The following is a 72,089-nucleotide window of genomic DNA, read 5'->3' as shown; positions in this document are numbered from 1 at the left end:
GAAACATCAACAGCACCCACGACTTTCTTAAGTAACGCCTTGTGAAACACATTATGTATCTTGTATACGGCAGGTAACTCTAAACGAAATGCCACAGGGTTGATAATTGCGGAGATCCTAAATGGACCAATGAACCTGGGCCCCAACTTAAGCGATGGTATTTTGAGTTTGAAGTTCCTTGTAGACAACCACACCCAATCACCCACATACAGGTCCGGACCAGGCACACGTCTACCGTCAGCTACACGTTTATACCTAGAACCTACATTCAGCAAGCGCTACTTTACACTCCTCCAAACGGATGACAATTGTGCTCCCAACTGGTCCTCCTCAGGGACGCCCGCAGAGCTCCCTTGGCGCAAGGTACAGAATTGGGGATGTTGACCATAAACACAAAAGAAAGGAGATTCGCCAGACGATTCCTGGTAATGATTGTTTATCGCGAATTCAACCAGAGGAAGAAACGCCGACCACTCTTCCTGATTGTCAGACACAAAACAGCGTAAGTATTGTTCCAGGTTTTGGTTCATACGCTCAGTCTGCCCATTCGACTGAGGATGGAAAGCCGATGAATGAGACAATTTAATCCCTAGGCGTGAACAAAAATCTCTCCAAAATTTTGCCACAAATTGTGTACCTCTATCAGATACAATGTCAGACGGGACACCATGAAGTCTCACCACCTTGCGAATAAATACCTGAGCAAGGGTCTTCGCATTGGGCAAAGATGGCAAAGCAACGAAATGCGACATTTTAGAGAACCGATCAACTATTACCAGAATGACCGTGTTCCCAGCCGAGGAGGGCAAATCCGTAATGAAATCCATGGAAATCTCAGTCCATGGCTTACTGGGCACAAGGAGAGGATGCAATGTGCCAGCAGGACGGGAGCGTGGTGTCTTGGCCCGTGCGCACGTGGTACAGGCTGACACATATGAGGCCACGTCCTGCCGTATTTTGGGCCACCAAAAACGATGTGATACAAGTTCCAAAGTGCCCTTAACTCCTGGGTGACCCGCCAGGACAGTATCGTGATGTTCCCCTAACACTTTTAAGCATAGGTGTAGTGGCACAAATGATTTATTAGGAGGCAGATCCGGCGGTACCTCCTCCTGAGCATCAGCAATCTCTGCCTCAACCTCTGTCGTGAGAGCCGAGACCACAACTCCCTTTTGGAGGATAGGCACCGGATCCTCACGTGGCTCTCCACCCGGAAAACATCTGGACAAGGCGTCCGCCTTAGTATTCTTAGAACCTGGTCGGTATGTCAAAAAAAAATTGAACCGGGTGAAGAATAACGCCCAGCTAGCCTGTCTGGGGGACAGGCGTTTAGCAGACTCTAAATAAAGCAGATTCTTATGGTCTGTTATAACAGTAATCTGATGGACAACCCCCTCCAAGAAGTGTCGCCATTCCTCAAATGCCAACTTGATGGCCAACAATTCCCTGTTACCAATATCGTAATTACGCTCGGCCGGCGACAGGTTCTTGGAGAAGTAGGCACACGGATGCAATTCGCCCAAGGATGGACCCTGAGACAGTACCGCCCCCACTCCAACCTCAGATGCATCCACCTCCACGGTAAATGGTAGGGAGACATCAGGCTGAACCAGGATGGGAGCTGAAGCAAAACTGTTTTGGAGGAATTCAAACGCGCGCACAGCAGCCTCAGACCAGTCAGAAAAATTGGTACCTTTTTTTAGTCATGTCGGTGAGCGGCTTAGCAATCATAGAAAAATTCTTAATAAATTTCCTATAATAGTTGGAAAAGCCCAGGAATCGCTGAAGCGCCTTGAGATTATCAGGCCGATCCCACTGCAGCACCGCTTGCACCTTAGCGGTGTCCATTTTAAACCCTGAGGCGGAAATTACATAACCCAAAAAAGGTAATTCTTGGACGACAAATACACATTTCTCAAGCTTGGCATAGAGCTTGTTTTCCCTGAGCAACTGCAACACCTGCCTAACATGCTCTATGTGTGCATCACAGTCACGTGAGTAAATAAGAATGTCATCAAGGTATATAATAACAAATTTCCCCAAGAGATGAGAAAAGACATCATTTATGAAATGTTGAAATACTGCTGGCACGCCCGTCAACCCAAATGGCATTACCAAATTCTCAAAATGACCCTCAGGGGTATTAAATGCTGTCTTCCATTCATCCCCTTGACGGACTCTTATGAGATTGTATGCCCCCCTGAGGTCAAGCTTGGAAAACCATTTGGCACCAGACACCTGGTTGAACAAATCGGGTATCAGTGGCATCGGGTAGGGGTCACGAACCGTAATCTGGTTGAGTTCCCTGAAATCCAGACACGGGCGTAATCCGCCATCTTTCTTCTTGACAAAGAAGAACCCCGCCACCAATGGAGATGATGAAGGCCTGATGTGCCCTTTGCTTAGACTTTCTGCAATGTATTCTTTGAGAGCTTGCCTCTCAGGACCTGAGATATTAAACATCCTGGCTTTTGGTAACTTGGCCCCCGGTTTTAACCTAATAGCACAGTCATAGGGTCGGTGCGGTGGCAGCTCTGAACAACCTCTTTCAGAAAATACATCAGCAAAGTCCAGCAGTGGCTCCGGGATGCTGGGAGTCACAGCGGAGATGCACGTGGCCAGACAACTCTCCTGGCAGTATCTGCTCCACTGAATTATGTCCTGGGTTTTTCAATCAATCACAGGATTGTGCATAGACAACCATGGAAACCCCAGAACTACCTGAGCAGGTAAATTACTGAGCACCTTACATGTTACCCGCTCAGAGTGTAGGACCCCAATGTGGAGTTTTACATTAGCCACAAACTCTTTAATCTCCCCTTGTGAGAGAGGGGAGGCATTGATGGTAACCACCCGGATAGGATTAGGCAGTGTCTCCACCTTAAATCCCGCAGTACGCGCAAACTTTTCATCAATGAGATTAGCGGCTGAACCACTATCTACAAATACAGTAATCGACAGCTCTTGGCCCCCGATAACTACCTTGGCAGGGAGCATACACTGAGAGACCACCACGGAGGATATGCAAAGGCTCAGACTAGACTCCTCCAAACCCTCTGAGCCTAGCAGTTTTCCGCCGACACGTCTTTCTTAGGTACCCGGGGGCAAGCATTAATAAAATGTCCTTTTTTGCCACAAAAAAAACAGACCCCTTGCTTTCTGGGCAAGGGACATTTATGCTTGTTATTATGTGTATGTGATATACTAGCGATCTGCATAGGTTCCACGGATTCACCTGAGGCGACCTCACCAGAGACTGCCCCTCCCCCCACAGGCAATGTCTCCTGCGACCTCTGACGAAAACGGTGATCAATGCGTACTACAAGCACCATAGAAGCCTCCAGAGAAGCAGGAGTCTCATACATTAGCAGAGCTTGTTTAACCCTTTCAGAAACCCCATGCAAAAATTGACTCCTTAGTGCAGGGTCATTCCATTGCGTGTCCACAGCCCAGCGACGGAATTCCGTACAATAATCCTTCGCCAGTCGCTCACCCTGGAGTAGAGAGCGTATTTTAGACTCTGCTAATGCCAGTCTGTCAGGATCGTCATAGATTAAACCCAGAGCAGAAAAAAAAAGGTCTACGGACTCAAATGCAGTTGAATCAGAATGTAGTGAAAACGCCCATGCTTGTGGATCACCACTCAGCAAGGAAACTACCAAGCCCACACACTGAGCCTCATTTCCTGAGGAGAGTGGACGCATATGAAAATACAATTTGCAGGATTCACGAAATACAACAAACTTACAGCGATCACCAGAAAATCGGTCAGGAAGAGGCAACTTGGGTTCAGCTGCCCTGACTGCTGCCTTAGTTTGCACAGCAGGAACTGAGAGGCCTTGATGTTGGACCGCCCCCCTCAGTTCAGTGACCTGTATGGACAGAGCCTCCAGCTGCTTGGTTTTGGAGACTATAGGATCCATGGTAAATAATTCCCTTTTTTTTCTTTTTCTTCTTTTTGGGCCGACTATAATGTCATTGGAAGCCTAGGTAACTTTAGGCTGAAACCCCAGGGACCCTGCGGTGTCCCTCAGACTAGGGAAAACCCTGTCTGTCCCTCAACCCAGGGTTTACACTGAAGGTGTGCCTGCCTGGGCCTCCACCCTGTCCTTGTCTCCTGTCCAGCCCTAAGCTGAACCCACCACCCTCCACCCAGTGAGGAGACCAAACACCAGACCCCACAAATAAGTATGGACAGGGATAACGGAAATGCACCACACCGCATACACACAGGGGAATACAGTAATGTGCAAGGGCAACCAAATAATACAACACAGGGAGGCAAAATGGCAACAATGGAATATACTAAACCAGCAACCGTATGCTCCTTAGACCACCACTCCAGACCGGTATCGCTTAGCACAAGGCAAGAGCTATAGTCGGCGACGCCCATAGTCACACAGGGCAATTTAAAGACAGAGGGCGTGGCTAAGCCCTCAGCCAGAATGACAACCTGGTTAACCCAATCCAAGCCGGATCAGAAGACCAACCAGCGCCGCTGAGTACCATGTGGTAGGATGGGGTATTACCGCTGTCTGCCAGACACCCTGGTGCGAACAGTGTCCGACATGACAGAATAAAGTTGATCCTTCTACAATGTGACAGCCCTTTAGATATTTGTAGACAGCTATTAAGTCTCCTCTCAGTCTTCTCTTTTGCAAACTAAACATTCCCAAATCCTGCAACCTTTCCTCATAAGACAGGGTTTGCAGACCGGTCACCATTCTGGTCACTCTTTTCTGAACTTGCTCCAGTTTGTTGATGTCTTTTTTAAAATGTGGTGCCCAAAACTGGACACAATATTCCAGATGAGGTCTGACCAAAGAGGAGTAGAGGGAAATAATGACTTCACGTGATCTAGACTGTATGCTTCTGTTAATACATCCTAGAATTGCATTTGCCTTTTTTGCTGCTGCATCACACTGTTGACTCATATTCAGTCTGTGATCTATTAGTACACCCAAGTCTTTTTCACATGTGCTGTCACTTAGCCCTATTCCTCCCATTCTGTATATGCTTTTTTCATTTTTATTGCCCAGATGTAGTACTTTGCATTTCTCCCTGTTAAAAACCATTCTGTTAGTTGCTGTCCACTTCTCCAGTTTATTTATATCTTTTTGAATCCTCTCTCTCTCTTCTCTAGTATTAGCTATCCCTCCTAGCTTTGTGTCATCAGCAAATCAGCTAATCAGCTAATCAGCTAATCAGTTTACCCTCAATTCCTTCATCTAAATCGTTGATAAAGATGTTGAACAATACAGGGCCCAGGACAGAGCCCTGTGGTACCCCACTTGAGACATTCTTCCAACTGGATGTGCAGCCATTTACGACCACTCTTTGGGTCCGATCACTAGGCCAGTTATGAATCCACCTAACAGTTGCCTTGTCCATTCCATACTTAGTCATTTTTTCAATAAGGATTGTATGAGAGACTTTGTCAAATGCTTTGCTGAAGTCAAGATATACTATATCTACAGCATTTCCTTGATCCACCCAATCAGTGATTCCGTCATAGAAGGAAATTAAGTTAGTCTGACATGACTTATTAGTTACAAACCCATGCTGACTCTGTTTAATCACTTCATTCTTATCCAGGTACTGACATACATGTTGTTTAATAATTTGTTCAAAGATCTTTCCTGGTATAGAAGTCAGACTCACCGGCCTATAGTTGCCTGGGTCCACCTTCTTCCCCTTTTTGAAGATAGGAACAACATTTGCTCTTCTCCAGTCTTCTGGCACTTCTCCTGTTCTCCAAGAATTTTCAAAGATTATGGAGAGGGGTTCAAAAATTTCTTCTGCTATCTCTTTCAGTACTCTGGGGTGTAATTCATCTGGACCTGGAGACTTGAATTCATTTAGGTTAGCTAAGTGTTTCCTCACTATCTTTCTGTTTATAGACATCCTGGATTCTTCTATTCCCTTAATAGGACTGTGAAGAACAGTTGATGTTACATTTCCTTTCTGAGAGAAAACAGATGCAAAATAGGAATTTATTAGTTCAGCCTTCTCAACATCCTGTCTTACCATTTCATCATTTTCATCCTGTAAAAATCCTATAGCATCTTTGACTTTTCTTTTACTTTTGACATATCCCCAAAATCCTTTATTATTGCTTTTGACTTCTCTTGCAAGCCTCAATTCATTTTCAGCTTTAGATAATCTGATTTGTGCCCTGCAAGTTCTGCAGACAGCATTATATTCTTCTTTAGATATGCCTCTCTCTTTCCATTTTATAAACATTTTTTTCTTCCTTTTTAGCATGTGCTTAAGTTCTGTGTTCATCCATCCTGGTTTCCTTAAATGCTTCCTATTCTTCCCTCTTTTCGGAATTGTTAACAACTGTGCTTTGAGAATTTCATTTTTCAAGATTTCCCATCCATCCTGAACATTTTTTTCTTTAAGGATATCCAGCCATTGGATCCCTCCAATTCTCTTTCTGAATCCCTTAAAATCTGCCTTTCTGAAATCTAACCTTGATGTCTGAGTCTTCATAGGTCTTCCGCCTCTAGTTATCCAAAATTCTAAAATAGCATGGTTGCTACCTCCTAGGGTCCCAGCCACTTTTACCTCCTCAACCATTTCCTCCCTGTTTATAAGGATTAGATCCAAGGTAGCAGTTCCCCTTGTTTTCTCTCCTACCTTTTGGAAGATAAAGTTGTCAGCAAGAGAGGATAAGAATTTCCTTGACCTGTTAGTTTTGCCTGAGAGAGATTCCCAACAAATGTCTGGATAGTTGAAATCTCCCATGACAACTATGTCAGATTTTTTGGAGAACTTGGCCATTTGATGCATAAAGAGTTCATCCATATCTTCAGCTTGCACAGGCGGCCTGTAGTAAATGCCTACAATGGTGTCCTTTCCATTGTTCTGTCCTTGTATTCTTACCCAAACAGTTTCCACAGAACTCCCAGTCTCTGAAGCTTCAATCTCTGTGCAGATATACGCATTTCTAACATACAATGCGACACCTCCTCCTCGTTTATCAAGTCTGTTTCTTGCAAATAAGTTGTATCCTTCTAGTCTTGTATTCCAATCATGTGTATTGTCCCACCAAGTTTCAGTGATTCCAATGACATCATATTTCTTTTCCTGTGTTAGTAGTTCCAATTCTCCTTGTTTGTTGCCCATGCTTTGTGCATTAGTATAGAAACATTTTAGTTTGTGATTGGTTTCTCTTTCTCCAATATTTTTATTAATTAGATTCTTTTGTCTTTGTTCTTCCTTTCCACTTCTAATAGCAGAGTTCTCAAAAGCATTTGTCAGGTGTATGGCTTTTTCTGGTCTTTTGCTTCCCTTCCCATGTTGTTCTAGTTTAAAGCTCTCCTTACAAGTGTAGCAAGGCGACTTCCAAATACATGTTTTCCAGTCTTCGTAAGGTGCACCCCATCTCTAGCAAGTAGTCCATCGTATAAGTAATTCACTCCGTGATCCAGAAATCCAAATCTTTGCTGACGGCACCATCGACGTAGCCAGTTGTTCACCTGCAGAATCTTATTCCACCTCCTTGTTCCATGGCCATCCACTGGGAGGATGGAAGAGAAGACCACCTGCGCTCCCAGTTCTTTCACTTTCTTGCCTAAGTCTTCAAAGTCTCTGCAGATGGTTTCCAGGTTGTTTCTTGCGGTGTCATTTGTCCCCACATGTAGTAGCAGGAATGGGTAGTCATCTGTAGGTCTGAAGAGTCCTGATATCCTGTCAGACACATCTTTAATTTTTGCACCTGGAAGACAGCACATTTCTCTTGAAGTTATATCCGGTCTGCAGATAGCGGCCTCTGTTCCTCTCAACAGGGAATCCCCCATGACCACCACTCTCCGTTTCTTCTTTACAACATTTTTCTTTCTCCATCCAGGAGGACTCTGAAGGCGTACAAGGTTGCTGTTTGTTGGCAAAGTCTTATCCTGATGTATTTCTTCATTGTTTTCCTGCGTGAGAGCCTGGTACTGGTTCCTGAGCAGAATGGGTGCTGACTGCCTCCTGATCCTCCTGCTTCTCTGGGTCACATGTCTCCATTCCTCTGTTTCTTCAGGTGCTCTTCGAATTTCTTCTCTTTCTGTAACATGAAGAGATAATTCTGCTCTGTCCAAGAACTCTTCACCTTCCTTAATGATCTTCAACGTAGCTAACCTCTCTTCGAGATTTTGCAACTTTTCCTCCAACAGGGACACAAGCTTGCATTTGTGGCATGTGAAGTTGGGCTTTTCCACTGGTAAGTCTGTGAACATGTAGCAAGAAATGCAGCTCACCAAATGGCTCCTGGCCTCTTCCATATTGAGATTTCTTAAAAACGATGAAAGATGAGCCAAAATTCGCACGCCGATAGGCGCGCGGTTTTCCGATTTCCTCTTTTCAGGTGCAACGGCCAAAACCCAGTGATCGTTGAGCTCGCGGAGACTCTTCACTTATCCCAGAAGGCACTGGGAATATGCAAATGATCTCCTCAAAACTCTTCCCCTGGTTTTCCGATGTCCTCTTTTCAGCTGCAAAGGCCAAAACCCAGTGATCGTTGAGCTCGCGGAGACTCTTCACTTATCCCAGAAGGCACTGGGAATATGCAAATGATCTCCTCAAAACTCTTCCCTCTGTATACAGGGAGCTCCCCCTAGTGGTGTCTGCAGACAGGATCTTATCATGTATCTCTGTATACAGGAACTCACTCTAGTGTTGGACACAGAAGGAATCTTATTATGTATCTCTGTATAGAGGGAGCTCTACCTAGTGGTGGCTGCAGACAGGATCTTATCATGTATCTCTGTATACAGGGAGCTCCCCCTAGTGGTGGCTGCAGACAGGAATTTATCATGTATCTCTGTATACAGGGAGCCCACCCTAGTGGTGGCTTTGGACAGGACCTTATGTATCTCTGTGTACAGGGAGCTCCCCCTAGTGATGGCTGCAGACAGGATCTTATCATGTATCTCTGTATACAGGGAGCTCCCCCTAGTGGTGGCTGCGGACAGGATCTTATGTATCTCTGTATACAGGGAGCTCCCCCTAGTGATGGCTGCAGAAATAATCTTATCATGTATCTCTGTAAGAATGTTATAATGTATCTCTGCATACAGGGAGCGCTCCTAGTGGTGACTGCAGACAGCATCTTATCATGTATCTCTGAATACAGGGAGCTCCGCCAAGTGGTGACTGCAGACAGGATATTATCACGTATCTCTGTATACAGGGAGCTCCCCCTAGTGGTGGCTGCAGGCAGACTCTTATCATGTATCTCTGTATACAGTTAGCTCCCCCTAGTGGAGGCTGCAGACAGACACTTATCATGTGTCTCTGTACACAGGGAGCTCCCCCTAGTGGTGGCTGCAGGCAGACTCTTATCATGTATCTCTGTATACAGGGAGCTCCCCCTAGTGGTGGCTGCAGACAGACTCTTGTCATGTACAGCACAGACCAAAAGTTTGGACACACCTTCTCATTCAAAGAGTTTTATTTATTTTCATGGCTATGAAAATTATAGATTCACTCTGAAGGCATCAAAACTATGAATTAACACATGTGGAATTATACAATTAACAAAAAAGTTTGAAACAACTGAAAATATGTCTTATATTCTAGGTTCTTCAAAGTAGCCACCTTTTGCTTTGATTACTGCTTTGCACACTCTTGGGATTCTCTTGATGAGCTTCAAGAGGTAGTCACCAGAAATGGTCTTCCAACAGTCTTGAAGGAGTTCTGTTGTGAGTTCATTTTCCCCTTCACCATTGAGGTCTGATGAACTCCCTCTTCTGGTGAAGGAAGGTAGTGAGGCTGATTACAAAGCACCTGAGCAGAATGATGATGATTGGGTGACTGGGATTGCTGACTGGATATAAGGCAGCCGACGCCCTTCTGCCTTGCGGGTGATTACTCTGAGGGATTCTTGGAGACCAGTCTGATTCCTGCTCCTCAAAAGCTAAGTTTTCTGCTCTACTTTTTGCATTTGTGTTTTGGTTTTGTTTTGCATTGTTTTTCTGGATTTCTGCCTTTCCCAGCTGGGTGAGCTGAATTCCTTTTTGCTCTGTCTTCAGATAATACCTGAGTACTGATATAGTCTTTTTGAAGCCTAGCATCTTCAGGGCTTTTTTCCCTATCAGTCTGTTGGCTCTTGTTTTTGAGAGGGTTTTGGCAGATTGCAGACAGCAGCTTTTCTATTTTGTCCTATTTAGTTAGCTTGGGCCCCATCATTTGCTCAGCCTATCTTTCTATCTGTGTGAGTGTTTTTTCATCTTGCTTCACCGTCATTATATGTTGGGGGCTGCCTATTGCTTTGGGGCAGTTTAGATTTCCCTTTCTGTCTTTAGACTATGTAGTTCTCCGGCTGTGATCAAGGGGTCTAGGGCACCGTAGGAACCCCCCACGGCTACTGCTAGTTGTTGTTGTTAGGTTCAGGGTTCTGCAATCTGATAGCTGCCAACTTCTCTTGTTTTCTGGACTTAGCTAGTATTTCTGTTTTTGCCTCCTACGGTGCTCATTCATAACAGAATCACCCGCCATACCGCAGATCCAAGGGTACTCAATAGCAGGAAAGAATTGTAAAAAAAAAAAAAAAAAAAAGAAGTGTGTATATTTTTTCCTCTATATCTCTGAGGCCGTAGGGGGAATTTTTTCTCTCTCAATGGAGATAAAGCAATTGTCTGATCGTGTGGAGCAGCTCGCTGCAGAAGTGCGGGGAATTTCCGCCTTCCTTGCTCATTCACATGCTGCTGAACCAAAGATTCCTACTCCTGATGTGTTTTTTGGGGATCGGTCTAAATTTTTGAATTTCAAAAATAATTGTAAATTATTTTTTGCCATGAAGCCTAACTCGTCAGGGAGCTCCGCGCAGCAGGTTAAAATTGTCATCTCTTTGCTGCGTGGCGATCCCCAGGATTGGGTGTTTTCTTTGAAACCAGATGATCCTATTCTGACTAATGTAAACGCATTTTTCAAGCCTTGGGGTTGTTGTATGACGAACCTAATGATATTGATCAGGCTGAAAAGACCCTGTTGGCATTGAGCCAGGGTCGAGATTCTGCAGAATTGTACTGTCAAAAATTCCGAAAGTGGGCGGTCCTTACTACCTGGAATGATAATGCCTTGGCAGCTCTCTTTCGGAAGGGTTTGTCAGAAGCCGTAAAAGATACTATGGTGGGATTTCCTGTTCCCTCTGGTCTTGACGATTCTATGTCATTAGCCATTCAGGTTGATCGGCGTTTACGTGAACGCAGGACTGCACGAGAGGTGTTACCACCTGTTGAACAAGTGTCTGAACCTATGCAATGTGATAGAGTTTTGTCCAGGGAGCAGCGTCAGGAGTTCAGAAGGCGTAATAAGCTGTGTTTTTTTTATGGAGATGCCTCGCATATTATTTCTCTCTGTCTTAAATGAGAGAAACGTTTTGCACACATGTTTTCTGTGGGTGGTGTTCAACCTAAGTTTCTTCTGGCAATTACTCTGATCTGCTCCCTGTCCACATTTTCCGCCAAGGCTTTTGTGGATTCGGGAGCAGCCCTGAATCTAATGGACTTGGATTTTGCTAAACGTTGTGGATTTCCGATGACACCTCTGCGGACGCCTATCCCTTTGAGGGGGATTGATGCTACTCCTTTGGTGAAAAATAAACCTCAGTTTTGGACCCAGGTGGTAATGCGGGTCGCCCCAGACCATCAAGAAAATTGCAGATTTTTGGTGTTGCATAATACCATTGTTCTGGGGTTTCCCTGGTTGCAAATTCATAATCCAGTTTTGGATTGGAAATCTGTGTCTGTGGTGAGTTGGGGTTGTCGGTGTGCCCTTAGTGAGGCTCCGTTTTTTTCCACCTCTCCTCAGTCGCATGATGTTCCTGACTATTTGGCGGACTTTTATGATGTATTTAGTGAGAATGAGTCTGGGTCTTTGCCTCCTCATAGGAGTTATGACTGTGCAATTGAACTGAGCCCGGGGTGTAAATTTCCTAAGGGTCGGCTCTTCAATTTATCTGTACCCGAGCACGAGGCTATGCGATCCTATTTTAAGGAGGCGTTGGAGAAGGGTCATATTAGACCATCCTCTTCACCCTTAGGTGCCGGGTTTTTTTCGTGGCCAAAAAGGATGGTTCATTAAGGCCTTGTATTGATTATCGTGCCCTCAACAAAATTACTATTAAATATCAGTATCCGTTACCCCTGATTTCGGATCTATTCTCCAGAGTTAAAGGTGCTTGCTGGTTTACCAAGCTTGACCTCAGGGGGGCGTATAATCTTATCCGCATTAAGCATGGGGATGAATGGAAGACGGCGTTTAATACTCCGGAGGGACATTTTGAGTACCTGGTGATGCCTTTTGGGCTCACTAATGCCCCTTCTGTCTTCCAGTGCTTCATGAACGACATTTTCAGAGACTTTGTGGATACATTTTTGATTATCTATCTGGATGATATTTTGATCTTCTCCAAGGATTGGGATTCTCATGTGGAACATGTTCGGACTGTGTTCCGGATCTTGAGGGAGAATTCCCTGTATGTCAAAGGATCGAAATGCCTTTTTGGGTACAGAGGATTTCATTTTTGGGACTTGTTTTGTCTCCGTCAACTATTGAAATGGACCCGGCCAAGGTACAGGCCATTTATGATTGGGTTCAGACCACTTCTTTGAAGGCCCTCCAGAAGTTTTTGGGTTTTGCTAATTTTTATCGGAAATTTATAGCAAAATTTTCTAGTATTGCCAAGCCATTGACTGATCTGACTAAAAAGGGTGCTGATGTGTTGAATTGGTCTCCGGAGGCTGTTTCTTCCTTTCAGGAGCTGAAGCGAAGATTCACTTCTGCCCCGGTTTTGCGGCAACCTGATGTCTCACTCCCGTTCCAGGTAGAGGTGGACGCTTCTGAGATTGGTGCAGGAGCTGTTTTGTCCCAAAAGGATCCTGTAACATCTAAAATGAATCCCTGTGCTTTCTTTTCCCGAAAGTTCTCTCCATCTGAACGTAACTATGATGTGGGGAATCGGGAACTGTTAGCCATGAAATGGGCATTTAAGGAGTGGAGACATTGGTTGGAGGGAGCTAAACACCAAGTCGTGGTCCTCACTGACCACAAGAATTTGATTTACCTGGAGTTGGCCAAACGCTTGAACCCTAGACAGGCTAGGTGGGCCTTGTTTTTTACACGTTTTGATTTTGTGGTCTCTTTTCTTCCTGGCACTAAGAATGTCAAGGCAGACGCCCTCTCTAGGAGCTTCTTTGCTGATTCTCCTGTGGTGACCAAGCCTGCTACAATCTTAGGCGAAGGGGTAGTTCTTTCTGCCATCTCGCCCGATTTGAGACGTGCTCTGGAAGAGTTCCAGGAGGACAAACCTGAGCGTTGTCCCAGTGGAAAGTTGTATGTTCCTGACCAGTGGAAGAAGAGAGTGATGTCTGAAGTTCATTGCTCTGCATTGGCTGGTCATCCAGGTATTTTTGGTTCTAGAGATCTGGTGAGTCGGTCTTTTTGGTGGCGCGCCTTGTCTCGTGATGTCAGGAATTTTGTGCAGTCCTGTGGGACTTGCTCCCGGTCTAAACCTTGTTCTCGCTCTAGTGGGTTGTTGATGCCTTTGCCGGTCCCCAGGAGGCCATGGACCCATATTTCAATGGATTTCATCTCTGATATGCCTGTCTCTCAGAGAATGACAGTTATTTTGGTGATTTGTGATAGGTTCTCTAAGATGGTTCATCTTGTACCACTCCCTAAGTTGCCATCTTCCTCTGAGTTGGTGCCCCTGTTTTTGCAACAGGTGGTTTGCTTGCAAGGGATTCCTGAGAACATTGTATCTGAAAGAGGAGTTCAGTTTGTGTCTAGATTTTGGAGGACTTTCTGTTCCAAGCTGGGAATTCAGTTGTCCTTCTCCTCTGCTTTTCACCCTCAGACCAATGGGCTGACGGAGAGAACAAACCAGACCTTGGAGTCGTATTGGAGATGTCTTATTTCCGCTGATCAGGATGATTGGGTTTCATTTTTGCCCTTGGCGGAATTTGCTTTAAATAAAAGAGCTAGTTCTGCCACTTTGATGTCACCTTTTTTTTGTAACTTTGGGTTTCATCCTCGATTTTTTTCAGGGCAGGTGGAGCCTTCTGCCTGCCCAGGTGTTGACACTGTGGTGGAGAGAATGTACCAGATCTGGGACCAAGTGGTGGATAAGTTATCTCTCTCCCAGGAAAAGGCCCAGCGGTTTTCCAACCGACATAGTTCCATTGGTCCCCAGTTTAAGGTTGGTGATATGGTTTGGTTATTATCAAAGAATATCGCTATGAAGGTGGCTTCTCCTAAGTTTAAGCCTAGATTTATTGGACCTTACAAGATTTTGGAGATTATTAATCCGGTCTCTTTTCGTTTGGCTCTTCCTACACATATCTCTGTATACAGGGAATGTAAAACTACACGAGAGGTGTTGCCGCCTTTTGAACAAACATCTGAACCCATGCAATGTGATAGGGTTTTGTCTAGGGCGCAATGTCAGGAGTTTAGAAGGCGTAGTAAGCTGTGTTTTTCTGTGGAGACGCCTCTCATACTATTTCTTTCTGCCCTAAATGAGAGAACGTTTTGCACGCACATTTGCTGTGGGCAGTGTACAACCTAAGTTCCTTTTGGCAATTACTCTGATCTGCTCCTTATCTACATTTTCCGCTAAGGCTTTTGTGGATTCAGGAGCAGCTTTGAATCTGATGGATTTGGACGTTGCTAAACATTCTGGTTTTCCCATGATACCCCTGCGGACTTCTATCCCTTTTAGGGATATTGCTGCTACCCCTTTGGTGGAGAATAAACCCCAGTTTTGGACCCAGGTGATAATGCGGGTCGCCCCGGACCACCAAGAAAATTGTAAATTTTTGGGGCTGCCATTCTAGGTGAGGGGGTAGTTCTTTCCGCCATCTCGCCCGATTTGAGACGTGCCCTGGAGGAATTTCAGGTGGACAAACCTGAGCGTTTCCCTATTGGAAAATTGTATGTTCCTGACCAGTGGAGGAAGAGAGTAATGTCTGAAATTCATTGCTCCGCGTTGGCTGGTCATCCAGGTATTTTTGGCACCAGAGATTTGGTGAGTTGGTCTTTTTGGCAGCCTGCCTTATCTCGTGATGTCAGTAATTTTGTGCAGTCCTGTGAGACTTGTTCTAGGTCTAAACCCTGTTCTCATTCTAGTGGGTTGTTGATGCCCCTGCCGGTGCCCAAGAGGCCATGGACCCATATCTCAAAGGATTTTATTTCTGATCTTCCTGTCTCTCAGAGAATGACTGTTATCTGGGTGACTTGTGATAGATTTTCTAAGATGATCCATCTTGTACCACTCCCAATGTTGCCATCTTCTTCAGAGTTGGTGCCCTTGTTTTTAAAACAGGTGGTTCGGTTGCATGGGATTCCTGAGAACGTTGTGTTGGACAGAGGAGTCCAGTTTGTTTCCAGATTTTGGAAAACTTTTGGTCCAATCTGGGAATTCAGTTATCTTTCTCCTCTGCGTTTCATCCTCATACCATTGGGCAGACTGAGAGAACAAACCAGACTTTGGAGTCCTATGTGAGATGTTTTATATCTGCTGATCAGGATGACTGGGTCTCATTTTTGCCCTCATTTTGCCCTTGCCCGAATTCGCGCTAAACAATAGAGCTAGTTCTGCCACTTTGATGTCACCCTTTTTCTGTAACTTTGGGTTTCATCCTCGATTTTCTTCAGGGCAAGTGGAGTCTTAGACATGCCCAAGTGTGGACACTGTGGTAGAGAGAAGGCAGCAAATTTGGGACCAAGTGGTGGATAAGTTGTCCCTCTCTCAGGAAAAAGCCCAACGGTTTTCCAACCGGCATAGGACCATTGGTCCCCGGTTTAAAGTGGGTGATATGGTTTGGTTGTTGTCAAAGAATATTCCCATGAAGGTTGCATCTCCAAAGTTCAAGCCAAGATTCATTGGACCTTATAAGATTTTGGAGATTCTTAATCCTGTTTCTTTTCGATTGGCTCTTCCAGTTACGTTTAAGATCCTTAACGTGTTTCATAAATCTCTGTTGAAGAGGTTTGTGGAGCCAGTAGTTCCTATGGCGGCACCTCCTGACCCTGTATTGGTTAAAGGCAATGTGGAATATGAGGTAGAGAAAATAATAGATTCTCGTTTGGCTAGACGGAGACTCCAGTACTTGGTCAAATGGAAGGGTTATGGCCAGGAGGATAATTCTTGGGTCTCTGCTTCTGACATTCATGCCGATAGATTGGTCCGTGCTTTTCTCCAGGACCATCCTGATCAGCCTGGTGGCATGGATGAGGGTTCGGTGACCCCTCCTCAAGGGGGGTACTGTTGTGAATTCACTTTCTGGCCTACCTCTGGTTACTGGTGAAGGTAGTGGAGATGGTTATATTGACAGAGGGATCACGAGTTCTCTTTCTGGGCTCCCTCTGGTGGTTGCAGGAGGTAATGGAGCTGATCTAATTAACAGAGGCCTGCCACCTGATAATGAGGAGGACGATTGGACATTGGGAGTTTCTGACTGGATTTGAGACAGCCGACTCCCTCTATCCCTGCTGGTGATTTTTTCCTGCCTCCTGAGGTCTTAGTTTCCAGCTCAGTCCCTGCATGCTCAAGCTAAGTGTTCTTTTGCTATTGTTCACATTTGATTTGGTTTTGTCTATTTCAGTTTTGTGTGGTCAGCCAGCCTCAGCTGGGGCTGTGCTGAATTTCCATCCTTATGTTACTGTTTGTGCCAGTTTGTTTTTGTCCCTTATTAGATTGGACTCTCTTTGCTCTGCTTTCAGAATATACCAGAGTACTGATATAGTGGGCGAAGTCTAGTGACTTCAGTATTATTTCTATCAGACGTGTTGGGCATTTTTGCAGGGTTTTTTGCATGATTGCAGACAGTGTCTTTCCTTTCCTGTCCTGTCTAGTTAGTTTGGGCCCCATCTGTCATGATCCATGTTGGATGATGACAGTTAAAAGCACATGTAACCTTTTGTTTCCTTAAGTTGTGTGCTTAAGTTTGGTTTTGCCCCCGGTAGCCATTAGGATTATTACACAATGGTGTCTTTTGTTCTAGTTTGCCCCCGGTAGTGGTTAGTGTTATTACACGGGAATCACTAACAGGTGTGATTCCTCTGGCTTAACTATAAAGGTGTGTCATGTGCTCTCACTGGTGTTGGTGATAGTGGTTATTTCCAATGCTCCTTGGAGAAAGGAGCTAGAGAGAGTTCCTTGCAGCACAGTCAGAGCCCTGGTGTGAAGGAGTCAGAGGGGATTTCCTTGCAGCTCTGACAGAGCTTGGTGGCAGCCATTCAGGAGGAAAGCTGCATTCTGGTGGTGGACTCTGTTGCTAGGAGCAAGAGTAACAGAGCAAAGCTAAGTGTTTTTTCCCTGTTTGTGCCTTTCCTTTTTGTGTGTTTCAGTGCAGTGGTGGGATCAGTCTCTGCACCAGCCATTTTACTAGAAAGGGGTAGGTGCAGGGCGAGCTAGGGTTTAAAGGTATCCTGAGTGGCGCCCGGTGCGGAACCGGCCTAGGGATCGGTAGGAGTGTAGAGACACTGACTCAGGGGAGTGCAGGAGGTCTCCACGTCCCCGTTCCCTATCGCAGGGCCCACCATTGTAATTGTTTCCCTGGTGTTTCCCCTTATTATTTAAATTCACCTTGCTGGAGGCGGTGTATCCGGTTTCACTTGTATTCCTGAAATTCGCCTGCTGGAGGCGGTGTATCCGGCTGCACGTCTTATTATTTAAATCATTACACCATCGTTTGCTCAGCCTATTTTCCTACCTGCATTTGTGTTTTCATCTTGTCTCACCGACAATATATGTTTGGGGGCTATCTATTACTTTGGGGTCTGCTCTGGGGCAGTTTAGATTTCCCCCTTCTTGCTTTAGGCTTATTTAGTTCTCCGGCTGTGTCGAGGCATCTAGAATCATCGTAGGTATGCTCCACGGCTACTGCTAGTTGTGAGGATAGGGTCAGGGGTCTGCAATCTGCTTAGTTACCAACCTCTCTGGATTTCTGTGGCTTAGCTTGGTCTTGCTTTCCTCCTTGGTGACCCAATCATAACAGAGCTCCTCCTAGTAGTGGCTGCAGACAGAATCTTATCATGTACCTCTGTATACAGGGAGCTCCCCCCAGTGGTGACTACAGACATGATCTTATCATGTATCTCTGTATACGGGGAGCGCCCCCAAGTGGTGACTGCAGACAAATGTTATCATGTATCTCTTTATACAGGGAGCTCTGCCTAGTGGTGGCTGCAGACAGGATCTTATCATGTATCTCTGTATACAGGGAGCTCCCCTTAGTGATGGCGGCAGACAGGATCTTATCATGTATCTCTGTATACAGGGAGCTCCTTCTAGTAGTGGCTGCAGGCAGGATCCTATCATGTTTCTCTGTATTTGGGGAGCTCCCCTTAGTGGTGGATGCAGACAGAATCTTATTATGTATCTCTGTATACAGGGAGCTCTCCCTAGTAGAGGCTGCAGATAGGATCTTATCATGTACCTCTGTATATAAGGAGCTCCCCATAGTGGTGGCTGCAGACAGGATCTTATCATGTATCTCTGTATACAGGGAGCTCCCCCTAGTTGTGGCTGCAGACAGGATCTTATCATGTATCTCTGTATACAGGGAGCTCACCTAGTAGTGAATGCAGACAGGATCTTATCATGCATCTCTGTATACAGGGAGCTCCTTCTAGTAGTGGCTGCAGACAGGATCCTATCATGTTTCTCTGTATACGGGGAGCTCCCCGTAGTGGTGGCTGCAGACAGAATCTTATCATGTATCTCTATATACAGGGAGCCCACCCTACTGATGGCTGCAGACAGGATTTTATCATGTATCTCTGTATACAGGGAGCTCCCCCCAGTGGTGACTACAGACATGATCTTATCATGTATCTCTGTATGCAGGGAGCTCCCCCAAGTGGTGACTGCAGACAGGATGTTATCATGTATCTCTTTATACAGGGAGCTCTGCCTAGTGGTGACTTCAGACAGAATCTTATAATGTATCTCTGCATACAGGGAACTCCCCCTAGTGGTAGTTGCAGACAGACTCATATCATTTATCTCTGTATACAGGGAGCTTCCCCTAGTGATGGGAGCATACAGGATCTTATGTAGCTCTGTATGTATGTATGTGGGAGCACCACAGTTTTAGTGGTGGCTGCAGACAAGATCTTATCATGTATCTTTGTATACAGGGAGCTCCCCCTAGTGGTGGCTGGATGCAGGATCTTATCATGTATCTCTGCATGCAGGGAGCTTCCCCTAGTGGTGGCTGCAGACAGGATCTTATCATGTATCTCTGTATACAGGGAGCTCCCCCTAATGATGGCGGCAGACAGGATCTCATGTATCTCTATATACAGGGAGCTCCTTCTAGTAGTGGCTGCAGGCAGGATCCTATCATGTTTCTCTGTATACGGGGAGCTCCCGCTAGTGGTGGCTGCAGACAAAATCTTATCATGTACAGTTAGATGCTGTGTTTCCTCCTTTTTGATGCTCTGCCAGGCCTTCACTGCGGTGGTTTTCAGTTGCTGTTTGTTTGTTGGCCTTTCTGTCTGAAGTTTAGTCTTTAATAAGTGAAATGCATGCTCAATTGGGTTGAGATCAGGTGACTGACTTAGCCATTCAAGAATATTCCACTTTTTTGCTTTAATAAACTCCTGGGTTGCTTTGGCTTTATGTTTAGGATCATTGTCCATCTGTAGTATGAAATGACGACCAATCAGTTTGGCTGCATTTGGCTGGATCTGAGCACACAGTATGGCTCTGAATACCTCAGAATTCATACGGCTGCTTCTGTCCTGTGTCACATCATCAATAAACACTAGTGACCCAGTGCCACTGGCAGCCATGCATGCCCAAGCCATCACACTGCCTCCACCGTGCTTTACAGATGATGTGGTATGCTTTGGATCATGAGCTGTACTACGCCTTCGCCATACTTTTCTCTTTCCATCATTCTGGTAGAGGTTGATCTTGGTTTCATCTGTCCAAAGAATGTTCTTCCAGAGAACTGTGCTGGCTTTTTTAGATGTTTTTTAGCAAAGTCCAGTCTAGCCTTTTGATTCTTGATGTTTATGAGTGGCTTGCACCGTGCAGTGAACCCTCTGTATTTACTTTCATGCAGTCTTCTCTTTATGGTAGATTTGGATATTGATACGCCTACCTCCTGGAGAGTGTTGTTCACTTGGTTGGCTGTTGTGAAGGGGTTTCTCTTCACCATGGAGATTATTCTGCGATCATCCACCACAGTTGTCTTCCGTGGGTGCCCAGGTCTTTTTGCATTGATGAGTTCACCAGTGCTTTCTTTCATTCTCAGGATGTACCAAACTGTACATTTTGCCACGCCTAATGTTGTAGAAATTTCTCAGATGGGTTTTTTCTGTTTTTGCAGCTTAAGGATGGTTTGTTTCACCTGCATGGAGAGCTCCTTTGACCGAATGTTTCCTTCATGGCAAAACCTTCCAAATGCAAGCACCACACCTCAAATCAACTCCAGGCCTATTATCTGCTTAATTGAGAATGACATAACAAAGGGATTACCCACACCTGTCCATGAAATAGCCTTGGAGTCAATTGTCCAATTACTTTTGGTCCCTTTAATGACAGGGTGGCACATGTTAAGGAGCTGAAACTCCTAAACCCTTCATCCAATTTTAATGTGGATACCCTCAAATGAAAGCTGAAAGTCTGAACTTCAACTGCATCTGAATTGTTTTGTTTAAAATTCATTGTTGTAATGTCTAGAACCAAAATTAGAAAAATGTTGTCTCTGTCCAAATATATATGGATCTAACTGTATCTCTGTATTCAGGGAGCTCCCCCTAGTGGTGGCTGGAGATAGGATCTTATCATGTATCTCTGTATACAAGGAGTTCTCCCTAGTGGTGATTGCAGACAGGATGCTATCATGTATTTCTGTATACAGGGAGCTCCCCCTAGTGGAGGCTGCAGACAGGACCTTATCATGTATCTCTGTATACTGGGAGTTCCCCCTAGTGGTGATTGCAGAAAGAATGCTATCATGTATCTCTGTATACAGGTAGTTTCCCCTAGTCGTGGCTGCAGACAGAATCTTATCATGTATCTCTGTATACAGAGAGCTCAGCCTAGTAGAGGCTGCAGATAGGATCTTATCATGTATCTCTGTATACAGGGAGCTCCCCCCTAGTAGAGGCTGCAGTTAGGATCTTATCTTGTATCTCTGTATACAGGGAGCTCCCCCTAGTGGTGGCTGCAGACAGGATCTTATCATGTAACTCTGTATACAGGGAGCTCCCCCTAGTGGTGGCTGCAGACAGAATCTTATCATGTATCTCTGTATACAAGGATTTCTCCCTAGTGGTGATTGCAGACAGGATGCTATCATGTATCTCTGTATACAGGGAGCTACAATTAGTGGTGTCTGCAGACAGAATCTTATCATGTATCTCTGTATACAGGGGGCTCCCCCTAGTGGTGGCTGCAGACAGGATCTTATCATGCATCTCTGTATACAAGGAGTTCTCCCTAGTGGTGATTGTAGACAGGATGCTATGATGTATTTCTGTATACAGGGAGCTCCCCCTAGTTTAGGCTGCAGACAGGACCTTATCATATATCTCTGTATACAGGGAGTTCCCCCTAGTGGTGGTTGCAGAAAGAATGTTATCATGTATCTCTGTATACAGGCTGTTTCCCCTAGTGGTGGCTGCAGACAGAATCTTATCATGCATCTCTGCATACAGAGAGCTCCCCCTAGTGGTGGCTGCAGACATAATCTTATCATGTATCTCTGTACACAGGGAGCTCCCCCTAATGGTGGCTGCTGACAGGATCTTATCATGTATCTCTGTATACAGGGAGTTTCCCCTAGTGGTGGCTGCAGACATAGCCTTATCATGACAGCAGTCTTTGTCATGAGTGCTTCATAGTGATGTGTGTATCATAGCTATATAGATGTATTCCTATATGATATTCAGAACTTACAGGTGGTGGCCAAAGATTGCTCACATGGTAGACATTCTGGCACTAAATTGAGAACCAGTGAAAAATGTTATAAAATCTTATTAAAATAATTTCCGTGTCCGTCATTGTGTTCTGCTGCCCAGCATTTCCTGCCTGAGAACAATGCTGGAATTTATAACGAGTATTCTTGCATTATTGTATCCTTGGTAATATCAAGATGGATAAACCAGTACACTGTAAATACACTGTGTGCAAAGCATGTAGTAGATGATATCTGCAGTCCTATGTAACAGTACAAAGAACACAGTGATTAGGGGGCAGTAAAACAACAATGCGAAGATCTGCCACCTCCAGGCTGAGTTTCTGCAGTTGCCCTACCAGAGCTGTAATTGGATCCATAATGGATCAGAAAATGGTATGGTATGATTCTCATACAGTCTGACGTCTCTCAGCCTTATTGTCTTCGGGGTTGACGCGTCTGAGGTGGGAGTGGAAGCTATATTGTCACAGGCTGCGTCTTCTGATAAATGGTGTCCATATGCATATTTTTTTTAAAAACTGTCGTATTCGGAGAGAAATTATGACATTGGTAACAGGGAACTCTTAGCTATCAATTGGGCTTTTGGAGAGTGGCGTCGTTTTCTGGATGGGGCAGTTCATCTGATTATGGTGATCACAAATCATAAGAATCTGGTATACCTGGAATCTGCAAAACGGGCAAGATGGGCATTGTTCTTTACCAGGTTTAACTTTTTTGTCACTTATAGACCGGGGAACAAAAATATTAAGGCTGATGCCTTATCTTGTTGCTTTCCTGGTTTCCTGGGCAGTTACCTATTCTTTAAAAATGGGTAGTGATGGCGCCTATAAGCTCCGATCTGGAAAGAGAGGTTATGGAGGCTCAGAGGGACGCCCCTGCTGCCTGTCCACTTGGTAAACTGTTTGTACCTATGAATTTTCATCTAAGAGTTCTTAATGAACAGCACATATCATGCGTTTTGCATGCGTTTGCGTTTTTTAGGCGCATGCATTTTAACCAGTTTCTAGCCATGCTAACTCTTAAAACACATGCGATTTCAAGCGCAGGCATGCTCATATCCACGCCTGCGTTCCCATAGTCTGTAATGTGTTTTTTTGACACATTCCGTGCGCATGCGTTTTTTTGACACCGCTTGGACGGACCCAAAAATGCAACAGATTGCGTCTGGCGCGCCTAGGCACACACTACAGAAAAACGCATGCGCACGAAAACACATACGAACGCATGCAAACGCTAGACCATGTGCCTGCCATGTCAAACATAGGGACGCATGGCGCATGCGCATGGACATGCACGATGCGCTGCTCTAAAAAAATCTAATGTGAAAGTAGCCTTACTCTGTATTTTTGGTGGCCAGGTGCTCATCAGGATGTTTCGGAGTATGTAGTCGCCTGCAGTGTCTGTGCACATTCTAAGACCTCTCATACTCGCATGTCGGGGTCTCGCTAACCATTGGTGATTCCCAGCAGACCATGGACTCATTTATCTGTCGATTTTATCTCTGGTCTACCTGTGTCGGTGGGGAATACTGTAATGCTGGTGGTGGTGGATAGAGTCACTAAAATGTCACATTTTATTGCATTACCCGCTTTACCCAATGATAAGGCCTTTGCGCAAATTTTCATCAGTAATATTGTAAGATTACATGGGATCCCTACATATATTGTTTCTGACCGGGGGGTGCAGTTTATTTCCATGTTTTGGAGGGCGTTTTGCACCCCTTTGTCGTTCTTTTCTGCATTTCACCAGCAGTCTAATGGGCAGACTGAACGAGTTAACCAGAATCTTGAGTCTTATCTCAGGTGTTTTGTGTCTGAGAATCAGGAAGACTTGGATACGTACTTACCTCTAGCTGAATTTGCAGTAAATAATCGCTTTCATGAGTTTACTTGTAAGTCCCCGCTATTCAGGGTGTATGGGTTTCATCCTCAATTCGGTTCATTTAATAGGAACAATTTTCATCATCTAATACGTCCGTGTGGAAGGGGGTTGATAATTTGAGAAAGATGGGACCCAAATATAAGAGTGTGGCTGGTCAGAGGCGTTTGATGAGTCCGGACCTGTGTGTTGGTGACTTGGTGTCGTTGTCCGCTAGGAACATTAAACTGAAGGTTCCGTCTTGGAAACCTTGTCCCAGGTTTATCAGTCCTTATAAGATTGTGGCTGTCATCAATCCCGCTTTGCCGCCTACTTTTAAGATTCATAATGTGGTTCATTGATTTCTTCTCATTAAATACATTGTGTCTTCTGTACCATAACTGCTACCACCATCTTCTGTCATTGTGGATGGAAACTTAGAATTTCAGATAGTAAAGATTGCTTATTCTCGCTTAGTTCATTGGTCACTTCAGTATCTGGTACATTGGATGGGGTACGGTCCTGAGGAGAGGATGTGGGTACCAACTTCTGACGTCCACTCAGTCATGCGGATCTGGTCTTGTCATGTGGCACACCCTGATAAACCCAGTTCTGAGTTTCCAGAGGTCCCTTGTAGAAGAGAGGGGTACTGTTAGGGGTTTACCGCGAGAGAGAGGAGTCAGAAGACCGCAGCATCTGAATTCTCCTACTCTTGCGCTAAATAGAAGCACTTCACTTTTATATTAAAAGGTGTAAATTTCTTTTGGCATTGCAGGGGTTAATCTGCTCAGCTGAGAGCACCGGGAGAGTCTAGGTTCTCAGCTGAGCATGGCTAGCTACTCCTATCCCCAATATAATCTGGGTCCTGTCTAGTAGTCAGAGAGATAGCTTATGCTGCTTGGCTAGTAAATGTTGGTGGTTATATGAGAAGGCATTTGGAGGATTCATCTGTGACTGTTGCTAGGTTTTGAGTGTGGCATAATTCCCTTTCTTCTCCTACTTTTGTTTAACCCCCATCCTCCACTACCCGTTGTTTTCCTCTGTTATACGTGAGTTTATATTTGTATGTTTGGTATTCTCCCTTACCCCTATTTATATTACCTTGTTAGTCTGGTTTGTGCATTACGGTACACTACTACTCCCCTCTTCCCTAGGTGGGAGAAGAGTACAGACTGAGGGAGGATTCAGGAGCTAAAGCAAGGCATGAAGCCCGGCATCTTCACCTTCAGATGTAAACCGGGGAACATTGCTACCTAGGGTGCCCCTAGCATTGGGGACAGGGAAGGATCCCCTGCTCCTGAGAAACCTGACTACAGTCGTGTTAATAATTCTCTGAGTACAGATAATGCAGTACATGTCACCTGCAGTCCTATGTAACACACAGATAACACAGTGATAACTCTGTGTGCAGATAATGTAGTAGATTTTACCTGCAGTCCCATGTAAAACCACAGCAAACACAGTGATAACTCTCTGAGTACAGGTAATGTAGTAGACGCCACTCGCAGTCCTATGTAATACCACAGATAACCCTGGTACCCCCAAGCTCCCACACACACCAAACTCTGTTGTTTTTTTCACTTTCTTTTGCTGTTTTTAGTTATATCACTTCTTTAGAAGACATGTAGAAATATCAGACAGATACAAAGTTTCCGCTCTGTGAATTCGCCCAATACTATTAATACTGATGAGCAGGCTCGGACCGGTCCTCAGCAGAACAGGAGAATCCTCCGGTAGGCCCCTGTGAATTAGTGCTAATGAGCAAGGCAGAAAAAAGTGTCATCTTATCATTTATTAATGAATCTAGCCATAATAATATTACATAGAAGCAAAAGTACATTTATATATTGGGGTCAGTTATTTTTGCATTTAGCTGAACAGTTGACTCTAGAAATACTGTTATTGGTGGGCCTTTGCCAACCCAGTCCGACTGCTCAGGAGAGTCAGGCTCCCCCCCCTTTGTACTTTTAAATGCTCATCGATGGCTGGAGGTTGACGCAGGAACAACTCTTCAGAGAGAAGACGGTAAATGAACTCTTAGTTCTTCACGTTTATCAGAAGAGACATCAAACACTCTCAGCATCGCCACATTACTCCTCGTCAGATGCTCTCACCTTCCTGCATTGCTCTCGGCGTTTCGTTCTTGCAATGTATAATTAGCAGATCTGACATTTTCTCCAAAATCTGAGAAGGTTTTAGCTCACGATATTGAAGAAAACATCACAGCAAAGCTCAGATTCTGCTTTGACTTTGCAGAGATGATTCTGATATCAGGCGGTGAGAATGGAAAGGATGAGCTGCAAAGTGGTGAGAGACGCAGAAATATTAAGGGGCGTTCCCCCGCACTGTGTCCACCGCTCAGGATCTCCGCAGTGACATCTGGTGTCTCCATGTATCTGTTACTTGCACAGATGTGAATGTCATAGTTTCATCTTTTGATGAGTTGGACATTTTTTCATGACTGATGAGTGCCGCCATATTGGTTGTCACCGTTGTATCTGCCCATCCAATGACCCTTCTGTTTGCACATGAAAGAACAGAGAGATCTGACAGAGATGTGACAATTTAGACGTGACAACAAGTGTTTAACCACTATAAGGCCGGGGTCACACTAGAAAGGAATACGGACGAGTGAGAGGCGTTAAAAGCACGCATGACACACGGACCAATGATTCTCTATGGGGCAGCTCCCAACAGCCGTATAATTCTCATCCGTATTCTACGCTCCGGGCCAATCGCAGCATGCTGCGATTGTCAGCGTACTGCGCCCGTAGTACACCAATGCAAGTCTATGGGTGCGCAAAAAATACGGATTACACATGGACCACACATGTGACTTGCGAGAAATACGCAGGTCATTTGGCAGGTGACAGGAAATGGTCCAATCCATCATCAGGAAGATTAGACATGCAAATGAGCTCAAAAAGCGCTCCAGACATCCAGAAAGTATGCCTCCATGGAGTCCTGCAGCGTCATGGCGCCATATTTTCTCAATATGGAGATGCTGATTGTCTTAGTGCAGGAGCAGCCAGAAATCTGGGACCAGCGTGATGCCAATTATGCCAACCGGGCAAGAAATGAGGCGTCATGGAGGCGCATATGTCACCAGATGTTCCACGATTTTAGTGATCAGCCACGTGAGGAGCAGCAGCAACTGAGTAAGTACAACCCAAAAACTGTTTAGAATTACTCACTTAAAAAAATGCATTTAGAATCAGCCCCCCCCCTTCCTGTGCTTGTACTTTCTGTCTCATGAGGCGGGTAGATTTTGATGTGACCCATGGTTTTACACTGCCATAATTTGGCCCAGGCCACAAGCTCATCATCCTCCTAGTCAACCAAGTTATTGAGTGTAGTTACTTGATACCTGAACTATTGTGACCCTGTGTATCTGGCCTGGATGCCACAATTATATATGCCACCCTGGGTAGAAAGCACACCCCAGAATGCCACATCCCTAGGCTACTGGTAGCAAATTTGACCTATCAAATATGTGAAATTGAGAATATTTCCTGTCACATTGCAGTGGAAGATGTGATGAGACGCTGGCGCAGCATCCGCGACCAATACAGGCGTGAACGCAGCAGCGATCCAGGAATGGTGATGCGGGCCACATAAAGAGGAAATACATCTATTATGACCGCCTCTCCTTCCTCGCTCCTATTCTGGATCTGAGACCGTAAGTAGATACCTCACACCTCATTACACAGATACTTTACAGGGCCAAAAAATTGATTTATTTTTGGCTCTGTTCTATTTCATAACAGAACTCAGTCCAACCTTACGGAGAGAGGAACTGGCTCAGATACCGAGCCCAGCATAGATCCTGGGTCTGTAGGGGATGAGGTGGCTGGCCCATCTTCTCCCCCTCCAAGAAGCATGGGTGAAAATTCCTCTCAGGAAAACCCAGTGCCTGCGCCACAAACCACACATCCACAAGCAGGACCATCTGCTGCTTCACCATCAGCCATACAGGAGGAGCAGGGCAACATCAGCAGCAGCCCAACTGCCCAGATCCGGGGCTCCCCACAGCCTGCTGGACCATCCCAGCGAGGAAGAAGAAGGCGCCATATCCCGGCCCAAGATACCCCTACCAATGTGGACACAGGGGTACTGAACTATCTGGCTAGAGTCAATAATGATGATGTCGAGGAGGCATACTCACGCAGCCTGGCCCTTTATCTCCGTGCCCTTTCCTGTGAGGTGAGGCTCCGTATTCGAGGATGTTTTCAGATCCTGCTTGATGCAAGCACACACTCCAATACCCCATATGAGTTATTTGAATATCTGGAGAGGTGGAAGCTTTCACCCAGAAATCTAATGCGCCTTAGACACCCCACACACATGCTTGCTCAAGCAGGGTCTGAGGATCCTCAAATACGTGGGCCTACACCTCACCCCCTTCCTCCCTCTACCCAACCTTTCCAACAGCAGCCACAAATGTCTGGCTCTAGCCAACCTCACCAATATGACCACTTGTTCTCACCCAGTGTTGGAGGCTGGTCCCAACCTGGTTGGGGACGACATGGCTATATTGGTGGGTATGAGACACGGGCCTACCAGACCCAACAAGAGGCCCCTCTCCAGTATCACTCTGGTCAGTACCAAGCACAATCCCAGGAGGCAGTACACTACCCACATCATAGGCAACAGTATGCCCCCACACAGGGCGATGGCCAAGTTGGGCAAAGTAGCCAGCAGCAAACACAGGCTGGTCTTCCACCTTCTCCTCCCCCGTCGTACCAAAATTTATAATATTGCCATTTTGTTATTGCCTAATGGTATTTTGTTTGTATTATATGTCCGAAAATGTTAATTGTACCCAATTTTCACATCTGCACAAAGGCCAATTTGGCCCATTGCCACATTTCTCATATGGCAATAATATGTTTTGCTTAAAAAAAAAAAGGCAAAAGTAAACATTTGTCTACTACATTTTACTTCTCTGTCTCAATTAAAAAAAACGGTGTCAGCATACTAACATATGCTTACCAATGCAATTAAACAGTCATAGAATCATAAAGGGTTTAAATATATATATTTAGACAGACATAAACCAAAAAATTATAACATAGACACAGCATGCTCTTGCCAAGAAGTTTCCCCCTCAGGTGACATAAAGTAATTTGTGAAAATATCACGCACTTTGAGCCCAGAGAGCGGTCTAGGTTGAGGGTTGACAGGTGGTCTTGCCCTACGAACATTGTCCGACCCACGCACAACACCAGCAGAGGAGGAACAATCATGTATCCTGGTGAAGTTATGAAGAACCACACAGGCTTTAACAACTTCATTAACATTTTGTTCACTCAGTTGAATGGCAGACTGGAGTACCCACCACTTGGCACAAAGAATGCCAAAGGAACACTCCACCAGTCGCCGAGCACGTGATAGGTGCAAGTTAAAAATTCTGCGCCGGTGGTCCAGGTTGCGCCGGGGATATGGCCTCATGACATTGCGCATTAACTGAAATGCCTCATCTGCCACAAGGACATAAGGGACTGATTCATGAGTGGAGCCTGGTAGCTGGCGTGGTGGTGGTAGATCCAACTGGTTGGTGCGTAGCCGCCGACCCATAATGGAAGTATTGAAGACTCTAGAGTCTCCCGTCCTTCCATAGGCCCCAATGTCAACAATACAACAGAAAAGTATTGTTTATAATTAAAGAATAGGGAGCCAGAGTTCGGCGGCTTACGTGTGGCGCCCCCAGGAGTATGGTCGCCACAGTGGCATTACCTTCCTCCTAGGGAGTGTGATGTCATGCTTGGAAGCAATAAAGGATGTCTCTGGCAGTTTACCACAACACACAACACAGTTCCCATTCCAGGCCAGCAGAGGGGAGCTCTGAACCAAAACTGGGGAAGAGCTACTCTCTGAGGGCCAGGAAGGGAGAATTAGGAGTTCGTGTGAGGAGGGCAACGTGTGTGGACGTGGAGGAGAAGAGCTGGGAGATTGAGCAGAGAGTTCAGGCTCATTCCCAGCTATAGCGCATGATCTGGAGCCCAGTATCCAAGGTTGTATGGATACTGATGTTCATGCAACAGAAACCGGAGGAATAGGAAGCTATAAATGCTCTATTCCCACATAAGACTCGGAGGCACAACAGCGACGTGTGAGCCAGAAGAAGAAGGCTACAGCTGTCTGCCATACGAGAGAGTTCTAAAGAGGATAAGCAAGTGGAATTTCAGTGTAACACAGTACTAAAAGTACCTAAAACTAAGCGCTAGGGAGGAGACTACACAACCCATCTGCCTAGAGAGATTCCTAAGTTGCTTCCAGGCTAGCCAGCTCCTGTTCCATCTGTAATCTGGACCCTGGACTGCATTTGCCAAGCAAAATAAATGTAAATAAACTGCACCCTGTTGTGTCCTTGCCTTCTTCCTGCAAACTCTCCAGCACTGCTGCATCTCTGTGCCAAACACTACACTCTCTTCCTCAACACCTACCCTCTTCATCTACTCTGCCCTGGGACTACAGCCCTGCCTGTGGAGGGCTACACCATCATTGCTGCACCCCACCATCCGTCCCAGAGGATCTGTCTGCAGCGTCGGCTTAACACCTTCATTGCCGAACACCACAGGTGGCATCACGAATCATTCACTCATAAACTTTATTCCATCACTTAATCCCTTTTACATGGGTGCCCAGGGCCACGGACCGGGTCACCGCTGCTGTGACATTCCCCTCTGAGAGACCGGCCTGGTACCGAGTACCCCACACCCCTGGAATGCCTCTCTCTAGGTGTTCCTAGTCTTTACTTGTATGACAGACAGCTGTAGCCTTCTTCGGGGACTCCTCACTGCGTCCCGGCTCTCTATTCAGCTGCTGTTGTGTCCCAAGTCTATGATGGGAGCAAGGCGTTAGTGGCTCACTACTCCTCCGGTGTCTGTTGCCGGACATAAAGATCCAATCAACCTCGGGGACCGGGCCCCGGCCTTTGCGCTCTCTGGACTGGAAGGGTTCTCTATCTTTCTTCAACCAGCTTTCCACCGTCCTTCTATTCTCCTTCGTTCCGATCTGTTCTCTCTTTCTTATGGAAGGTTAGGTTATCAATCTTATCAGTCTCTTTCTCTGGTCTTTCTCGTTCCCAGATCACTGGGACCTGCTGCAGCACATCCCTCAGACACCCATCTTCTCTCTCCTCTCTCCAACTACCAACCAACCAACTAACCTCTTACTCTCACTCTTCCCACTCTTTTATATCATCTCACTCCACCCGCCTCCCAGCACATCTCGTGTTACAAAGCAGGGTTCCACGAGAGGTGCTCTGCTAACCCCCAGCCTAAAGCTGTTAGGTGGCCCCACTGAACTATCCTGTGTGTGGAATGCAGGTGTGGAGCGTGGTCAGGAGTTCCCACCTTACCTGGATGGTGGGGCACTACACCTTAGTAGAAGGTGCATTACCTCTGTGGTGACTGAAGCCTCAGGGGCACCACATCATCAAAGGAGAAGATCCAGCTGGCCTCCAGTCCAGAAGATGTCCCATGGCTACGGAAGAAAAGGATCCCGCCACGCCGAGGGAGAGACAACGATTGCTATGACCTGGACGGACGTCCCATCTGTCGTCACTGCCACAAGGCAGGCCACATTGCAAGGTTCTGTTATTTAAACGAGCAACCCCTGGGGCAGAGGGCCAACCCCCAGGAGTAGGACCATAAGCCCCAAGGAACTGACGAGCCAAGTATGTTGGAGGGTGACCAGTCCTCCCAGTGGTGATTGACGGCATACCCATGAACGCTTTGCTGGACACTGTCTCTCAGGTGACAACTATGCCATATATCCTTTAGAAACGTTATGGGACTGACTCTGAACTTACCCGTGGCCCAAGTGATGAACAGACAGTAGTTGCCAGCAATGGTCAGTCTTTGCCGCAAGTAGGATGTAAAGAGATTACTATTAAAGTGGGGCAAGTAGAGTTAAAATCTCAAGGTCTGATAGTTGTAGACATTGATCGACGAGAATGTAACCCAATGATGACCCTTGGTAATAATGTGATTCAAAATTGTCTTGCCGAGGTTATTGTTTTGTTGCAACAGGTAGCCGAGACTGCTGGTTCCAGTAAACAAAGAGTCCTGCAGAAGGAGATCAAGGCCCTGATGCAAAGACAGCAGGTAGAACTATCTGGTGGAGAAATTGGCAGCATCAGAGTGAGTGATTCTTTCCCCATTGCGATACCCTCCAGATGGGAAATGTTAATTTGGTGTCGGGCAGCCATAGGCCTCAGAGGAAAAGATTACCAAGCATTGGTAGAGCCAGTGTACTCTGATAGCCGGCCCACTGTCCTGACAGCCAGAGGGGTAGTTGATGTTCACAAAGGGAAAGTACCTGTACGCCTCTTGAACTGTGGGGAGGAGGAGGCCACAATACCTCGGTATGCCACAGTTGCTAAGCTGCTTACTGTCAGTAACAATGCAATACGGGCAGCAGAGCCCTTGGTCTCATCCAACCAGGTGGAGGACAGTGGCTCTGTAAAGCAGCTGGAGAAGTGGTGTCAGCAGTTGCAGGTGGGAACTGACTCCACCCCTTCATACCAAAAGAGTGGGGTTTACAGAGTGACTCAGAAGTATGAGCGGGTATTCAGTAAACACCCCCTAGACTTTGGGAAGGCAAAAGGGGTTCAACACCATATCCCCACTGGAGATCATCCACCCATTAAAGAAAGGTACCGGCCTATACCCCCAACACAATATCAATGTGCCAAAAGTATGTTGCGGGAAATGAAGGAAGATGGCGTGATTAGAGACAGTTGTAGCCCCTGGACAGCTCCAATATTCTTTGTGAAAAAGAAAGATGGTACCATGAGAATGTGTGTTGATTACAGAAAAATTAACAGTATTACACATAAGGATGCCTACCCATTACCCAGAATAGAGGAGTCATTAGCTGCACTTAAAACTTCTAACTATTTTTCCACCTTAGATCTCACTAGTGGGTATTGGCAGGTTCCCGTGGCAGAGGCAGACAATGAGAAAACAGCGTTTACCACACCAATGGGTCTCTGCGAGTTCAACTACATGACGTTCGGGCTCTGCACTGCCCCAGGGACATTTCAACGGCTGATGGAGTGCTGTCTTGGACACAAGAACTTCGAGACAGTCCTGTTGTACCTTGATGATGTCATTGTTTTCTCCAAGACTTATGAAGACCATCTGAAGCACCTGGCTGAGGTGTTTGAAGCCTTGTCCAACTTTGGCCTGAAGGTGAAGCCTTCCAAATGCCACCTCCTGAAGCCTAAGGTTCAGTACCTCGGTCATGTAGTGAGTGCAGAAGGTGTGGCACCGGATCCAGACAAAGTCACTGTCATCCAGGACTGGCAGAAGCCCAGCAACCTCCATGAAGTACGTCAATTCCTCGGATTGGTAGGCTACTACCGAAGGTTCATCAAAGGCTTCACTGAAATAGCCACGCCTATGCAAAATCTTCTGGTGGGCCAGCCCAAGAAAGCCAGGAAGAAGAGTCCTACATTTGAATGGAATGAGGAACTGGAGAGTTCTTTCACTCGACTGAAGATGGCTCTCACAGGAGATGAAGTCCTGGCCTACCCAGATTATGACCAACCATTTGTTCTGTATACTGATGCCAGCAACGTGGGACTGGGAGCAGTACTGTCACAGGTACAGAATGGCAAAGAAAGAGTGATCTCCTACGCCAGCAGGAAGCTTTGTCCCACTGAAAGGAACCCTGTCAACTACAGTTCCTTCAAACTGGAGTTCCTCACCATAGTCTGGGCTGTGACTGAACGATTCAAGCATTACCTAGCTTCAGCCAAGTTTACCATCTTCACGGACAACAACCCGTTGACTCACTTGGAAACTGCCAAACTAGGTCCACTGGAGCAGCGATGGGTGGCCCGGCAGTCTAACTATGAATTTACCATCAAGTACCGAGCGGGGCACAAGAATGCCAATGCTGATGCGCTGTCCAGAATGCCCAATCTGCCAGATGCAGGAGAAAACCCTGAGGCACTCGAAGAAATAGAGTTACCTGCCTTCCACTGGCCAATTGCGGCCCAACGCACCCAAGGAGTAAGAAACAGACGGTCTGTCATGAAAGAGGCCACCCTAAATCCATTTAGGTCCATCCTAAATCCATCATGACTGGGCAGAAACCCAGGATAGCGACCCTGCAGCCCGCCTGGTAAAGGAGCTACTGTCACAAGCTGACTCACGCCCAGCTCCAGATGCTCCTGAAGAAACCCAGCAGTTGTGGAAGGAAAGAGGCTGGCTGTTCATCTATGAGGGAAAGCTGTGCCGGAGGAGTATCAATGCCCGCACTCGTGAGTTGGTCTGGCAAGTAGTAGTCCCAAAGAGGGAAGCATCAATGGTCTTGAAAGCATACCACAAAGTAGCTGGACACTTCGGATGGAAGAAGTTGGAGGCCTTGCTCCGGAAGAGATTCTACTGGGCTTGTATGAGGAAAGCCATTGAAAATTGGTGCCGGGAGTGTGGACAATGCAACCTGCGCAGGAAGGACCGTAACAGCCAATGAGCTCCTTTGCAGCCAATAATAACCAAACAACCACTTGAGTTGGTCGCCCTGGACCATGTGAAGCTGGTCCCAAGCCGTTCAGGCTACATTTATGCTCTTACCATCATTGACCACTACTCGAGATTCCTGGTAGTCGTGCCTGTCAAGGATCAAACAGCCAGGACAGCAGCCAGAGCATTCCAACAGCACTTTTGTCGACCACATGGATATCCCGAGCGAGTGCTTACAGATCAAGGTCCAGCCTTTGAAGCGGAAGTGTTCCAGGAATTCTGTAACTTGTACGGTTGCAAGAAGATCAGGACAACACCATACCATCCACAGACCAATGACATGTGTGAAAAGATGGATCAAGTGGTGATCGACCTACTGAAGACCCTGCCTTTGGAAGAGAGGAATCTGTGGCCAGAAAAGTTGCCAGATCTGGTCGACCTCTACAATCACATTCCTGTGAATTCCACCAACTGCACTCCAGCCTACCTAATGAGAGTGAAGCCTGGCAAGCTGCCTATTGATTTGGATATGGGAGTCCTTACACCTGAGGTGACATCACCAGATGCTGACTGGGATACAGAGTGGCAGCAGCAGTACCGTAGAGTACAAGAGTGTGTAGACAAGAGTCTAGCTCAGGCGAGACAAAAACAAGAAAAGAACTACAATCAACATGCACCTGCGGTTCCCTTGTCACCAGGAGAACACGTCCTAAAGAGAAAAGAAGTATGCATAAATTGGATGACCAATGGGAACCCTACACCGTCTTACCATCAAGCTTTGACAAAACCAAAGTGTGCCTTATCAGTAAGGATGGAGGAGAAACATCATCAGCAGTATCGATGGATCATCTGAAACTGTGCCCTGACCAACTAAAGGACAGAATGGAAGAGCAAAACAACCTTCAGCCCATAGAGGAAGAAGAAGAAAAGGTCAGCACTGTACTCGGAGAATTCCGTGCAAATTGGACTAGAGCGAATCAAGCCATAGTGGTGCCAGTTTTGACCTTTCCCCAACTGGTAGTACAAGAAGAAGTGACTCAAGACCACTCTGAAAATCAGCAAGTACAAGCAGCGGATGCTGCTGCAGCAGTGGAACAAGAGAATTCTCACCCTGCCAGTGGTGAATCTGTCATGCCCACAGTGAGTCTAAGAGTTCGTAGACGGCTACTACCCAGTTTACCAACAGCAGTAACAGGCCCACTAAACCTAAATAGGCCATTAGAAGTACCCATGCTACGCAGATCTACCCGTAGTACAAAAGGTGAGATCCTACTTAGATATAGAGATTAAAGTGCAAATAGAAAATGTAAACTGTACATGTAAATATGCAACTGTTTAAGTTTATGTGCCTACAGAGACTCTGTAAGAACTTTTGAACAATCTCAGTTTGTTTTGATGGACAATTGGACCACAGGACTATGTGTGGCCAAAACGACACTTGTACATAGTTTACCAACTGCTCTGGAAATGGATCATGGACATTGACGCATGGACTAATCGTCAAAAGGACTATTTTTGAGATTTGCTTTTTTTGTAATTTTTCATTTTTTTTAAAATCTTGTTACAGTTATAATTGTTAATTGTTTATATGTTGTTTACATGTTTTATCTTTAGTCCGGGAGTACTGAATTGCACTAGGGGGGAATGTGGCGCCCCCAGTAGTATGGTCGCCACAATGGCATTACCTTCCTCCTAGGGAGTGTGATGTCATGCTTGGAAGCAATAAAGGATCTCTCTGGCAGTTTACCACAACGCACAACACAGTTCCCATTCCAGGCCAGCAGAGGGAGCTCTGAACCAAAACTGGGGAAGAGCTACTCTCTGAAGGCCAGGAAGGGAGAATTAGGAGTTCGTGTGAGGAGGGCAACGTGTGTAGATGTGGAGGAGAAGAGCTGGGAGATGGAGCAGAGAGTTCAGGCTCATTCCCAGCTATAGTGCATGATTTGGAGCCCGGTATCCAAGGTTGTATGGATACTGATTTCCTGCAACAGAAACCGGAGGAATAGGAAGCTGTAAATGCTCTATTCCCACATAAGGCTCGGAGGCACAACAGCGACGTGTGAGCCAGAAGAAGAAGGCTACAGCTGTCTGCCATACGAGGGAGTTCTAAAGAGGATAAGCAAGTGGAACTTCAGTGTAACACAGTACTGCAAGTACCTAAAACTAAGCGCTAGGAAGGAGACTACACAAGCCATCTGCCTAGAGAGATTCCTAAGTTGCTTCCAGGCTAGCCAGCTCCTGTGCCATCTGTAATCTGCACCCTGGACTGCATTTGCCAAGCAAAGTAAAGGTAAGGAAACTGCACCCTGTTGTGTCCTTGCCTTCTTCCTGCAAACTCTCCAGCACTGCTACATCTCTGTGCCAAACACTACACCCTCTTCCTCAACACCTACCCTCTTCATCTACTCTGCCCTGGGACTACAGTCCTGCCTGTGGAGGGCTACACCATCATTGCTGCACCCCACCATCCTTCCCAGAGGATCTGTCTGCAGCGTCAGCTTAACACCTTCATTGCCGAACACCACAGGAGGCGTCACGAATCATTCACTCATAAACTTTATTCCATCACTTAATCCTTTTTACATGGGCGCCCAGGGCCACGGACCGGGTCACCGCTGCTCTGACATTCCCCTCTGAGATAGACAATATAGAGTCACTGCACATGCTGGTTATGCTTATTATGAAATAAATTTATTGCTTGACGGTGAAGAAGCGACATCTGACGTTTCGGCCACATCGGCCTTTATCACAAAAGTCGCTGTAATAATAAAATACACACAGTAAAATATCAAAAATATGTACAAATTATACAGAATATATACATTCAGTATCAAGAGAAAGTGAAACAAATGCATTAGAATCACTTAGAGGAATATAAAGACACTCCAAGCCAGGAGAAAGAGAAAAAGAAACATGGCGGTAGATAAGACCATATAGAGAGAAAACATGAAAAATGCGGTCATACCCCTTAGATTGAATGAAGAATCTGTGTTCACCGAATAGATAGTGTCACTGCTAGGCAATAATAGATTGATAGCATATTTTGTAAGTAAGGATAAACGGACATGTCGTTAGGGTGGCATATAATGTTAAAGGGAACACAGTACAGGACAGGGTGTCTGGAGGCACAATGAATGCCTTGCCAGCGTAAATAATGTAGCCTTAGAGCTAATTATGCACGGCTGTGCCTACTTCCCCCACTGCGCCACCAATAACTGTAAGTACTGTCCCGTACAGGGACTACCGCTGTACCACCAACTTGAGTATGGTCCCATTTTAGGACCACCGCTATACTACCAACCCTGCTTTATACTTATTGGCCCCCTTTTTTTTTTCCATCTAGCTCTGGCATACTTACTAGTCCACCCCTCATCAGGAATCAGGATTACTGGCGACCTGGGTATATATCTCCCTTTTTGTTTTCCTACTATATACTATGCTCTTGGACATACCCCAACTATATACAAAGGCAGACCTCTCTATATTCATTTTTATTTTTACTTTTTGTGCATAATTAGCTCTAAGGCTACATTATTTACGCTGGCAAGTCTGGTCTCTTCATTGTGCCTCCAGACACCTTGTCCTGTACTGTGTTCCCTCTAACATTATATTTGTGATAAAGGCCGATGTGGCCGAAACATCAGATGACGCTTCTTCACCGTCAAGCAATAAATTTATTTCACAATAAGCAAAACCAGCGTGTGCAGTGACTCTATATTGTCTATACAATTTGGGGGCTATCCGTTCCTTTTCACTAGCACCATAAACTCAAACCTTCAGGCCGAGTGCTAACCATTTATGTTATCTAGTATTCCCCTCTGAGAGACCGGCCCGGTACCGAGTACCCCACAGCCCTGGGAGGGCGACCCATACGCACCCGGATATGTTTGCCATCAAGGGCCCCAATACAATTAGGAAACTGGCAATCTTCCTCAAAGTCCCTTGATATCCTCAACCAGTCTTCCATCCTGAGCTCGGGCTTGACGAGTTGATGTAGTCTTGACCATATTTCACTACATGTCGACCTGACTATGCCAGAAATGGTAGATCTTCCAATGAGAAACTCATGGTGGAGGGCGGCATAAGACAGGACAGTGGACAGGAAGCTGAAGAACAACAGAAATGTAACATTTTAGAATGCACAAATTAACTAAAAACCAGGTACATACATACCAAACTTGTTAATAATTCAGATTTACTAAAACACATATATTTCGTTGCACAGTGACTAAGTGATATTCAGTACATATTACACATAACATTCTGGTCAGTAAGTTTAAATATATCTGGAATAAGATGAGGGCATTAAACTTAGTCCAAGAAGCAAAAAATACATACTTTGGGCAACACATCATGAACATAGAGAATGTGGTTGTGTAGTACATACCGTATTATGAGTAGAAGTCGCTCCTCTGCAGATATGGCTTTGCGCATCCTTGTGTCCTGAAAGGTTATCCCAGGGCGCACTGTCTCCAAGAGTAGATCAAATGCTGCAAGGCTCATGAGACAGTATTGGTAGAATTTTTCAGGATGATCCCGCAGAGAAGAATAGAGGCGGTGAAAATGACCTCTTGCGAGTCGTTGCCTCAAAAGTGGATGTACCCACATGCGTCTCCTCCTCCGCGGATCCACTATCACTGGGTATTGTTGACCAAAGCGGCGTGACAAAAGCCAGTTGAAGAGAACCTGCTCAGTTGTGTTGAAACTCAGACTGTCTGCCATGTTGCACATACAACACCAACACACCTAGTCAAGGCAAGGTCACAAATGGACAGAATGGAGGCTGCCACCTGTTCCTGAGGCAATAAATAGGGTGCAGGCTAATGATTTAAATAGCAGGCCTCAAAACCGTTAAATGTCCATATTGCAAGCCTGCGAGAAAATCTCGCCATACGGATGGCATACGAATTACATACGGATGCTGACATGCGCAAAATACGCGACCACACCTTGCTTACGGATGACATACGGAGCACTATTTAGGGGTCATTCATCCGTATTACGCATGTAAACTACGGACCGTATTTTGCATCGGTTAGGCTGGAGTCACACACAACCATTAAAAAATCGGTCCCATTTTAACGGTACGAAATCGCACAAAGGTATCTTAACCAGTGATGCGTTTTTGATGCGATTTTTCTTCATTGATGCGATTTTAATCGCATGTAAGCATCCGTTTTACATCCGTCTGCCGATTTTTTCTCTGACCATTCCAAAACTGACAAATAACCGTTCTTAGGCCTGAAACTCATTTAAAAAAGTCATCCCTCCCTATATTTATGGCCTCTCCAACAGGTGTGGGGCTGCTACCTTTGACATACAGTCAGTGCTTGGATTTGGTTAGCTCTGCTTTGTGCTAAACATGACAGACAGGCTCACTTTTAACACCACTGAGCGTGTTCTTTTCTATTGGGTTTTATCCCGACGTTTTGGGGAGCAATACCCTGTGATTGTGGATCCGCGGAGGCGTAGGCGAATGTGGGTCCATCCACTTTTGCTCAGAAGGATATCTAAAGGCCATTTCCATCGTCTCTATACATCACTGCGGAGCCATCCGGAGAAGTTCTATCAATATTGTCGGATGAGCCTTGCGACCTTTGATATTTTGCTTGAGATTGTGCGCCCCGGGATCACGTTTCAGGACACGAGGATGCGCAAAGCTATTTCTGCTGAGGAGCGTCTACTCCTCACCTTACGGTATGTCTCAAACCAATATGTTGATGATGTGTGAAGCTGCATATTTATTTTACACACCTTTAATCATATTTCGTATTGCCCTATTATCTTAATTTATTTCCCAAACATTTAACAACAACAAATTTATGCTTGTGGCTTTCGTAACCAAGCCATGGCATGTAATGTAATCTTCATCATGCCTACTTTAGACTTCCTCGACTTTAAATGTGTTTGAAAAAATTTTTTTTTTTTTTTTTGGCAATGTCCTAATGTTTTGTTTTACTTTTTTTTTAGCTTCCTTTCAACTGGCCTTTCATATGCTGGTCTGCATTTAGAATTTTTAATAGGCAAATCAACAATCTCTGGCATAGTACGGTCTACATGCTCCGAAATCTGGACCAGACTCCATCATATGGTAATGCCGGAGCCCAAAATGCCTGACTGGTTGCGTATCTCCCATTGATTTGCGGACACGTGCCAGTTTCCACAATGTATTAGAGCCCTAGATGGGAAGCACATCCGTGTGCGTAAGCCGCCGAACTCAGGGTCCCAATTCTATAATTATAAACAATATTTTTCTGTAGTATTGTTGGCTTTGGTTGACACTCACTACAGGTTTATAATTGTCCTGTGAATCGTTGAAGTTAAAATAAAACTCTTTGGTTGCAATGATCAAAGGTATGTGCAGAGAAAAAATTGCATAGAATTTCAGGAAAAGAACATCTCTCCAACCATTAAGCATGGGGATGGATCACTCATGCTTTGGAGTTGTGTTGCAGACAATGGCACAGGGAACATTTCACAGGTAGAGGGAAGAATGGATTCAATGAAAGTTCAACAAATTCTTGATGCAAACATAACACCATGTGTAAAAAAGCTGAATTTGAAAACAGGATGGCTTCTACAAATGGATAATGATCACACACATCAAAATCCACAATAGACTACCTCAAAAGGTGATAGCTAAAGGTTTTTCAATGGCCCTCACAGTCCCCTGATTCGATCATCATTGAAAATCTGTGGCTAGCCCTCAAAATAGCAGTGCATGCAAGACGACCCAGGAATCTCACAGAAATGGAAGAATTTTCCAAGGAAGAATGGATGAAAATCCATCAAACAAGAATTGAAAGCCTTTTGGCTGGATACTAAAAGCGTTTACAAGCTGTGATATTTTTAAAAGGGAGTGCTACTAGGTACTAACTATGCAGGGTGCCCAAACTTTTGCATTGGCCTATTTTCCTTATTGTAATTTTTAAAATGACAATATATAATTTTTTTGGCCTAAAATACAGAGAAAATGTGTCATCTTTAACTTTAGCCCTTTTAGAGGTCATTCCATCTTCAACTTGCTTAACTGGTCACAATAACAGTAATTTTGACCACGGGTGCCCAAACTTTTACATGCCACTGTACATGACTACAATTAAGCTTTGAATCATCATTACTTTGTTTCTTGTAATCTTGTAAGTGTATTTTTTTTTTACCATGGTTGTGTATACTTATATTTTATTTATCTGTTTTTTTGTTTGTAATTTTATTTGCAGTTTATTTGTTTGTAGTTTCTATTATGGATTTGATCTGTCATACCTTGTTTTCTTCTACAGCGACTATGTGAATAAGACCCTGTGAGGGTCAAAATGTTAGGCTGTGTGCACACTCTGCGGATTTTGCTGCGGTTCCGCTGCGGTTTTGGCCGCTGCGGATCCGCAGCAGTTTCTGCTGCGGTGTACAGTACAATTGTTTTCTATGAGAATTCAAAACCGCTGTGCACATGCTGCGGAAAAAAACGTGCGGAAAAGCTGCGGTTTATTTTCCGCAGCATGTCAATTCTTTGTGCGTTTCTGCCGCGGTTCCGCACCCATAGGACTTCATGGACTTTGTAAAATCCGCATAAAAACCGCAGATCTAAAAAGATCTGCGTTTTTTCCTGCGGATTGGGTGCAAAAAACCGCAGCGGAATGGGGGGAAATGATGTCAAGGCGGGAGGAAGTGTAGTGTGTGGGCGGAGTATAGTGTGCAGTGACAAGATTTCTGGCAAGATGGACAGCTACCGTCGCATGGAGATGGACGTGGGGCATTTGATAGACTTGGTATGTATGTATGTGTGTATGTATGTATGTATATATGTATGTGTCTGTCTGTGTGCGTCTCCATGCGACGGTAGTGCGACAATTGTGCTCAATCGCCGCATGGGCCTGCTGCTCCCATCCGGCCATGTGATGGAAGAGTAGGCCCTGCGGCCACCGAGCACAATTGTACAGTGCTAAACACGTAACAAAACACATAACATACATGTAACAGACATTACATTCAACATACATGACATGACATACAACACAAAACATATACTGTATACTCACCATCCAGGCCCCGCCATCTTGTTCCCAGAAGCCCTCACTCCCCTCGTTCTTGAATAAAGTTTAAAAAAAACCTTTCCCCCCAAAAAATAAAATGTCAGCAGAAAATAAACAAAAAACAAAGGTCCCACGGCGATCGGAAGTATTCGGGCGAGTTTTCCGGTGTTCGGCCGCTCCGGGACCTCGCTTTACGGCTCTTCTGCTGCGTGTGACCTTTCCCACGCAGCAGTGCCGTAAATGAGGTTACCGGAGTCACTGAACTCTGGTAAACTGTAGGCACATGCGCAGTTACACACTGCAGGAGCAGAGCTCCTGTCAGTGTGTTTCTGGTGACATGGAGAATGGTCACATCTACTGATGTGACTGTTCTCCATGATTGATCGACGTGGGACACTCGTTTAAATGGACTGCGAAGGAACGGTAGGTATCTTAGTTGGTTTGTTTTTTTTTTTTTCTCTAGGTGATCGATGGCATCCCAAATGGATTGAGCGTGCAATAAAATTTTGTCAAAAACAGTGGTTTTTATTTGAATAAAAATTATTATTTAATGTGTCTGTGTGTTTTTTTCCATTCTTTATAATTGGATTAATAATGGATCGGCGTCTAATTGACGCCTCTCCATTATTAACCGGGCTTAATGTCACCGATCAAAGGTGACATTAACCCCCTTTATTACCCCACATCCCGCCGACGTGGTGCGGGATTGGGAAGAGAGGGGCTAAGTGCCAGAATTGGCGCATCTTATTGATGCGCCATTTCTGGGGCGGCTGCGGCCTGATATTTGTAGCCAGGGGGGGGGCAATATCCATGACCCCTTCCTCAGCTATGAATATCAGCCCGCAGCTGTCTGCGTAGCCTTTCTGGCCCTAAAATATGGGGGACCCCTGCGTCATTTTTTTTGGGGGGGTCCCCCTTTTTTTTAGAGCCAGAAAGGCAACGCAGACAGCTGTGGGCTGATCTTCATAGCCTGGGAAAGGGGACATGGATATTAACCCCTTCCCAGGTTGGAAATATCAGTTTGCAGTTGTCTGCTTAGTCTTTCTGGCCCTAAAATATGGGGGACCCCTACGTCATTTTTTTGGGGGGGGTCCCCCTTTTTTTTAGAGCCAGAAAGGCAACGCAGACAGCTGTGGGCTGATCTTCAAAGCCTGGGAAAGGGGACATGGATATTAACCCCTTCCCAGGTTGGAAATATCAGTTTGCAGTTGTCTGCTTAGTCTTTCTGGCCCTAAAATATGGGGGACCCCTACGTAATTTTTTTTGGGGGGTCCCCCTCTTTTTTTAAAGCCTGAATGGCTACGCAGACAGCTGCGGCAAGATATTTAACACCTGGTAATCATCCTGCAGCTGTCTGCATAGGCTTTGTGGGCCAAAAAAATAGGGGGAACAGCACGTATTAAGTTTAGTTTTTGGTAATTTTTTAAAATAGCAAGATAAGCTTCCCACAAATACCCTGTTCCCTGCCTTGAGAGGCCACGATCTCGTTTGCGAGATAGCTGCATAGTCACAACTTTTGTGACGTAACAGCGATCTCACCAGCAAAATCGCTGTGTGTGAGAGCGCTCAGCGAGCGGCACCCCTGCCGGTATCGCTGATCGCTCTGGGAAATCTATGGACATTTCTTTGGTCGATGGTCTCCCACTGGCCAGCACGCATCGCTGCGTGTGACAGGCTGGAGACCAGCGATCAGGTTTAAAAAAAAAAATAAAACTCGAAAAAATATTGTGATTCTCACCTTACGATGTCCCGCGCAGTCTTCCGGCCTCTCTCCACGCTCCGGTCACAGTGATCCTTTGCACGAATGAGCGCGAGACGTCGTTGCCGCGAGACCGTGACATTCTCGCGGTCATTCTCGCAAAGGATCACTGGTACCGTAGCGTCAAGATAGGCCGGAATACTGCGTGGGACATCGGAAGGTGAGAATAAAAAGATTTTGTATTTTAATACAATTTTTAACGGGTGGACAGCGATGCCGTCAGCTCGGCATCGCTGTGATGATCGCTGGTGAAGCTGCCTGTGTAACAGCTCACCAGCGAGCACATAGCGACTTACTAGCGATCCTGACACCTTGATATCGGTGTCGGGATCGCTGGTAAGTCGCTTAGTGTGACGGGGCCTAGGCCACAGCTGTCTGCCTTGCCTTTCTGAGCAAAAAATATAGGGGGACCCCACGTCAAAATTATTTTAGGCCTCCCAGGAATTTTACAGCCAGAAAAGAAACGCATACAACTGTGGCCAATCAGAGCCTCAAAACAGGTCATGTTTATGAACCCCAACCCAGCCTCCATTTAACATCCCATAGTTGTCTGCTATGCATTTCTGGCACCAAAATATAGGGTGGACGTTGCATCTACATACAAGTTTGCACTCAGAAAGGAAACACAGACAACTGCGGGTTGTTATTAATAGCCTATGAAAAGGCAATGAGTATTATCCCCTCACTCACATTCGAAAAATATGAAGCCGCTAACGTATGGCTACTTTTAGTAGCTATGCAATATCAGTGCTCACTACCTAAATTAGTTGTTATGGCTTATATGTAAATTTTTGTTTTTTAGATTTTTATTAGTGTAACTGATATAGTTCCTAATTCCATTTTCTATTTGTGTGTAGGTGCGTGATTACCCATCCCTTTGGGACCCGGCAGACAGGCTGTACAAAGATCGTGGCAACAGGGATCGTTGCTGGGCCAAAATTTTAAGTGATCTGTACCCTGACTGGCACTCCTTTACAAAAGCCACACAGTCACAAATTGGTAACTAACTTTTTCAGGATTATTTTTGTTCTCACTTGTTATTAAAGCAAAAAAGGTGGTAAAAATCTTGTTGTCTTTCTTTTGTAGACAGTGATGTCAAACAACGTTGGCGTTCGGTTCGGGACAGGTTTAATAAATTCATTGCCAGCTGTCAAAAAAGTGGCGCATCCCCAACCAGCAGAACATTTCCGTACTTCCAAGAACTTCAGTTTCTCATCACCAGCCGGACATTGCGAAGGTAAGTTTACGCCAAAAAAAAATACCGCATTCAAACAGTTTTCTTTATTTCAATTACTTCTCGGATATAGAAATTTTACATCTTTTTAATTTTCTGAAATGCTTAGCACACTGATGGTTCCAGTTACTCCTTGGAAATTGTCTTCCACCTGTCTTTAAGGAGTTTACACAGATGCTTAGCACTTGTTTGACTTCACTCTGCGGGCCAACCTCAACCCACACCATCTTGTTTGGGTTTAGGTCTGGTAACTGTGGAGGCCAGGTCATCTAGCGTAGCACCTTACACAGGCTGGAGGTGTGTTTCTGGTCATTGTCCTGTTGACTACACAAATTATGTCCCAACGAACAGCAAACCGGATGTAAGAGCATGCCGCCTAAAGATTCCGTGGTAGCCATGCTGGTTCACAATGCCATACATTTCGAAATCCACAACAGTTTCACCAGCAAAGCACCCCCACAGCATCACACCTCCTCCTCCATGCTACACGGTGTTAAACAAGCATTGCAAGTCCATCCGTTCACCTTTGTCATTGTATACTCCCTTCGTACTGATTCTACAATTTTCATTATAATGAAAATACATAAAAGTCTTTGAATGAAAAGATGTCTAAGAACTTTTGGTCTCTATTGGACATCTTCACTATGCGTTATAAAGTGCTTGTGAAGCTCCAATAAATTCTGACATGTGCAGCAGCTTCTAACAATACTGCATGTTTCGCTGCCATTTGTTGGCGCTGATTGACAGCAAAGATAATTTGCACTGTGTATATATAGCACGCACTGATTCCAAATGAGTAAAATACAAACATGCGTTATAATCATGCAATGTAAAATGGGGCACCGCAGTTGTCATGAAATTTTTTTGTAGTTGGCCAAACAGTTTGTCCGAATAAAATATGTAATTTTTAATCCTCATGTTTTTCTTTTTTCTCTCAACAGCACTCAAGGGAACATAATTGAAAACGTCAATGAATCAGAAGATGGAGCAGGGTCTTGTGAGGCAGGTGACATCTCGGCACCATGTCGCAACACAACTTCTGATGTAGCCCCATCTTCATCAGCTGCCGAAACATCTGTTTCTGCAGCTGATGAACCATTGGGTTCCTCAGAAGCATGTGTAGCCACTGCCTTTCCGGTGTCTGGAGAGCCGAGCAAAAAAAGAACCAAAAAAAAACACATTGACACCACCTTAAAGGCATCCTCGGACACACTAGATTTGATTAAAAAAACCACAAGCGAGGATGAATTTGATTTCTTCGGCATGACAATTGCCAATAAAATTCAAAGCTTGACACCGGAGAGGCAGTCTATATTAATGACAATGGTGCAGATGTCAATCAGTGCTTTACAGGACCCTGCTCCAATAGCATCATACACTAATATTTTAATGGGCGTTTTTAACCTGTTCCGACCCACACCACCCACCCAACAGCAGCGGCCAACGGAGTATAGGCCAACAAATAACACCAATTACTTTTCTGACTCAGGCAGCTCCCAGGCCAACTATCCGTATACCCCTGAGTACCACTATCTCCCCTAATAGTTACTGTCAATGGTGCACAAAATCCCCCAAAAAATTTGTGTTGTTTAAAAATGTCCGTTTTGGAGTTCTTCAAATGTAATAATATTTGGCTGTATTTCTAGTTTTTCGATGCCAACAATTTATATATTGTTTTCTAAATAAAAAATATTGTATTTACAATTTGTTAGTTTTTTTTGGGTCAGATTAATGTAAATGCAGTGATCTCTGCCTGTCATGTGTCGAGAATCAAAGGACTATGGGCGGGAGGGTCAAAAAGGTGGTTGATGCTGCAGAAACTGTAGGATTTCCAGCCAATGTACTGTGTGTAGGCTTTGAAGAATGAAAATGAGGTGAAATAAATGAAACACACACCATCAATACAGAATCAGAATTGGTTTTATTGATTAATACAACCAAATTTTTTTTTCAAAATTTTGAAAAAGTTTATCACTACAACTTGAGTGGTCCTTTCTTTTGTGACACTCTGTTCTTCCATCTTTCACTGCTGGTCAGGCTGCCCAACACCAGCACAGGAGTATTGCCAATGCACGGCACCTTCGGGACTCATAAAATAGTCAGTAAAGGTTTCTCTCACACGCACACCAGAGTTGGATGGTCTTCCCAGACACACGTTGCGCAGCTGATTACATTGTGGCTGCTGGTACTCCAAATCTACCTCTGAGCTGTACTCCCGAGCATAGTTATGTAGTACACAGCAGGCCTTAATCACAGCATCAACGGTGTCAGTATCCAACTGGATGGCAGTATGAAAGATTCTCCACTGACTAGTCATGATCCCGAAGGTGCATTCCACATATCTGCGTGCACGACTCAGCCGATAATTAAAAATCCTCCGCCGGTCATCCAGTCCCCTTCGTGGGTATGGGCGCAGCAGGGTTGTCGTTAAGGAAAACGCCTCATCCGATACCATCACAAAGGGCACTGGATCTGTGGAACCCGGCAAAGGTCTTGGGGCTGGGAGCGTTCCGCCATCTTGAAGAATTTGCTGACCAATCTGTGATGATCGCAACACCCGAGAATCCCCAGTACTACCATAGGCACCAACGTCAATGGCAACAAATTTGTAATGTGCATCAGCCACCGCCATCAGGACCACCGAAAAATACTTCTTATAATTAAAGAAGCGTGATCCTGATCGTGGTGGCTGCTGAACCCTCACATGTTTACCATCAACTGCACCTATGCAGTTTGGGAAATTGGCCACAGACTGAAAGCCTGCTGCGACCTGCAGCCAAGTCTCCTCGGTTGGGGAAGGCATCACCATGGGCTGCAATTTCTGCCAGATCACGTTACATGTGCACCTCACAATTTGAGAGATGGTGGATTTACCAACTCTAAATTGGAGGTGTAGGGATGTATAGCTCTCTCCTGTGGCCAAAAATCTGCAAAGAAAAAGAAAAACAATATTAGAAACGTTAGCAAAACAAGTAATTAAACATGTTTAACATATTCCCATTTAAGAGACTACATGAAAAAATGTTAAAAAGATATCAATGTCCATCTATGTGTAAGTGACGTGTGAAAGAGCCTCAATCACATACAAACCAAAAAATATATACTTACCGCAAGGTGATGAGCAGCCTTTCCTCAGCAGTGATCGCCTTCCTCATTATGGTGTCTGCAAAGGTCAGATGTGGTGCCAATATATGTAACAATCGGTCGAATGCCGGGATGGACAGCCGACAAAACAAGATGAATTTGTCCGGATAGCTGAAATGATATCATGACCAACATTTTAAATTCATAATGATAATATTTGAAGAGACGGATTAAAGATATTTTGAACTTACCGCCTCAAATCTTGGTAAAGGACATAAAAATGCCCCTTCTCCTGTCGCTCAGCTACAAGCGGGTGCACCCACATCCGTCTGTTCCTCTTCCTCCTTCGTCGCTCCTGCAACTAAAATACAAATAAATGTTACGCAAAAACAAAGAGGCAATGTGCACACATAGCATATTAGCTGGCCAAACTTCAGCACAACTTAAAGAAACTCGCACCGCTGCCTATTCTGCATCTGTCCTAAAGACAGCATGTTCCCAAAAAAAAAAAAACAATGTCCCCCACTAGACAAAACGGCAACTGAACGGAAGATGCCGTGAGCGTGGTGAGCGGCTCAAAGGACCACATAGTCCGACGGAGGATGAGTATATCACTGGGTTTTTTTTTTTATATATATTGGTTACCAGATTAATTTATCCTGGTCTGGAACACAGTAACCACTACTCCAGACCATGGGTACCATCCGAACATAAAGCAGTAAATTAAAAGGATGGTTTCCACTCCTATGGCAGAATTCTTGCCACCATTATGAAAAAAAGTGAGATGCTGAATATTTAGCCACTACCATAGGAGTGGTTCAGAAGCAATTTTGTCAAAAACCTTAGCCACCCTGGCGAGGAATACGGACGGGTGAGAGGCGCTTAAAACACGCATTAGACACGGACCAATGATTCTCTATGGGGTCCCTCGCACCAGGCGTATATTTCTCCTCCGTATCCTACGCTCCGTGCCAATGACAGCATGCTGCGATTGTCAGCGTACTACGCCAATAGTACTCCAATGCATTGCAACTGATGATTAACGCATGCAAGCACTATACCCTGCGGCCGCCATGGTAACGATAGGGAAGCATTGCAGATGCGACCTATAGCGCATGATGTGCTGCACAATAAAACGTAAGGTGAAACCAGCCTTACCTCCTCTCTGTGGCGATTAATGTTTTGCAGCATAAACCACATCAAAAGGATTCGATATGGCCTGCGGAGCAGGCACCGCTGTGTGATCTGGTTCTCGGCCATCAGGGCACTATACTGGGCACTTGAATGCTGGATGTTTGTGCTGATACTTGCTTTTGGCTAGCAAAATGGAGAATGGTGGGGGTTGGCCAAGGAAATGACATCACCTTTTTTTTTTTCCTCATTCAAGTTGCCATAACTTTATGTATGTTGTCTGCTTTGCAAAGCGCAGTCAAAACTGCACCAAAAACCGCACTCAAAAACCGCAAGAAAACCGCATGAAAACCGCACCAAAAACCGCATCAAAAATGCAAAAAACGCACCAGAAACCGCACATGCGTTTTCCAGCGATACGTGCGGTTTTCGATGATGAAAAAACCGCAGCAAAATCCGCAGCGTGTCCACACAGCCTTAGGTTCTTGTCGCCTCACCATTTCCTCTATCCCTGCACCTGAATTGTGTTTTTGCTGCATCTATACTATAAAATTTTCACAAGCATCTATCAAAAGTGTGCAGTGTTTGCACCTTTCTCTACTATGGTGTTTGCTATCCCACTTCACCAGCACCTAGGAGCTCTACAGGCAAGAGTGCTCGCCACACTATCTGTCTAATTATTTCTACTGGCTGATGCACCTGCCTCCAGATGACTACCAACTCAAACACCTTCGCCTATGACATTCCAACTTCTAACAGCATTCTGTCAACATCACGGGCTCCAGTGACATCCTTAGAACACCGGCTAATGATATCAAGACCAGAGATTACGAGAAAGCATGCCGTAAATACGTCTCATATGATCTGCACTGCACAACGCTGGTTGAATATTGTAGGCTGAAATAGCACAGAAAGAGGACTTAAAAATCCTCCAATAATAGAAAACAGTAAAAAAGCAGAAAGGTTTACCCGTCCAGGCCTCCAGACAAATGCACTATCAGGATGCAGTGGACCCATATAATTAGGATGGCAACACAGGTGCAAAAATACCGATGAAACAACCGCTCACAGCCTACCAATACATGGAGGGGGCAGTTGCCTGGTATGTTAATGCACAATAAAAAACTTGTATACGGCGCTGTTCACACCATGGCCCACACAGCATCCAGGCCAGCCTAGTAGTGACACCCTTCTATTAGCTCAGGCGGACTGCCCAGCGCTATCAAAATGCACGCCATGTGAACAGACACCGCAGTTTACAAGACCAAATGGGCCCAACTGCACCCTGAATAAAAAGTGCAAAAAACACATAAAAAATGTGGAGTATTAGCTGATATTTTGGCCAAAATACGTGAGCCCGTAACCTGCGCCAAAGGTCTCCACGTTTATGGGTACCTAACACTAAATCCTAACACTGAAATAGCACAGAATGAGGACTTAGCCAAAATATCAGCTAATACTCCACATTTTTTATGTGTTTTTTGCACTTTTTATTTAGGGTGCAGTTGGGCCCATTTGGTCTTGTAAACTGCGGTGTCTGTTCAAATGGCTTGCATTTTGATAGTGCTGGGCAGCCCGCCAGAGCTAATAGAAGGGTGCCACTACTAAGCTGGCCTGGATGCTGTGCATAGCCATAGTGTGAACAGCGCCGCATACAAGTTTTTTATTGTCCATTAACATACCAGGCAACCGCCCCCTCCATGTATTGGTAGGCTGTGCGGTTGTTTCATCGGTATTCTTGCACCTGTGTTGCCATCTTAATCCACTGCATCCTGATAGTGCATTTGTCCGGAGGCCTGCACGGGTAAACCTTTCTGCTTTTTTGCTGTTTTGAATACCGTAGGCAAAACAAGATCACAAGAGGCCTGAGAAGCAATCTACGTCTTACTCTCTTCTCTGAGAATGTAGAATATTGTGACAAATTTCAACACATTTTGAATAAATGCTCTCTGGACATTATAATCTTGACCATTGAATTTCTACAGAAGGAATAGACGACACATCTCTGCCATTAAGTTGAGATACAACGCTCCACTACCCTTTCAAGCATGGATTGAACCACATTAAAGAACAAAACCGACGCCATCCTGACTGAACACCGTAAGTATCTACAGGAGAAAAAAACCCTCTAAATTTCAGAGAGATACAGAGGATTACACCAACAACGGTGTCTTCCGATGGAATGAGTCGTCCGACTCAAGACCCTGGCACTCCAACACCAGACAATGACAATAGGACTCCTACAGTTTAGAAAGCAATACGTCCATTGGACACAGCCCCAGACGTCCTTGTTTAGGCAAACAGCGCAGAGAGTTTTCGAAAGGGAGGACCATCACATGCAGACCCACCCAACGATCCCAACGCAAGAATGACCACAAGATCCCAGGTAAGGAACCAAACCTGGTGGTGAATATTTCCAGTCACACCCTCTCACCTTCTGAGTTGGGGATTCTTCAGAAAGGATTGACATTCTGCCCAACCCCTAACTGGTATTCTTTCCAGTTAGAACGGGACTTGGAACGATTCTATTGGAACATCAGACTTAAAACACACTTTGGTCTTCAGGAAGGGACCTCTCCCAATAGAGAACCCTCAACAGGAGGCACCTCTATTCCGGAGATTTCTATCACTCGGCTGGGCTTACGCAATACCAGTTCTTTTCTCCCTCCTCAAACTTACCATGTCACTGAGGCCTTCATAGACCTCATTAATAGAGATGTGAAAAAATACATCCATGAGCAGACCTTGGGTTTTTATCCTACACACCACAACATTACCCCCTTGGAGAGACAAGCAATACATTCACTCAAGAAGAGCAATGACCTCATTATTAAGCAGGCTGACACGGGGGGTGCAACACTTGTCATGGATAACTCTCTTTACCTTAGAGAAGTACAACGGCAGCTTTCTGATGAAACCACCTATAGACAAATCCCTAGGGACTCTACATCTATCATCAGGGAAAAGATAAAAGAAACTATTAATACCTACCTTTCCAATAATACCATAGATCAACAGACAGCCACCTTTCTTTCAAACCAGTACCCCATCATGCCCATGTTCTACATTCTCCCAAAGATACACAAATCTCTTACAAATCCCCCCGGACGCCCGATCGTGGCCTCAACCGACTCCATTCTATCACCATTATCTATCTATCTGGAAAAATCCTCACACCTTTAGCCAAAACAAGCCGTTCTTACCTTCTTGACACCAGCTATTTCCTGAGCAACATCAGAAAGCAGGGTACTGTCCCTCCGGATAGCCTATTAGCTACTCTAGATGTCAATAGCCTCTATACCTCCATTATTCATGAGAAAGGTATATTGGCTACATCTGAACTTTTAACAAGGTCTAACCTGAGTCCCAATTTAAATACAACTCTGAATTGACCTATTAATCATGGTCCTTCAAGAAATTTTTTTCCTTTTCGGTGATCAATTTTACCTACAGACCCGCGGGACCGCAATGGGTTTGAACGTGGCACCGGCTTATGCAAACACGTACATGAGTCACTTTGAGGAGCTGCATGTATACAATCATGCACTCTTTCTTAAACACAGCAGATGTTGGTATAGATATATCGACGATATCTTTTGCATCTGGCATGGTTCACTTGACTCTCTCAATGACGTTTTTACAGTCCTGAATTCCATCAGACCGGAATTAAAATTCACACTTAACCACAGTAGCCATAGGATCCCACTCCTGGACACACTAATGTTCAAGGACAGTCAAGGCCACCTTTCAATAGATCTCTACAATAAACCCACCGACCGTAATAGTCTTGCCTGCCAGATGCCAAGAGATGTCAGAAAAATTCCTGGAAAGGGATTACCCACCTGATCTACTCAAAACCGAGACACAGAGAGCTTTGAATCCACCACTTTCGGACCCTCCCACAGACAAACCTGAACGCGTTCCTTTTGTACATACTCATCACTCTTTCATGTCCAAAATTCACTCCACCATGTGTCGACACTGACCCCTCCTAACTAAGGCTTATCCATCCACTGAAGCCTTTAAGTCTCAGGAAATTATGTGCAGCAGGAGATCTCAGAACATCAGTGATGACCTTATCAGGGCTGACATTGGTGGCACTCTTAAAAAAACAACCCAACAATTCCTGAGTACACCAAGATGGGGCACATTTCCCTGCCTCAACTGTGCTGCCTGTTCAAGCATCATTAAGTCTGAGATGGTCATCCACCCCAGGATGGGTAAGTCCTATCCAATCAAGGGCTATTACACCTACGAGTCTAATTTTGTGGTTTATGTGATGAAATGTCCATGTGGTCTATTATATGTGGGGGAGACAACCCAACACATCAGAGATAGAATCGCAAGTCACAAATCCACATTCAGGTGTGGTAAGACATGGCTTCTCTTACCATTCCATTTCTCTAATGCCAGACATACAGTCTTGCAACTCAGATTTCAAATCATCGAACAGGTAACAAGGCCAAGACGTGGAGGCAATCATATCAAGCTCCTTCAACAAAGAGAGTCCTTTTGGATACATACCCTACACTTTCCCCCAAAGGTCTGAACCGTGAACTCAATTTGTTGATCTAATTTCTCTTCCCTCCTCTCCTTGTTTTGTTTTTACCCCTTCCCTTTTGTCCCCTTGTTTCTACCCAATATCACCACATCACATTTCACATACACTTGTAACTAGATAATCTTATACTACTACAAGGTTACCCTGAACACCTCTATTTGCCAGGAAACTAGTATCTCTGCATTCTACATTAGTGATTATACCACTGTTCATATGCCACGATTCTTTTTGCATTTTTTTAAGTCTATTGTTTTTTTTACCATATGTATACTTGTATTTTATTTACCTGTTTTTTGTGTGTAATTGTATTTGTAGTTTATTTGTAATTTTATTTGTAGTTTCTATTATGGAATTGATCTGTCATACCTTGTTTTTCTTCTACAGCGACAATATGAATAAGACCCTGTGAGGGTCGAAACGTTATGTTCTTGTCACTTCACCATTTCCTCTATCCCTGAACCTGAATTGTGCTTTTGCTGCATCTATACAATAAAATTTTCACAAGCATCTATCAAGAGTGTGAGGTGATTGAATATTTCTCTGGGATCCTATAAACACCGCGCAATGGCAATATGATTAACGGAAAATTTATGTGCAGACACCTCGGTGTCCATGGTATAGCATGGGTCAAGTTTCCCAAGAAGGAGGCTTCACACGTCGGAGGAGGCTCAGACACAAGTTGGGGTCATCTGATCTCTGATCAGCGCCATTGTTACGTGGCTCCATACGAGCACATGACCACACATGGCCTCAATGATCGCCGGAGATCTTGATCTAGACATTAGCTTTTCTACATCCTCCATGTATAATTGCTCCCAACCTTCTCCTGAGCTGTAAAACGTGAGGAAACATTGCAGTAGCAGAAACTTCCTACATTGCAGGTTCCCATGCGGCCGCCATCATTACCGCGCTGCACTTTGCAAATGTAGCTAAGCTCAATTAACATTTTTTTTAATTAATACTTTCATGGAAATGAGAATGGAACAATTTCCTCTGCTTCTTGGGCTCCTTCCTCATATTTGTAAAGCTTTCTTGAGATTTAATTACATCTGCGGCATCAGACCTGAATGACGTCTTCCCAGCTGGAGCATGGCACCTTGCTGCCGTACAAGATGTGAACACAAAACTGTGAGCGATGTACAGCTGAGCGGAAAGCCATCTACACCATGACTATCATTCATCATAGCACCAGGCCCTGGTATACAAACACGGCCTGATCTCAATGCTCTGAAGCCTTCAGTCTCATAGTAAGGGGTCTCTGAGAGCTTCTTAGTGCAGTGAAGGATTAGTATAATATCCACTGTGGTTTATGACATTAAAAGGGTTAATATTATATCACTGGTGGTCTAGGGTAATGGAGATATTAATGTAACATCCCTGGTGGTCTAAAGTAGTGAATGAGCTAATGTAAGATCCATGGTGGTCTTGGATTGTGAATAAGCTAATGTAAGATCTCTGGTGGTCTATGGTAAAGAATGGGCTAATGTGAGATCCATGATCATCTAGAGTAATGAATGAGTTAATGTATGATCCCTGGTCGTCTAGGATAGTGAATGAGCTAATGTAAGATCCCTGGTCGCCTAGGATAGTGAATGAGCTAATGTAAGATCCCTGGTCGCCTAGGATAGTGAATGAGCTAATGTAAGATCCCTGGTCGCCTAGGATAGTGAATGAGCTAATGTAAGATCCCTGGTCGCCTAGGATAGTGAATGAGCTAATGTAAGATCCCTGGTCGCCTAGGATAGTGAATGAGCTAATGTAAGATCACTGGTGGTCTTGGATTGTGAATAAACTAATGTAAGATCTCTGGTGGTCTATGGTAAAGAATGGGCTAATGTGAGATCCATGATCATCTAGAGTAATGAATGAGTTAATGTAAGATCCCTGGTCGTCTAGGATAGTGAATGAGCTAATGTAAGATCCCTGGTCGCCTAGGATAGTGAATGAGCTAATGTAAGATCCCTGATCGTCTAGGATAGTGAATGAGCTAATGTAAGATCTCTGGTGGTCTTGGATTGTGAATAAACTAATGTAAGATCTCTGGTGGTCTATGGTAAAGAATGGGCTAATGTGAGATCCATGATCATCTAGAGTAATGAATGAGTTAATGTAAGATCCCTGGTCGTCTAGGATAGTGAATGAGCTAATGTAAGATCCCTGGTCGCCTAGGATAGTGAATGAGCTAATGTAAGATCCCTGGTCGCCTAGGATAGTGAATGAGCTAATGTAAGATCCCTGATCGTCTAGGATAGTGAATGAGCTAATGTAAGATCTCTGGTGGTCTTGGATTGTGAATAAACTAATGTAAGATCTCTGGTGGTCTATGGTAAAGAATGGGCTAATGTGAGATCCATGATCATCTAGAGTAATGAATGAGTTAATGTAAGATCCCTGGTCGTCTAGGATAGTGAATGAGCTAATGTAAGATCCCTGGTCGCCTAGGATAGTGAATGAGCTAATGTAAGATCCCTGATCGTCTAGGATAGTGAATGAGCTAATGTAAGATCTCTGGTGGTCTTGGATTGTGAATAAACTAATGTAAGATCTCTGGTGGTCTATGGTAAAGAATGGGCTAATGTGAGATCCATGATCATCTAGAGTAATGAATGAGTTAATGTAAGATCCCTGGTCGTCTAGGATAGTGAATGAGCTAATGTAAGATCCCTGGTCGCCTAGGATAGTGAATGAGCTAATGTAAGATCCCTGGTCGCCTAGGATAGTGAATGAGCTAATGTAAGATCCCTGGTCGCCTAGGATAGTGAATGAGCTAATGTAAGATCCCTGGTCGCCTAGGATAGTGAATGAGCTAATGTAAGATCACTGGTGGTCTTGGATTGTGAATAAACTAATGTAAGATCTCTGGTGGTCTATGGTAAAGAATGGGCTAATGTGAGATCCATGATCATCTAGAGTAATGAATGAGTTAATGTAAGATCCCTGGTCGTCTAGGATAGTGAATGAGCTAATGTAAGATCCCTGGTCGCCTAGGATAGTGAATGAGCTAATGTAAGATCCCTGATCGTCTAGGATAGTGAATGAGCTAATGTAAGATCTCTGGTGGTCTTGGATTGTGAATAAACTAATGTAAGATCTCTGGTGGTCTATGGTAAAGAATGGGCTAATGTGAGATCCATGATCATCTAGAGTAATGAATGAGTTAATGTAAGATCCCTGGTCGTCTAGGATAGTGAATGAGCTAATGTAAGATCCCTGGTCGCCTAGGATAGTGAATGAGCTAATGTAAGATCCCTGATCGTCTAGGATAGTGAATGAGCTAATGTAAGATCCCTGGTGGTCTTGGATTGTGAATAAACTAATGTAAGATCTCTGGTGGTCTATGGTAAAGAATGGGCTAATGTGAGATCCATGATCATCTAGAGTAATGAATGAGTTAATGTAAGATCCCTGGTCGTCTAGGATAGTGAATGAGCTAATGTAAGATCCCTGGTGATCTAGGGTAGTGAATAAGCTAATGTAAGATCCATGGTAGTAGAGTGTAGTGAATGAACTAATGTAAGATTCCTGGAGGTCTACGATAGTGACTGAGCTAATGTAAGATCCCTGGTGGTTTTGAGGTTAATGGTGACCTCCCATTTAATAGCATTTGGTGCAATGCTTAGTGTATTGTATATGTTGTTCTGGGATTATGAAGTGGTAAGAGGACCTGTCAGCTTTCTTGTTCTGTCTGTTTTAGTAAATATTTGTATTCCCTATGAAAATAACAATTCTGGAACGTCTTATCTCAGAGCTCTACATTGTGCAGCTCCTCTGTTATTCCTCCAAAAAACATAAATAAAATAAAACTGAGCGTCATCATTCTGATGATAAATGGGTGTCCCTACACCTACACTGATGCTGACAACGTTGACCAATCACTTTAGGACTGAGCAGGGACTCACAGCCTAGTGGTAACACTCAGTTCTTCATTTATTCCTACATTTCCAGGAGGAATAGCAGAGGGATGTCACAACATAAAACACTAAAACATAAAAGAGCGATGCTCCAGAACTTTTATTAAATGACAAATGCAAGTATTTATACAAGATCACCTTTAATAAATGATGCCCACAGGGTTACTCATGTCTCTAATATAGGAACCACATTGCAAAGTCATTCAGTGTATTGGGAATTTTGGGTGGGTTTTGGAGCATTACTTGTAGACTATGTAGATTTTTACCCATTTGGAAGAAAATGCTGCTATGGAACCATAAGGCACATGTTGCAGAATTGCCGCGGAAATTTCCGCGGGAATTACTGAATTCCATTCCGCGGGAAATATGCAAGCAAATCGCATTTTAATTTCCGCCTATTTCTCACGGAAAAACTAGCGATTTGCAAGTGTAATTAGCTTGCAGAATGCTAGCGCTTTCCAAGCGATCTGGAGCATCGTTTGGCAAACTGATTGACAGGTTGGTCACACTCGTCAAACATAGTGTTTGACGAGCGTGACCAACATTTTACTATTGAGGCCGCCTAAGCAGCATCAATAGTAAAAGATATAATGTTAAAAATAATAAAAAAAATAAAAAATCGTGTTTTTCTCACCTTCCGACATCTCGCGCAGCGTTCCCGATCATCGCGATGCTCCCAGCAGGTCCCGTTCCCAGTGATGCATTGCGGCAATGACCTTTGATGACGTCGCGGTCTCGCGAGACCTCTACGGTATCACTAGACCGCGATGTCATCAAAGGTCATTATCGCAATGCATCACTGGGAACGGAACCTGCCGGGAGTATCGCTGAGGCCTGGGGACGCTGCGCGGGACATCGGAAGGTGAGAATATGACAATTTTTTAAATTTAATTCTATTTTTTCCAGGGATATGGTACCCACAGCACAGAGGACAGTCTCCTCTCCTCCGGACCGTGGGTACCATCCGCAAATATTCTGCTTACTTTTCGCATGGTGGGCTGCGGTTCCGCCGCGGAAAAATCCGCAGGATTAGCATAGCATTACGGAATCCCATAGGATTGCATGGGATGCTGTTTTTTTGCGTTTTCGCTGCAAAATCGCACGTTTAAAAACGCTGTGAAAACGCAAAAAAAGCTACGTGTGAACACAGCCTAAAGATGAGCGGCTCAGTCTAAGTTGTCACCACTAGTTGTTGGTTTTCATTCTATACCTTTTGCAATATCAGCAATAAGAGAGTGTGAACCTGACCTCAGGGTAATGAGATGGGGAACATACAATAGCGTGAAAAAGTGTTTTTCCCCTTCCCGATTTCCTACTCGTTTACATGTTTGTCATACTTAAATATTTAAGATCTCCAAACTAATGTAAATATTAGACAAAGATAACACAAGTAGTCACAAAATGCAGTTTTGTATGAAGCTCTTTATTATTAAGGGAAAAATAAATCCAAACCTACAGGATTCTGTGTGAAAGTGTTTGCCATTCTTAACATATAAATTAACTGTGGTTTATCATCTTTTGGAAGCGAAGTTCAAATTTCCTAGCCACGCCCATGCTTGATTACTGCCACACCTGTTCTCAATCAAGAAATCACTTAAATAGGAAAAAGTGAGGTAGACCAAAACATCCTCAAAAGCTAGACATAATGCCGTGATCCAAAGAAATTCTGGTACAAATGAGAAACAAAAATGGCATAAACATGGAACAGTGGTAAACCTTCCCAGGAGTGGCCAGCTGACCAAAATTACCTGAAGAGCACAGCGACGACTCATCCAAGAGGTCACAAAAGACCCTACAGCAATATCCAAAGAATTAAAGGCCTCACTTGCCTCAGCTAAAGAACAATGTTCATGACTCCACCATAAGAATGAGACTGGACAACAAGGCCTACATGGTAGAGTGCCAAGATGAAAATAACTACTGAGCAATAAAAACATAAAGGCTTGTCTCAGTTTTTCCAGAAAACATCTTGATGATCCCCAAGACTTTTGGGAGAATACTCTGTGGACTGACGAGACAAAAGTTGAACATTTAGGAAGATGTATGTCACATTACATCTGGTGTAGAAGTAACACATGATTTCAGAAAAGGAACATCATACCAACAGTAAAATATGGTGGTGGTAGTGTGATTATCTGGAGCTGTTTTGCTGCTTCAGGACCTGGAAGACTTGCTGTGGTAAATGGAACCATGAATTCTGCTGTCTACCAAAAAATCCTGAAGGAGAATGTCTGGCCATCTGTTCGTGACCTCAAGCTGAAGCCCACTTGGGTTAGCAGGACACTGATCCAAAACACATCAGCAAGTCCACCTCTGAATGACTTAAGGCAAACAAAATTAAGACTTTGGAGTGGCCTAGTCAAAGTCCTGACCTTAATCCGATTGAGATGCTATGCAATGACCTTAAATAGACGGTTCATACTTGGTAAAATCTAATGTGGCTGACTTACAACAATTCTGCAAAGATGAGTGGCCAAAATTCCTCCAGAGCGTTGTAAAAGAGTCATTGCCAGTTATCACAAACGCTTGATTGCAGTTGTTGCTGCTGACAGCGGCCAAACCAGTTAGCAGGTTTAACCCCTTAACGACCGCCGATACGCCTTTTAACGGCGGTAATTAAGGGTACTAAAACCACAGCGCCGTTAATTCACGGTGCTGTGATTTAAGTGAATAGCGCCCCCCAGTGTCGGATTTTCTCCGGGGTCTCGGCTGCCAGGGGTAGCCGAGACCCCAGGGAACATGAATTGGTTGGTTTTTACCGACCCCCGCTTTTGCGATCGCCGTTATTAACCCTATAACGGCGACCGCAAAAAAAAAAGCCGCGATTTTACATTTAATTTCTCTCTCCTCTGATGTGATCGCACATCAGAGGAGAGAGAAATAGGGTCCCCGATCCCCCCCCGGTACCTCTCCGTGGCCCTCCGTCCCCTCCCGGTGGTCCCACGTCCCGCCGGCATCCTCTGATGGGCGCCGCCATCTTGAAAATGGCGGCGCATGCGCAGTGCGCCCGCCGGGAATCTGCCAGCTCCGGCTGGCAGATTCCATTCATTATTTTGATCACTATGATAAACGATCATAGTGATCAAAATAAAAAAAATAGTACATAACCCCCCCGTTTATCACTCCCTTATATAGGCCAATATAATGAAATAAAGAAAACATTTTTTTTTCAGTTTTCCATTAGGGTTAGGGTTAGGGTTAGGGTTAGGGTAGGGTTAGGGCTAGGGTTAAGGTTAGGGTAGGGTTAGGGCTAGGGTTAGGGTTAGGGTTAGGGCTAGGGTTAGGGTTAGGGTTAGGGTTAGGGTTGGGCTAGGGTTAGGGTTGGGCTAGGGTTAGGGTTGGGCTAGGGTTAGGGCTAGGGTTAGGCTAGGGTTAGGGTTAGGGTTGTGCTAGGGCTAGGGTTAGGGCTCGGGTCACGACTAGGGTTAGAATTAGGGTTAGGGCGAACTAGAATTAGGGTTAGAATTAGGATTAGGGATTAGGGTTGGGATTAGGGTTAGGGTTGGGATTAGGGTTAGGGGTGTGTTGGGGTTAGGGTTGGAGCAAGAATTGAGGGGTTTCCACTATTTGCCAACTTTGGGGGTCTAAAAATTGGGGTCTAAAAAATCACTTTTGTGGAAATAAAAAAAGACTTTTTATTTTCACGGCTCTGCATTTATAAACTTTTGTGAAGCGCTTGGGGGTTCAAAGTGCTCACCACACATCTAGATAAGTTCATTAGGGGGTCTAATTTCCAAAATGGGGTCACTTGTGGGGGGTTTCCACTGTTTAGGCCCATCAGGGGCTCTGCAAACGTAACATAATGCCCGCAGACCATTCCATCAAAGTCTGCATTCCAAAATGGCACTCCTTCCCTTCCGAGCTCTCCCATGCGCCCAAACAGTGGTTCCCCCCACATATGGGGTATCGGCGTACTCAGGACAAATCGCATAACAACTGTGCGGGTATGATTTCTCCTGTTACCCTTGTAAAAAATAAAAATTTGGGGGCGAAAAGATCATCTTTGTGGAAAAAAATAGATTTCTTATTTTCACGGCTCTACGTTATAAACTTCTGTGAAGCCCTTGGGGGTTCAAAGTGCTCACCACACATCTAGATAAGTTCCTTAATGGGTCTAGTTTCCAAAATGGGGTCACTTGTTGGAGGTTTCCACTGTTTAGGCACATTAAGGGCTCTCCGAACGCAACATGGCATCCGATCTCGATTCCAGCCAATTCTGCGTTGAAAAAGTCAAACGGCGCTCCATCCCTTGCGAGCTCTGCCGTGTGCTGAAATAGTGGTTTACCCCCACATATAGGGTATCGGCGTATTCAGGAGAAATTGTACAACAAAGTTTGTGGTTGATTTTCTCTTTTAACACTTGTGAAAATAAAAAAAATTGGTTCTGAAGTAAATTTTTTGCAAAAAAAAGTTAAATATTAATTTTTTCCTTCCACATTGCTTTAGTTCCTGTGAAGCACTTAAAGGGTTAATAAACTTCTTGAATGTGGTTTTGAGCACCTTGAGGGGTCTAGTGTTTAGAATGGTGCCACTTTTGGCTATTTTCTGTCATGTACACCCCTCAAAATGACTTTAAATATGATGTGGTCCCTAAAAAAAATGGTTTTGTAAATTTTGTTGTAAAAATGAGAAATCGCTGGTCAACTTTTAACCCTTATAACTTCCTAACAAAAAAAATTTTGCTTCCAAAATTGTGCTGATGTAAAGTAGACATGTGGGAAATGTTATTTATTAAGAAATTTGTGTGACACATCTCTCTGATTTGAGGGCATAAAAATTTAAAGTTTTAAAATTGCACAATTTTCAAAATTTTCGCCATATTTCCATTTTTTTCATAAATAAACACAAGACTTATCGAAGAAATTTTACCACTAATATGAAGTACAATATGTCACGAAAAAACAGTCTTAGAATCAGCGGGATCCATTCAGCGTTCCAGAGTTATAACCTCATAAAGGGACAGTGGTCTGAATTGTAAAAATTGGCCTGGTCATTAAGCTGCAAACTGGCTCTGTCGCTAAGGGGTTAAGGGGCAATCACTTTTTCACACAGGACCCTATAGGTTTGGATTTCTTTTTCCCTTAATAATAAACAAATTCATTTATAAACTCCATTCTGTGATTACTTGTGTTTTCTTTGTCCTAGATTTAGATTTGTTTGGTGATCTGAAACATTTAAGAGTGACAATAATTCAAAAGAATAGGAAATCAGGAAGGGGCAAACACTTATTCACACATCTGTATAAAAGCCCTATAATTCCAGATAGAGAGGGACATGCTATGTTGAAGAAAAGGGGCTCCATTACATAGGACCCCTCTTCATGTTCTACTCAGAGAAAAACTTAGCTGTCATTTACTTCCGACTTTAGAAGTGTTGTACTATATATTGCAACCTGCAACTGTACATCTATTCTACAGGCATACAATTGTTACATTTGTGTTAGTGATATTCTTATTGTGTAACTGTCACATTGTGTCTGCTGTACAATCGGCCTCGCTCTTCGGCTGTTTCAAGAGGAACCACGCATGATACAATGTCATTTTCTAATGAGTGCAGTCCAATTGTCCTAATCTCTTCATGCTATTCTCAGCAGAACAGAAGTGTCCTCAGCGATTTCTCTGATCTCACAATCAATACTTAGGTTTCCAGGGTAAATTACATCTGCAGAAATTACAACAATGCTCCATACAAGACAGCATGCAGAGATCTGCCCGGGGAAAGGGATACGACAAGCTCTAAGAATGACATAGAAAAAACATTATGATCACTTGACTGTTCGGTGAGCTTCCGGATTAGAAGATTTTCTACTAGCACAATTCTGCTTTAATATCATTTTACAGATTTTACTCAATTGTACAGAAATGGTTTAAGTTGCAAAGTGTTTGTGAAAACAGAAACCTTGTCGTTTACCTCTTATTAAAATTCTTCCCCACTCTCAAGAACAGGATGATTTTTAATTCTTTATGCTACGTTCCCACATTGAGTTTTTGGTGAGTTTTTTTATGCTGGGTATTTTGCAAAAAATGCATGTAAACTATTTTACTTAATGGATGCAGAAATGGTGCAGAAAATCTGCAACATCAAAAACTCACCAAAGCCTCATTGTGGAAACGTAGACTGAGGGTACTGTATGTTCCAATGGTCAGTAAACGCTGTGGGTTGGACGCTGCGTACATCCACAGCATCCAACCTGCAGCGGCAAAATGATACAACATAGTGGACGGGATTTCATGAAATCCCATGCCCACTATGCGTGCATCACCGCCTGCAGCTCACCTGTGGAGACGGACATGCGGCTCATCTTTCCAGACCGTAGCATGTCTATTTATCTTGCGGAGATGCGAGTCTCCGCAAGATAAATTTTACTCGTCCAATATATTGGGCGCAGTGATTCTGCACGGTTCAGTGAACAAATGCAGAATCACCTGTGTTCAAAAGCCAGCAGTGCTTTGGATGCAGCGGACATGTGCTGTGTCCAAAGCGCTGATTAAGGCTGGCGTCACACTACCGTAGAATACGGACAAGTGCTCTGAGAGAAATCATTGCATAGCACTCGGCCCAGTGTTAATCTATTGGGCAGCTCACATCACCGTTCATTTTCTCGGGTATATTCGGTATGCCTGTAAAATCGCAGCATGCTGCAATTGGCACTGAAACTCATCTGAGACTTGCCAATGCAAGCCTATGGGTGCGAGAAAAAAATCGCACAGCACTCAGACCATGCGAGTGCTTTCCGATTTTCACGCAGCGGTGTCCTTTGAAAAGCCGGCAATTCATATGCCGCATACAGTAAAATCACACTGACAGATTAGAAAAGAAAAGATAGAATAGGTATATACACATAGAATACATATATATATATATTTATATTGCATAGATATATAGATAGAAGAAAAGCTGGCAATTCATCTGCCGTGTTCTGTAAAATCACTGCAGGAGCAGACAGGATAGAAGAGACGGAAAATATACAGTAAATGCACATAGAATAGGTAGATATATAGATGTCAGTGACAAATACAATTAGTACAGTGTGTGTGCAAATTACTGTACATGTATTTAATTAGTTAAAGATTATTTTCCTGAGAAAATGGCGTGGGCTCCCGTGCAATTTTTGTAAACAGCACAGGGAAAGCGGACGGCTGGGGGCAGAGGTTTATAGCCTGGGAAGGGGGTAATACCTATGGAGCTTACCAGGCTATTAATATCAGATCACAGCTGTATAATAAGCCTTTACTGGCTATTAAAATGGGGTGCCCTCCAAAAAAAATGATGTTGGTCCCTCTATAATTAATAACCAGCAAAAGCTATGCAGACACCTGCGGGCTGATATTCATATCCTAGGAAGGGGTCATGGGTACTGGCCCCCCCAGCAAAAAACATCAGCTCTCAGCCACCCCAGAAAAGGCTCATCTCTAAGATGTGCCAATTCTGGCATGTTGCCTCGCTCTTCCAGCTTGCCCTGTAGCGGTTGCAAGTGGGGTGATAGTTGGGGGATTGATGTCACCTTTGTATTGTCAGGTGACATCAAGCCCAGAGGTTAGTAATGGAGGGTCGTGTATAAGACGCCCCCATTAGTAACATCATAGTCACATTATAAGAAAACACAGACACCCAGAAAAAAGCCCTTTAATTGAAAGAAAGACACAGACACCTTTAATATTCTTCATTAAACCATACTTATGACCTCACTCATTCCCCCAATGCCCTCATTATCTGCAAAAGAGGTAAAAAAACAAACAACAGTGTTCCTCACCTTTCCTCAGAGATGCTTTTAATCCATTAGTCCCAGCTGCATGGTGCTCAGTGTCTCTCTGTAAACTGCTATTCCCTGTCTGATGGCACTGCAAGCATGAGAAAGTTCTCCTGCTCGCAGTGCCATCTGACAGATCCTGCAAGTTGACAGCCTATGAAATCACTAAACCTTTCTGACGACAGTGCGAGTGCCATGGGAAAATTTATCTAAAATTTCCCATGATGCTCACGCTGACATCCCATAGGTGAAGTGAGTTCATTGGCCGTGAACTCGCAGGACCTGTCTGACGGCACTGCGACAAGCAGGAGAACTTTCTCACGCTTGCGGTGCCCTCAGACAGGGAATAGCAGTTCACAGGGAGACACTCTGCATATGGTAATCAGTGTCTACTGGATGACAGGCTGTATGAATGCATCATGCATCCATGCAGTCTTCCATCTAGATGTAGCAGAGCTGGACCTGTCATGGGACTAATGGATTAAAAACATCTGAGGAAAGATGAGCAATACTGTTTGTAAGGGTTCCAGATGTTCCTTGGAGCCTGTTTTGCCATTGTCCAAGATGGAGTCTGGTGCTTTGCCCTGCCCTTGAACTTCCTGTCTGTTCTGCTATTTTAGTCCGGGTCAGGAGATCCTCCTTGCCTGAGTAATTTGATATAGTTGGCTCCTGAGCTTCTGCCTGTTTGCTTCTGGACTCCCTGCTGCTGCTCATTACTTGGAGCTCTAACTTTCCTCGTACAGCAGACTTCAGTCCTCAGTGCAACTCTTTGATCCTGACCAAGGTTACCTATTGTTCCGGGCTTCTAGTGAGGAGCTACTCGCCTCTGAATCTGCTGTGGTCAGTAATAAATTCTGACATCATTATTTCTGCTTGGACTGAAGCTTTCGGGCTGCGGTGTTGGACGTGAGCGGGACTTTTCAGCCCAGAAAGGTACATTTGGAGACCTTCTTCTGTTAACACTCCACCTGTGTATTGCTGGACTTCCACGCTAAGTGCTGTGCACTCTCACTCATATTATTGCTGGACTTCCACGTTAAGTGCTGTGTGCACTCTCACTCATATTATTTCTGGACTTCCACGTTTACGTGCTGTGTGCATTCTCACTCATATTATTGCTGGACTTCGACGTTTAAGTGCCATGTGCACTTCTGCATCATTTTACTCCAGGACTGGTTCGTAATTGTGGTCGTGTCCCGCTATTCAGTTTGCTAAACATTTCCATATTGTGCTGTGCACTTTGTTACAATTGCAGGAAGATCTAATTTTGTTCCACTTCTTACTTTATTAAATACCTTTATTTGCCTCAGCTTTGGACTCAGATTTGTTTTATCCCACGCAATCAGATTCCATAGTACCCACATAATTGTTTCACTGTTGTTTGATTTTTTTACTTCTTTTGCAGGTGAAGGGGAATGGGTGAGACTGTAAGCATGGTTTAATTAAAAATATCAAAGGAGTCTGTGTCATTCTTTCAATTAAATAACTTTTTTCTGGGTGTCTGTGTTTTCTTACAATGTGACTATGGGGTTAATAATGGGGGCCTCTTAATGACACCTCTCCATTACTAACCTCGAGGCTTGATGTCATCTGACAATACAAAGGTGACATCAACCCCCCAACTATCACCCCACCTGCCACTTCTACAGGGCAAGTGGGAAGTGCGAGGAAAAGTGCCAGAATTGGTGCATCTTAGGATGGTTTCACATTAGCGTTTCAGGGCGCAGTAACGGCCTGCACACGGCCTCTGCTAAGCCCTGCCCACTGCTGCGCCTCCTCCGGTAGCTCCGCCTACGGGCACATGACGCTGCATGCGTCCTGCATCCCCTATCTTTATCACTGGGGATGCAGGCCGTGCGCAGTATGCATTTGGCAGTGCATGCGTCATTTTGACGGTGCACCAAGCGCAACCAAATTGCAACAGGTTGCGTTTGGCGCTGGTCGGCGTACCATCAAAAGGACGCATGCGCTGCCAAATGCATACTGTGCATGGCCTGTGTCCCCAGTAATAAAGATAGGGGACGCAGGACGCATGCAGCGTCATGTGCCCGTAGGCGGAGCTACCGGAGGAGGTGCGGCAGGGGTGGGGCTTAGCGGCGGCCGTGCGCAGGCCGTCGCTGCGCCCTGAAACGCTAATGTGAAACCACCCTTAGAGATGCGCCTTTTCTGGGGCAGCTGAGAGCTGATGTTTTTAGCCAGGGGGCCAGCATCCATGACCCCTTCCTAGGCTAAGCTCTATGGGTATTACCCCCTTCCCAGGCTATAAACATCTGCGCTCAGCTATCGGCTTTCCATCTGCTGGTTACGAAAATTGTGTGGGAGCCCACGCCACTTTTTTCAGAAAAATAATCTTTTATTAATTAAATACATGTATAGTAATTTACACATACACTGCACTAATTGAATTTGTCACAGACAATGATATATGTTGTGAGTTCATTTTCCCCTTCACCATTGAGGTCTGATGAACTCCCTCTTCTGGTGAAGGAAGGTAGTGAGGCTGATTACAAAGCACCTGAGCAGAATGATGATGACTGGGTGACTGGAATTGCTGACTGGATATAAGGCAGCCGACACCCTTCTGCCTTGCAGGTGATTTCTCTGAGGGATTCTAGGAGACCAGTCTGATTCCTGCTCCTCAAAAGCTAAGTTTTCTGCTCTGTTTTTTGCATTTGTGTTTTGGTTTTGTTTTGCCTTGTTTTTCTGGATTTCTGCCTTCCCCTGCTGGGTGAGCTGAATTCCTTTTTGCTCTGTCTTCAGAAAATACCTGAGTACTGATATAGTCTTTTTGAAGCCTAGCGTCTTCAGGGCTTTTTTCCCTATCAGTCTGTTGGCTCTTGTTTTTGAGAGGGTTTTGGCGGATTGCAGACAGCAGCTTTTCTATTCTGTCCTATTTAGTTAGCTTGGGCCCCATCATTTGCTCAGCCTATCTTTCTATCTGTGTGAGTGTTTTTTTATCTTGCTTCACCGTCATTATATGTTGGGGGCTGCCTATTGCTTTGGGGTCTGCTCTGGGGCAGTTTAGATTTCCCTTTCTGTCTTTAGGCTATGTAGTTCTCCGGCTGTGATCGAGAGGTCTAGGGCACCGTAGGAACCCCCCACGGCTACTGCTAGTTGTTGTTGTTAGGTTCAGGGGTCTGCAATCCGATAGCTGCCAACTTCTCTGGTTTTCTGGACTTAGCTAGTATTTCTGCTTTTGCCTCCTACGATGACTCATTCATAACAGATATATCTACCTATTCTATTTGTATTTACTGAATGTAATCCATTTCTTCTATCCTGTTGGCTCCTGCAGTGATTTTACAGAACACGGCAGATGAATTGATGGCTTTTAGTCTATCTATGCAATAAAAATACATTCTATTCTATGTTTATATATCTATTCTATCCATTCTTTTAATCCATCTATATATCTATCTAATATACATATATATACTATATACACGTGTGTGAATGTGTTTTGAAGAATATTTCCTTTGAAACGATGTGTAAACTGTAGCGCTGCAGCTCTGCAAAAAAAAAATAAGAAACTAGATCTGAGCTGAAAAAGTAAATTAATGTGTATGCAAAATGTAAATGCATATAAACACATGACCTTTACACAGAGAAAACCAAAAACAAAAAACAAATATCCTAAAATAAAGAAGTAAAAACTAAATTGCAAAAATTGCATGAAGGTAGTAATAATAATAATAATAAGGGTATTTAGTAAACATAATTTTGATCAAAAGAATGTACAAGCCATCCTGCCACGTCAAGACAACCCTTGTGGGACAGTCCTAACTCTTGTATTTAAAACCTTTCCACTTGTCAAGTGACGTAAATGTGAACAAGGACATAGGGACTAAACCACCAGTAATAGCATAGGCCAGACAGGAAGGATTTTCCAACTCAGAGTTGGAAATTACTGGTGGTTCAGTCCCTCGATCCTTGTTCACATTTACGTCACTTGATAAGTGGAAAGGTTTTAAATACAAGAGTTAGGACTGTCCCACAAGGGTTGCCTTGACATGGCGGGATGGCTTGTACATTCTTTTGATCAAAATTATGTTTACTATATACCCTTATTATTATTACTACCTTCATGCAATTTTTGCAATTTAGTTTTTACTTTTTTATTTTAGGATATTTGTTTTTTGTTTTTAGCTCTGCAATTAAGCAGACTCCACTAGATGGCAGCAGAGTGGAGTGAGGTCTGCAATACAGCACAGAGCAGACCCGCAGCACTGCAGCGAGGCTACCACTAGGTGGCAGCAGAATAGTCAAACAAGCCGGGTCAAAGCCAGAGAGTAACTGAGTACCAAGGGGAGTACCAATTTCAGAATCAGAGCCATGCCAGAAGGTCAATGCCAGTCAGAAGCAGAAATAACAGAAACCAGAGACAGAATCAGGTCAGAGCCAAAGGCGAGTCAGATACCGGGAAATCCAAACACTAAGGGAGACACAGTTCTGGGGCAGGAGGAGAGGAATGAACAGACATGGGTAAAGTCAGCCAAACACACTATGACAAATCAGGGTACAACCAGAGTCAGCTACTCATGCCGTAGGCAGAAAATATAACTGACACTGCCTGCCTGAAACAGTGGAGAGAAATAGCAGTCCTAACACCAGAACGAGGGAGAGAAAAGTTAATCCCTGCCATGACCAGACCGGGAAAGAGGGATACAGGACTCAATACCCAGCCTGGATCATGACATAAATGACATAGAGAATTGCTTTGTGTAAAAGCTCATGTTAAAATCGCATTGCAATTGGATAGCGGTCACACTGCATTTGGATGTCAGTCAGATGTTAGGTGTGAGAAATCGGATTGTATTCGCATGACACTCGCAATACACTCCTGCAACTCTCGGCAGGGAGAATCGGACTGATTTTCTATACATCTAGTGTGACTCCAGCCTAAGACCAGGGTCACACTTGTGAGTGTACTAAGATACAGAGCGGACGGCACCGCTTTTACCTTGCTTGCACAGGTGGTGTACGGCCGGCAGTAGATCCACACTAAGCTATTCCAGGGTACTTGACCTCGTAGCAATCAATCTTGAGCTCCAAACAGCAGAAAATGGTCGCACTCCAAGGGATGAATTATATTCATTTATTGACACATAAATTACATGTCAAGTCGGGGTAGTGGTGAAAAGTGCAGAGAGGCTGACAACGGCCGTTTCGCGCTATCAAAGCACTTTTACGGGTCCTTGTGAGTGTGATGCGTGTATCTTGCATCAATACCCTGCACTGCCGCGGGCACTCGGGACCGTTCAGCTGCATAGAAATACATGCAGCCGCACACTCCGGTCCCGAGTGCCGGCGGCAGTGCTGGGTATTGATGCTAGAGACAAGTGTGACCCCGGCCTAATACTGAACGTCTGCACATACCCTTAGTGTACAACAGCTCACAGGTTATTGGCCAACTCTGCAGTCTCAAAGTAGACAGTTATTTAGGTAAGGAGCAGATGCCTCTCTGAGGACGGATTGCTTCAGACTCCCTGTGCTTCTCCAGTTCTGCAGAGGTAAAGATGGCCCTCCTCGCTGCGTGGAAGAAAACACATTTTGACAAGTGGCACGACAATGCTACTGAACCACCAACCCGTCAATCGTCTAAAGAGCACCATAAAATACATAAAATAATGATGATTTATGTTGCTGACATTCTCAAATATTGATCTTTACATGATGTTTTGTCCTCTAGCGTTATCCAAAGCAGCATTTACAATCTCCTGGCTGTTAACCTGCATTCATCAGCCATGTGCAGAGAGGCACACCCTCTATTAGTTTAGTCACACTGTCATGTGTGAAGTTCTGCTCCATTGCAGTGGCAGAAGCGTGTTTTATCTATCGCCTGCTGTAGAGCATGCTGTGTACAGGTACGAAACGTACAGAGAACAGTAGAGAACTGTGAAGTGCTGAAGCATTGGGAACAATGAAAGTAAGGGGACATGCTGCATCAAATTTGCAGGTTAGAGAATATAAGGAAAGGTTGGATATTCTAATTTCTAATGAGTGAACCATATTGCCAATAGATGAGTAAAGTATGATGGTGACATCCAATAAAAAGCACATTTACACTCTGTCAGTGGGTGTGTAATGTTCTGTAGAGTGCTCTCACTTATTGTATAGTGCCCTCCTTTATTATGTATAGAGCTGTGCTGTGGAGACACGTAGGGCAGCGGGTACCCTAGTCCGCTAACCGAAACCACATGGACCAAGTATCAACCCACTGAACGTTCACTCTTCTTTTCCTGTAGGCAAAAGACTACTCACACAGCACAAGGTTTACCATAAAACAGTGTGGAAATACTTTATTGAACCCCCAAAACAGGCAAATAACATGTATAACAGTGCCAGCACAATACCCATGATGCTGC

The 72,089-nt window shown here is 44.6% G+C and overlaps 1 long non-coding RNA gene across 1 annotated transcript; it reads left to right on the top strand.

Annotated features, from left to right (window-relative positions):
* Positions 1-44,854: 44,854 nt before the first annotated feature.
* Positions 44,855-46,943, top strand: LOC141101068 (uncharacterized). The gene is made up of 3 exons (XR_012234878.1): positions 44,855-45,052; positions 45,140-45,290; positions 46,229-46,943. It is a non-coding gene; the product is annotated as an uncharacterized lncRNA (long non-coding RNA).
* Positions 46,944-72,089: the final 25,146 nt, after the last annotated feature.

Source organism: Dendrobates tinctorius, unplaced genomic scaffold (genome assembly GCF_039654945.1).
Source record: "Dendrobates tinctorius isolate UK_male_01 unplaced genomic scaffold, ASM3965494v1 ptg000114l, whole genome shotgun sequence".
In the NCBI taxonomy this organism is placed as follows: Eukaryota; Metazoa; Chordata; class Amphibia; order Anura; family Dendrobatidae; genus Dendrobates; species Dendrobates tinctorius.
The sequence above is the reverse complement of the archived record's forward strand: the minus strand, read 5'-3'. Positions and strand labels throughout refer to the sequence as shown.